Consider the following 72,089-nt stretch of genomic DNA (forward strand, 5'->3'; position numbering starts at 1 on the left):
GTTTGCTTCATCCAGAGAAGCTGAGCACAGCAAGATCCAGCAGCAATGTATTCGGATTCAGCAGTGGAGAGAGATACACAGTTCTGCTTCTTTGAAGGCCAACAGACAAGAGATCATCCCAGAAAGTGACATGTGCCTGATGTGGACTTGCAATCAACCTTGTCACCAGCATAATCAGCATTTGAGAGTCCAACTAGATCAAACTCTGAACCCTTTGGATACCATAATCCTAATGTTGGGGTGTAAGCCAAATATCGAAGAATTTGCTTCACAGTTAAGTGATGCGATTTCTTTGGTGCCGCTTGGAATCGGGAACACATGCAAACACTAAGCATTATATCTGGCCTAGATGCACATAAATAAAGCAAAGAACCAATCATGGAGCAGTATACCTTTTGATCGAACTATTTACCATTGGCGTCGGGACCCAGATGACTTTTGGTTGGCATTGGTGTCGTGTATCCTTTGCAGTCTTGCATTCCAAACTTCTTCCGGCAATCTTTGAGGTATTTTTCTTGAGATATGAAGATGTTGTTGCGTTGCTGACGGATTTGGAGACCCAGAAAGAATTTCAGCTCGCCCATCATGGACATCTGATATTGCTCTTGCATCATGTGATCAAACTCATTACTGTATTTCTTGTTGGTGCAGCCGAAGATAATGTCATCCACATAGATTTGGCACACAAACAGTTCACCAGCATATGTCTTCATGAAGAGTGTAGGATCTAGTGAACCAGGTTTGAAGCCTTTGCTCTTCAGGAAGTCTTTGAGCGTATCATACCAAGCACGAGGGGCTTGTTTGAGGCCATACAGTGCCTTGTTGAGCTTGTATACCATATCAGGATGTTTTGGATCTTCAAAGCCAGGAGGTTGTGTGACATATACTTCTTCTTCCATCTTTCCATTGAGAAAGGCACTCTTCACATCCATTTGATACAGAAGGATGTTGTGATGATTTGCATAGGCTAGCAGTATGTGAATGGCTTCAAGCCTTGCCACCGGAGCAAATGTTTCATCGAAGTCAATTCCTTCCACTTGAGTGTAACCTTGTGCAATGAGACGAGCCTTGTTTCTGACGACTTGTCCATGCTCATCTTGCTTGTTGCGATATATCCACTTGGTGCCAATGATATTGTGCTTCCGAGGATCAGGACGCTTGACCAGTTCCCACACATTATTCGGCTTGAATTGTTGAAGTTCTTCTTGCATAGCTTGAATCCATTCAGGTTCCATGAAGGCTTCATCGACTTTCTTGGGTTCTGAGATTGAGACAAATGTGAAATGCCCATAGAAATTGGTTAGTTGTGTTGCTTTTCGAGTAGCTCTTGAACGAGTGAGTGGACCAGGTGCATTTAAGATGTCAATTATCTTCTCAATCTGAACTTCATTTGCAACACGAGGATGAACAGGACGAAGATTTTGCTCTTGCTGATCAATGTCATTATCTGGGGGATTGTCTTCAGGCTGAGCATTGTCTTCAAGTTGATTAGGTGTAGAAATGATAAGCTCTTCTTCAGTCTGATTCTCAGTTGGTATGATCTCTCCAACTCCCATCTGCTTGATTGATTCACTTGGAGGTACTTCATCTAGCACATTTGGCAGGTGCTCCTCTTTGCGAGCCGTTAGTCCCATCGAACCGCACATCCACAGTTTCAACCACTTTATAGTGAAAGAGGTTGAAGACTCTGTAGGAGTGCGAATCCTTTCCGCAACCAAGCATAAAACCTTCATGTGCTTTCGGTGCAAATTTTGAAGTGTGATGTGGATCCTTGATCCAGCACTTAGCACCAAATACTCTGAAGTAGCTTACATTTGGCTTCTTACCAGTTAGGAGCTCATAGGATGTTTTCTTCAGAAGCTTGTGAAGATAAACACGGTTGATGATGTGGCATGCAGTGTCAATGACTTCAGGCCAGAACTTCCGTGGAGTCTTGTACTCATCAAGCATCGTTCAGGCCATCTCAATAAGAGTTCTGTTCTTGCGCTCTGCGATGCCATTCTGTTGAGGTGTGTAAGGAGCAGAGAACTCATGAGTGATACCCAAAGTATCCAGATAGAGGTCAAGGCCGGTGTTCTTGAACTCAGTGCCATTGTCGCTTCTAATGTGCTTGATCTTGATGACATAGTTCGTCATGGCATGATTGGCAAAGCGTCTGAAGACATCCTGCACTTCAGTCTTGTAGAGGATTATATGCACCCAAGTATATCTAGAGTAATCATCAACAATGACGAAGCCATAGAGGCAAGCAGTAGCATTGAGAGTAGAGTAGTGAGTAGGGCCAAATAAGTCCATGTGTAGCAGCTCGAAGGGTTGAGATGTAGTCATGATTGTCTTCGAGGGATGCTTGGCCCTAGTCATCTTTCGAGCTTCGCAGGCACCACACAGATGATCCTACTTGAACTTGATGCCTTCGATACCCATGACATGCTTCTTCTTCGCGAGAGTGTGCAAGTTCCTCATGCCAGCATGCCCTAGCCTTCGATGCCAAAGCCAGCACTCTGAAGCTTTTGCTAGAAGACATACGGCCATCTGTGGTCCTGCTGAGAAATCTACCATATATAGATCATCTTTCCGATACCCTTCAAAGACTAGAGACTTGTCAGATTCCATTAGCACAAGGCATCGATATTTTCTGAATAGCACAATCATGTTTAAGTCACAAAGCATTGAGACAGACATTAAGTTGAAACCAAGGGATTCAACAAGCATCACTTTGTCCATGTGTTGATCCATTGATATTGCAACTCTACCTACACCCAATACCTTGCTTTTACCAGTGTCAGCAAATGTGATGTGACTCTTGTCTGATGGACGTAGCATTGAATCCATCAAAAGACTTCGATCGCCAGTCATGTGGTTAGTGCATCCACTGTCCATAATCCATTCTGAAGCACGAGGTGTCATAGCCTACAGTGCAGTTTGGGGGATAGGCTCCAAGAGTCATTGTGGATTGCCGGTGAACAAAGTCTGTGAAGGTTTGGAAGTCTACCTTGAAGCATAAACATTTGACGAACAAGTGGAACATGGAAATTCAGATCTTGGTTAGGATAGATAGGATGAGTGTCAAGGAATCCCGGAACGAAATACATAGTAAGACCATTTGGGCATTTTATCTTGTGCCCCACAAGATGTTTAAGGTCCCCAGCATTAGTTTTGGACGCCTTTAATTTCCGGCTGGAGACCTTTCCCTGCAAAAGAGAGTTAAGTTTTCTTAACCACCCACATTTTCAGGGGTGGCTTAGAAGCAATGAGTCTAAGTGCAGCATCTGAGAATTTCGGCTTTGGAGCCCTAGTACATAGCCTTGCAGGAGGTGAGTAATACTCATAGGAATAAGCAGAAAAGTTCTTAGTTCTATGAACATAGCGGTTTGAGGAAACACGCTCATATTCATGGGTCTAAGTGTGATTTCCCTGCAAAACATTGACGTTAGGGTAACTCAGATGAGTCCTCGGTCTGTATGAAGCTTTTGGACCATATGAAGCCTTTGGTATGGGGTTTGTATTCTTCACAGGTGGTGTCATGATGATATTCACTGGAAGATTCTCAAGACAACTTTTGGGTACCCATATCTTCTTCATAGGTGACCCATTCCTGCAGTTAGTACCAATATACCTGGCAAACACTTCGCCATTCTGATTCTTAAACAGTTTATAGTTTGCATCAAAAGATTCATCAATGATAATAGGGTTAGCACAAGTGAAACTAGATAAGGTGGATGGATCTACTGAAGGTTCCTTTGCAGCAACCCATGTGGTTTTGGGATACTGCTCAGGCTTCCAGTACGACCCATCAACATTCATTTTCCTCTCGAACCCAACACCCTCTTTCCTAGGGTTTCGGTTCAGAATCTGCTTTTTGAGGACATCACATAATGTCTGATACCCTTTGAGACTTTTGTACATCCCTGTCTCAAGCAGTGTCTTCAACATGGCATTCTCATCAGCAATAGTAGTGGTATGCTCAGCAGAGGGGTTAGTTACCACATCGGCAGTTGAAGATATTGCAACAGTAGTAGCAATAGAACATTCAGCAACAGAGGCAGTGTTATCACGCTCAATGCATTTTAGACATGATGCTTCAAATCCTTCCTGAGCGGGACTGATCTGTTGAGCGCGAAGTGACTCATTCTCCTTTCGAAGATCTTCATGAGCCGATCTCAATTTCTCAAGTTCCTGCCTCCTTTGAAGACAATCATAGGAAAGCTTTTCATGAGAAGTTGAGAGTGATTCATGTCGACCTTCAAGTTCCTGGTACTTAACATGAATAATTTTAATGGCTTCAATTAAGGACTGAGACTTGGTCATTTCCGTGTCCAACAGGTCATCGCTTTTGTCTAGCAGTTTTTGAGTATGTTCCATAGCTTTCTGTTGTTCAGTTGCAATTTTAGCAAGTGTTTTGCAACTAGGTTTGGATTCACCATCAGAGTCATCTTCACTAGATGTTTGAAAGTAAGCATCGCATGATTTTACCTTGGCACCGCATGCCATGAAGCAGTAGGTGGGAGGCGAGTCGTCCTTGTCATTATCATCAGCATTGGTGACGGAGCCATTGTCTTCACTGTTGAAGATGGACTTGGCGATGTAGGCTGTAGCTAGAGCCAGACTCGCAACACCAGAGTCAGACTCCTCCTCAGACTCCACCTCTACCTCCTCAGAAGCAGACTCCTCCTCTGAATCCATTTCCTTGCCAACAAAAGCACGAGCCTTGCCAGATGAGCTCTTCTTGTGTGATGAAGACTTGGAAGAGGACTTGGAAGAAGACTTTGAGGATTTCTTCTTCTTGTTGTCATCAGAATCATATTCTTTGCTCTTCTTCTTCTTCTTCTCATTGTCCCACTGTGGACACTCAGAGATGTAGTGACCAGGTTTCTTGCACTTGTGGCAGGTTCTCTTCTTGTGGTCATAGGCAGAAGCTTCATCATTCCTTGAGCTGGATCGTGAAGACTTTCTGAAACCTTTCTTCTTGGTGAATTTCTAGAACTTCTTCACAAGCATAGCAAGCTCCTTTCCAATGTCTTCAGGATCACCAGAACTGCAGTCAGATTCTTCTTCAGATGAGGAAGCAGCAGCCTTTGCCTTCAAAGCGCGAGTTCGGCCATAGTTGGGGCCATAGATATCTCATTTCTCAAATAGCTGGTACTCATGTGTGTTGAGCCTCTCAAGTATGTCGGATGGATCGAGAGACTTGAAGTCAGGGCTTTCTTGTATCATCAGGGCTAAGGTGTCAAATGAGTTGTCAAGAGATCTCAGTAGTGTCTTCACTATCTCATGCTTCGTAATCTTAGTGGCGCCGAGTGCTTGGAGCACATTTGTGATATCAGTGTGGCGATCAAATGTGAGCTGGACATTCTCATTGTCGTGTCTCTTGAAGCGGTTGAAGAGGTTGCGGAGAGTACTGATCCGTTGATCTCGCTGAGTTGAAACGCCTTCATTGACCTTGGAGGGCCAGTCCTAGACTAGCTTCGATGTTTCCAGAGCACTCACACGGCCATACTGCCCTTTGGTCAGATGACCACAGATGATGTTCTTGGCGGTAGAGTCCAGTTGAATGAACTTCTTGACATGAGCAGGGGTGACACCTTCACCAGTCTTGGGAACGCCATTCTTGACAACATACCATAGATCGACATCAATGGCTTCAAGGTGCATGCGCATCCTATTCTTCCAGTAGGGATATTCAGTGCCATCAAAGATGGGGCACGCAACGGAGACTTTGATTATCCCTGCAGTCGACATAGCTAAAACTCCAGGTGGTTAAACCGAATCACACAGAACAAGGGAGTACCTTGCTCTGATACCAATTGAAAGGGCTAGTTATCGACTAGAGCGGGGGTGAATAGATGATTTCTATGAAAGTCTTCAAAACATGGGAGTTTTGAAAACAAACGATAGAAATGACACAATTCGTATGCAGCGGAAGGTAGACTACACTAGACAAGCCATAGTCAAGTATTCAATGAACTGAAAGCACGAAGACTATTAGCAGCTAGGTAGTAGAGATCAAGATGGAAGATAGTATGAAGCCAATCAGAACAGGTAGTCACACAGTGAAGTCAAACATATAATGCAAGCAGGCAATAACTTCACGAAGACAAACTGTAAGAAGAGAGAAGTGAGAGATAGAACTAGTACCTTCAGGAGGACAGGGATTTGTTCGACCAGTTCCAGTTGCTGTGACAACTGTACGTCTGGTTAGGGAGGCTGAGATTCAACTCAGAACACCGTGTCTTCACCTTATTCCCCTTGAGCTAAGGACACCTAGTCCCCACCCAATCACTCTGGTAAGTCTTCAAGGTAGACTTCCAAACCTTCACAGACTTTGTTCATCGGCAATCCACAATGACTCTTGGATGCTCAGAACGTGACGCCTAACTGGCTGGAGGATTCACAGTCCTCAAGTATAACAAGTCTTTAGATCACGCGGACAGAAAGACTTCAGTGATGCCAAACACTCTTTGGGGTCTGGGTGGTTTGGGCTTTGTCCTTGCAAGGATTCTCTCTCAAAAGCTTCGGAGGTGGGTTGCTCTCAAACGACAAAAGCCGTGTACTAACTCTGAGCAGCCACCAATTTATGGTGTAGGGGTTGGGCTATTTATAGCCACTGGGCAACCCGACCTGATTTGTCTGAAATGACCCTGGGTCACTAAGGAACTGACACATGTCATAACGGTCAGATTTCAAACACACGCGGCAGCTTGACTTGGGCTACAAGTAAAGCTGACTTATCCGACTCTGGATAAGATTTGCTCTCATTGTCTTTGCTCGAAGACATAGGATTTGGTTGAGCATCACTTCAGTCACTCTGACTTTGTTCACTTGGACCCCACTTAACAGTGTGGTGGTTCCTATGACTCAACAAAGAAGAAAAGGAAATAATGAAACAACTAAGTCTTCGCGCTCCACAGTCTTCACTTGATGTCTTCTCATGTCATAGTCTTCAACGTGAATAGTTTCACAGACCACCATTGTCTTCAATGTGTTCACACAGTTTTAGGGGCCATCTCCTGTGTTATCCTGCAATTCTCACAAACACATTAGTCCCTCAACCAAGTTTGTCGTTAATACTCCAAAACCAACTAGGGGTGGCACTAGATGCACTTACAGGGGGAAATGGATAGTATGACATATGATCTTATGTTGATATTACCTCATTAAAACCCTTTATGAGAACTTGTAAAGTAAACTCATGAAGGAAAAAAGAGTATAATATGATGCTTTGAATAGGAACAATTCAAGGAGATACTCCCCCTGATTCTTGCATATTCTGAAGTCGTCATATACCAATTCCATGAACACATTTCTAGAATATAGAAGTTGGTAGAAACCTGGTGAACAAATCAGTCGCATGATTTGACTTGCAAGATATGTAATATAGTGATATTGCTTATTATGTAACCTATTTGCATCCGGGCAACACAAGAAACATTATCGTTGAGATAATGGTTGGTGGAGGTAGCCATGAGGTCTGTTTCGAAGACTATTCATGAGGGGGCTACCACACCTAGTAGGAACACTAAGCTTGTCCACGATCTGACATAGTGGGGATCTGACCGATGTATCCAATGATATTGGTGTTCACATTCCTGTGAAACTGAAAAACAGGACAAGATGTTTGATGCCTTGGAGATATCGAAAGATATTCTTGAGTACCAACCAATTGTGTTTGGTGGATCCAATGGCATTATGGAATGTTGAGTCCCAATATCTCATTTCCATCATATCTTGGTCTAAATAGATCTTTCTCTACATCTAGAGAATGAACTACCATGAGAGTTATGGATGGATAAGATTTTTCCACAATCAATTTCTCTAATATAATTTTGGATATAGACAACATAGTATACCATAATATATTAATGAAGGTGCTCAAGTTGTAGTAACAAGCGGTATTTTGGTTTACCCAAATCCTTCACTTTAAACTTCGTCATTTAGATGATTACATGTGTCTTCATTGCAAACACACAAGCATGGATAATCATCGTTGTAGGAGTAATCCTTGTGTATAAGGATCTCACTACGTCAGTTGTACCGTATGAACTAACAATAATAAGTCATATGGCGACTTACTGATTTTACACAACGTATGTTGCATTTTGTATTTCGATTCAGAATTGAGATTCCATCGGGAATCAATCATATATGACTGAATCTAGTGATCCACATGGATATGTAATCACTACATCTATCAACTACAAAGATAAATGATTTTCTGCCAATGATATAAGTTATCGGAAAGAGATTCCACCTCTAGAGAATATTTGGGTATCTGCGTGAACCCTTGTGCTACAATACTTGCTTTATGTTTCACCACCTCATTGTTCTCAATTCCTTTTCCAGAAGAAAACTGGTGTAGGTATTGCTTATGAATACCTTCCCATTATTGAGCAATATTATTTCCACCTAGATTATACCCTTTGCTCGAGTCCAGTCCGAGTGTTGTTCACACTTTACCATGGCCATGGTCTTTGGATCTGAATCATTCGAAAGGTTTTTGCAATCTAGTTGAGAAATGAATGTCGATAGTTGTAGTCTTCCGGTTATATGTTTCTCCAGAATCTATATATCAATATATAGTTGATGGAAATATCATTACCCATGGTGAATGCTCGTGATTTCCCAATGCGGTTGAGTAAGGTATTCCGATGTCCCAGTCATTATGTCCACTATGACCTAGGTTGGTGGAGGTTTCCCGTCCACTGGGTGTATACTATCCATTAGGTGTTTGTCAATGTGAAGTTGACTTGCATTTACTGATTCACAGGCCTTGATATCCTTGCTTGCGAGCAGCTGGATCCTGGTGTATTTCTGCCATACATCTCCCCATGTTGCTTTGAATGGGGAGTGGAGTGGATTTTGCTGTTAACTCCACTCTTTCAAGCGTACTTTTGCAGGATTGTCGGATTGTGTGACACCTTTATAGTCAGTAAATGAATTTGGCAGGTTATTTGCAATGTGTTGCAAATCTTCTAAACGCATAGTTCAGATCTTTGAGTATGTGGATTTGAGACAGAAATGTGTTGAACATTCCACTAATTTCCTTGCATTCTTTATGGTACTTGAAATCTCCCCCTAATGCCTGGAAATGTTCCTCATTGAATCAACATACTGGCCTTGAATAACTCCCCATGCGAGTGGCTTGAGGTATTGACGAAAATATAGTTATTCCTCGCATAGATCCCAACTAAATGTTGAGGGGCCAATGATTTATGTCGGGTGGTGATATCGGTATGCAACCAAATTAGCGCAGATAGGAAATACTTGGTAGATATCCACATATCAAAGATAGAGGGGAATAATATTATGCAGTTCTGTCATGAGAGTGTAAAACTGCATGACTCCAACGTAAAGTTGGTAAGTTGCAATTCCAAAATAAAGATAATGTAATGAGCTTAACTCTTCGGATAGGATTCTACCAAACCATTTTGAGTCTAGACATTAGGACAAATTGCTAAACTTCAATCCAAAGGCCATAGAGAAGGCCCTCAAGGAGAATTCTGCAATGTTATCCATTCGATTTGCTTGAAATCGATGTCAGGATAATGAGCCAATGGTCTCGTGTGAATAAAGCACACACTTAAGACAATCATGTAGATATGTCTTTTAGAACCATGGAATACCTGAATAGTCTACTCAATGGCCGGGAAGAGCTACTTACCTCGACTTGATGCATTCAAGGATTCTTAGTGGCTCATCGTAGACTTTAAGGTGTGCAAGCCTTAAAATTAGCTTCCCTGTGTCACTTGTAGTGCACATAAAATCCAAATGTTATTAGAATTTAGCATCATAATAATCATAAACTATTGGAATTGCTGATAGTTTCTGTTTCAACACAATGTCTCGATGACCCAGGCGAGTATGCTAAGTTTGTCATGTACAAGACACTCTGGAAAAACTATCTCATACACAACATGCGCTACGGGTTGTGTCGTATGTGTAGTACAATCCATATGATACATATAGAATGTGCTTCCATATCTGTTGCATATGGTAAAGAGAAGTTATTTCTCTTTGTTATCATTAGAAGTTTCGCTATGGAAACTATTTTGACCGATACCTCCACAGTTTAGTAGGGTACGAGTTAAACCTAAGAAGCAATAAAGCATCCGGACGTTACTCGAGTACCCATAGGGATAGTAAATATGACTCGAGTTGAGCCAACAAATACCTCGTCGCTATTGAAAAGAAACGGGAGAAAGGGAAACAGACAAGTAAAGGTGAATCCATATTCTCATTGATGATGGGTTACACATATATATATAACCCCCGAAGGGGCGTCTTCAAAGGGACACGAGGCAACCGCCTCCTTTAGAAAAAGTAGGGATTAACAGGATTAATTAAATCCTAACACTCCCCCTAATCCATGCTTGTTAGTGTAAGTATCATCATCTTGAGAAGCTCCTCCAAAAACCCTGTGGGAAAAATATGAGGAGATATGTGTTTCATATGTTGCTAAAACTCCTTCAAACCCAGTGGGAAAATAAGGAGAAAATGATGCAACATATAATGGTTATTTTCTCTTTTACCTCAATACGAGAAAACCCATAGAGTTTAGAGGACAATAAATATGTTGTATATACATTCCTAAAAAACCCGATGGGGAAAACAGAAAGTATGACATATGATTTCATGTTGATATTACCTCATTAAAAACCTTTATGAGAACCTGTAAAGTAAACTCATGAAGGGAAAAGGAGTATAATATGATCCATTGAATAGGAACAATTGAGGAACATACTCCCCCTGATTCTTGCAAAAATTCAAAGTCGTCACATACCAAAACATAGAAATTGGTAGAAACCTGGTGAACAAATCAGTCGCATGATTTGACTTGCAAGATATGCAATATAGTGATATTGCTTATTATGTAACCTGTTTGCATCCGGGCAACACAAGAAACATTATCGTTGAGATAATGGTTGGTGAATGTAGCCATGAGGTCTGATTTGAAGACTCTTCATGAGAGGGATACCACACCTAATAGGAACACTAAACTTGTCTATGATCTGATAGTGGGGATTTGATCCATGTAACCAATGATTTTGGTGTTCAGATTTCTCCGAAACTGAAAAACCAGGACAAGATGTTTCATGCCTTGGAGATATCGAAAGATATTCTTGAGTACCAACCAATTGTGTTTGGTGGATCCAATGGCATTATGGAACGTTGAGTCCCAATATCCCATTTCCATCATCTCTTGGTCTAATAGATCTTTCTCTACGTCTAGAGAATGAACTACCATGAGAGTTATGGATAGATAAGATTTGTCCACAATGAATTTCTCCAACATATTTTGGATATAGACAACATAGTATACCATAATGCATGAATGAAGGTGCTCAAGTTGTAGTAACGAGTGGTACTTTCGTTTACCCAAATCCTTCATTTTAAAGTCCGTCACTTAGATGATTACATGTGTTGTCATTGCAGACACACAACACATGGATAATCATCATTGTAGGAGTAATCCTTGTGTATAAGGATCTCACTACATCGGTTGTACCATATGTACCGACAACAATAAGCCGTATGGTGGCTTACCGATTTTACACAATGTATGTTGCATTTCGTATTTCGATTCAGAATTGAGATTCCATCGGAAATCAATCATATATGTCTGAATCTAGTGATCCACACGGATATGTGATCACTACATCTATCAACTGCAGAGATAGATGATTTTGAACTGCCAATAATATAAGTTATCGGAATGAGATTCCACCTCTGGAGAATAGTTGGGTATCTGCGTGAACCCTTGTGCTACAATACTTGCTCTTTGTTTCACCACCTAGTTGTTCTCAATTTTGTTTCCAAAAGAAAACTGGTGTAGGTATTGCTTATGAATACCTTCCCATTATTGAGAAAGATCATTTCTACCTAGATTATACCCTTTGCTTGAGTTCAGTACGAGTGTTGATCACACTTTGCCATGGCCATGGTCTTTGGATCTGAATCATTTGTAAGGTTTTGTAATCTAGTTGAGAAATGTATGTCGGCAATTGTAGACTTCCGGTTATATGATTCTCCATAATCTATATATCAATATATAGTTGATGAAAATATCGTTACCCGTAGTGACCTCTCGCGATTTTCCAATGCGATTGAGTCGGGTATTCCGATATCCCGGTCATTGTGTGCACTATGACCTAGGTTGATGGAGGTTTCCCGTCCATTGGGTGTATACTACCCATTAGGTGTCTGCCAACATGAAGTTGACTTGCATTTACTGATTCACAGGCCTTGATATCCTTACTTGCGAGAAGCTGAATCCTGATGTACTTCTGCCATACATCTCCCCCTATTGCTTTGAACGAGGAGTGGAGTGGATTTTGTTGGTACCTCCACTCTTTTAGGCGTACTTTTGCAGGATTGTAGGATTGTGTGACACCTTTATAGCCATTAAATGAATATGGCAGATTATTTGCAATGTGTTGCAAATCTTCTGAACGCATGGTTCAGATCTTTGAGTACGTGGATTTTGAGGCAGAAATGTGTTGAACATTCCACTAATTTCCTGGCATTTTTATGGTACTTTAATCTCCCCCTAATGCCTAGAAATGTTCCTCATTGAATCAACATACTGGCCTTGAATAACTCCCCAGGCGAGGGGCTTGAGGTATTGATGGAAATACAGTTATTCCTCACATAGATCCCAACTATATGTTGAGGGGCCAATGATGTATGCCGAGTGGTAATATCGATATGACACCGAATTACCGCAGATAGGAAATACTTGGTAGATTTCCACGTATCAAAGACAGAGGGGAATAATATTATGCAGTTCTGTCATGAGCGTGTAAAACTGCATGACTCCAACGTAAAGTTGGCAAGTTGCAATTCCAAAGTAAAGATAATGCAATGAGCTTAACTCTTTGGATAGGATTCTACCAAACCATTTTGAGTCTAGACCTTAGGACAAATTGCTAAACTCAATCCAAGGGCCATAGAGAAGGCACTCAAGGAGAATTCTGCAATGTTATCCATTCGATTTGCTTGAAATCGATGTCAGGATAATGAGCCAATGGTTTCGTGTGAATAAAGCACACACTTAAGACCATCATGTAGATATGTCTTTTAGAACCATGGAATACCTGAATAGTCTAGTCAATGGATGGGAAGAGCCACTTACCTCAACTTGATGCATTCAAGGAGTCTGAGTGGTTCAGTGTAGACTTTAAGGTGTGCGAGCTTTAAAATTAGCTTCTCTGTGTCACTTGTAGTGCACATAAAATCCAAATGGTGTTATAATTTAGCATCATAATAATCATAAACTATTGGAATTGCTGATAGTTTCGGTTTCAACCCAATGTCTCGATGACCAAGGTAAGTATGCCAAGTTTTTCATGTACAAGACATTTTGGAAAACTATCTTGGGAGCAACACGTGCTACGGGTTTTGTAGTATGTGTAGTACAATCCAGATGATACATAGAAAATGTGCCTGCCATATCCGTTGCATATGGTAAAGAGAATGTATTTCTCTTTCTTGTTAGCATAAGTTTCGCTATGGAAACCATTTTGACAAATACCTCTATAGCTTAGTAGGGTACGAGTTAAACTTGGGAAGCAATGAAGCATCTTGACGTTACTCGAGTACCCACAGGGATAGTAAATATGACTCGAGTTGAGCCAACAAATACCTCATCGCATCTAGCGATTTTAAAATATCTCCTTTCTCTCAATGAGAGTGGAAACATTGGATTTCCCTGCGTATAGAGTTTGTCGTGCATATGCCCACAAGGCACATATCATTTTTTATCGGATTGACTCCCGTAGAAATCTATATACATAGATATGAAGATTCTCAAGAAGATCACTGTCGGATATATAGAGTACATACAAATGAATTTGTATCAAAGTGCTGATACAATATATTGTGATATACAATATATGATGACAACAATAATCATGTTCTTATTAGAACATCATAACTGGACATAAATAAATAAATCAGTAGGGAGACTAAGGGACTAAATGTATAGTCTCCAAACATGTCGGTGATGCATATTCAACCATCATGCTCTCCATGCTCATAGGGTCTCGCGACAGCTTGATGGTGTCAGATTGAGGGTTTGAAGTGAGTTTCAAACCGTTACCCTTGAGGTCCTCTGCATCTCGGTGGCGTGGCTTGGATTGCACGCGCAATCCCATGGGCTCCTTGGACTTTGCATTTTCAGCCCTTTTTCTGTTGAGTTTTAAAATTCCAGAAATATGTGTATGTTGATACTTGACATGTTCAATGTGTTTACTACATATCAGATTCTCTAGAACATGTTTCCTGCAATTGAGATTAAATTTCTCGCACAGCAATATAGATTTGCGATTGAGAATTATTATTTTCTCGCAAAACAATCTCAATGCAATTGAGATTAATTTTCTCTCGCAAAATATTAATTCACTTTGCTGAATTATCTTGCAACTTGATACAAGATCATCTCATTCAATTTGAGGTCTATACAATTCAAGTTTTATTACTTGAACATCAAGTTTGCAACATCATTACTATTCATTACAATAGTAGTGTTTTTCTGTTGAATACCGAGATGTATTCCAGATCTTAAGTTGATGTAATACATTTCCACGTTTATCACGTGTTGAGATTAATTACGTCCATTTGCAATAGAGATTTTTAATCTCTTGCAAAGATAAATTCAGTACCTCTGAAGTATTGTTTCTCCGTTGAGTATGATGTATTCCGGAATATTTCTATGATGTATCTATTTCCATGTTAAACACATGTCGAGATTAATACTTCTATTTGCAATTGAGATTTTCAATTCCTTGCAAATACAGATGCAAAATTCAAAGTGATTTCGTCAAATTGATGCTTGGGATCACAAGGTAGTCATATGGATCTACTGCCTACGCGGATTATCGATGACTACTAATAAAGCCTATATTTTATCATATTTGACATTATGATTGCACAACATTGTGCACCCCCATGCATTTACTAAGTCATGACATAAGGCATTAGGAGTGAGTATCAGATTATACTCCCTAGTGATGCGAGATCTACTTCATTTTGGAGATTATCTTCAAGGTGTCATGCTTAGCAATTTGAAGTTCACATTGATGGTTTCAAGATAACTTCTTGAAATATCCATTAATTTGCAATATTACCATGATGGTATTTAATTTACTGGTTGTAAATTAATTATCTCGGGTTTACCCATAGAGGCAACATATGGCAATAGAGTTTGAGGCATTGACCCTCAATGGCCACCACTGCCCTATCTAGGCCATGGACATCATGATCGCTCTAGTGTCTCATGGGATAATGTGTGCAATTCCGGATGCACCTTTGGTCAGGATCACACCACTAACAGAAAATGGTGTCTTATAAATTATAAGGCATTAGATTCAGATCTTAGCATTTGGTTATTCTGTATCAGCAATTCCTGGGATACAATGAACCTCAAGGGCGATGGTTTGAATCTTACTTCAACCTTCAATCCGACATCACCAGCTGTGACGAGACCCTATGAGCACGGAGAATGTGATGGTCGAATATGCTTCAACTGACATGTTTGGAGACTATACATTTAGTCCCTTAGTCTCCTTAGTGATCTATTTATTTATGTCCATTTATGATGTTCTAATGAGAACATGATTATTATTGTCATCATATATTGTATATCACAATATACTGTATCAGCACTTTGATACAAATAAAATTGTATGTATTCTATATATCTGACAGTGATTTTCATATTGAGAATCTTCATGTCTATATAGAGATTTCTATGGGAGTCAATCCGATGAAAAATGATATGTGCCTTGTGGACAAATGCACCACAAACTTTATACTCGGGGAAGTCCAATGTTTCCACTCTCATTAAGAGAAAGGAGATATTTAAATCGCTTGACGCGATGAGGTATTTGTTGGCTCAACTCGAGTCATATTTACTATCCTTATGGGTACTCGAGTAACGTCGGGATGCTTTATTGCTTCCCAGGTTTAACTCATACCCTACTAAACTATGAAGGTATCTGTCAAAATAGTTTCCATAGCGAAACTTAAGATGACAACAAAGAGAAATAACTTCTCCTTACCATATGCAACGGATATGGCAAGCACATTCTCTGTGTATCATCTGGATTGTACTACACTTACGACACAACCCGTAGCACATGTTGTGTACGAGATAGTTTTCCAGAGTGTCTTGTACATGACAAACTTAGCATAATCGCCTTGGTCATCGAGACATTGGGTTGAAACTGAAACTATCAGCAATTCCAATAGTTTATTATTATTATGATGCTAAATTATAATAACATTTGGATTTTATGTGTACTACAAGTGACACAAGGAAGCTAATTTTAAGGCTTGCACACCTTAAAGTCTACGCTGAACCACTCAGACTCCTTGAATGCATCAAGTTGAGGTAAGTGGCTCTTCCCATCCATTGACTAGACTATTCAGGTATTCCATGGTTCTAAAAGACATATCTACATGATGGTCTTAAGTGTGTGCTTTATTCACACGAAACCATTGGCTCATTATCCTGACATCGATTTCAAGCAAATCGAATGGATAACATTGTAGAACTCTCCTTGAATGCCTTCTCTATGGCATTTGGATTGAAGTTTAGCAATTTGTCCTAATGTCTAGACTTAAAATGGTTTGGTAGAATCCTATCCATTGCATTATCTTTACTTTGGAATTGCAACTTACCAACTTTACGTTGGAGTCATGCAGTTTTACACGCTCATGACAAAACTGCATAATATTATTCCCCTCTATCTTTGATACGTGGAAATCTACCAAGTATTTCCTATCTGCGGTAATTCAGTTGCATACCGATTTCACCACCCGGCATACATCATTGGCCCCTCAACATATAGTTGGGATCTATGTGAGGAATAACCGTATTTTCGTCAATACCTCAAGCCCCTCACATGGGAGTTATTCAAGGCCAGTATGTTGATTCAACGAGGAACATTTCCAGGCATTAGGGGGAGATTTCAAGTACCATAAAGAATACCAGGAAATTAGTGGAATGTTCCACACATTTCTGCCTCAAATCCACGTACTCAAAGAGATGAACCATGCGTTCAGAAGGTTTGCAACACATTGCAAATAACCTGCCAGATTCATTTACTGACTATAAAGGTGTCACACAATCCTACAATCCTTCATAAGTACGCCTGAAAGAGTGGAGGTACCAACAAAAATCCACTCCACTCCTTATTCAAAGCAACAGGGGGAGATGTATGGCAAAAGTACATCAAGATTCAGCTTCTCGCAAGCAAGGATATCAAGGCGTGTGAATCAGTAAATGCAAGTCAACTTCACGTTCACAAACACCTAATGGGTAGTATACACCTAGTGGATGGAAAACCTCCACCAACCCAGTTCATAGTGCACACAATGACCGGGACATCGGAATACCCGACTCAGTCGCATTGGGAAATCGCGAGCAGTCGTCATGGGTAACGATATTTTCATCAAGTCTATATTGATATATAGATTCTGGAGAATCATATAACCGGAAGTCTACAATTGTCGACATGCATTTCTCAACTAGATTGCAAAAACCTTTCAAATGATTTCGATCCAAAGACCATGGCCATGGCAAAGTGTGAACAACACTCGCACTGAACTCAAGCAAAGGGTATAATCTAGGTAGAAATGATCTTGCTCAATAATGGGAAGGTATTCATAAGCAATACCTACACCGGTTTTCTTCTGGAAACGGAATTGAGAACAATGAGGTGGTGAAACATAGAGCAAGTATTGTAGCACAAAGGTTCATGCAGATACCCAACTATTCTCCAGAGGTGGAATCTCTTTCTGACAACTTATATCATTGGCAGTACAAAATCATCTATCTGTGAAGTTGGTAGATGTAGTGATTACATATACATGTGGATCACTAGATTCAAACATAGATGGTTCCCAACGGAATCTCAATTCTGAATCGACATACATTGTGTAAAATCAGTAAGTCACCATACGACTTATTATTGTCAGTACATATGGTACAACTGACGTAGTGAGATCCTTATACACAAGGATTACTCCTACAATGATGATTATCCATGTTTGTGTGTCTGCAATGACGACACATGTAATCATCTAAATGACGGAGTTTAAAATGAAGGGTTTGGGTAAACCAAAACATCGCTCGTTACTACAAATTGAGCACCTTCATTCATACATTATGGTATACTATGTTGTCTATATCCAAATATATTGGAGAAATTCATTGTGGACAAATCTTATCTATCCATAACTCTCATGGTAGTTCATTCTCTAGACGTAGAGAAAGATCTATTAGACCAAGAGATGATGGAAATGAGATGTTGGGACTCAATGTTCCATAATATCATTGGATCCACCAAACACAATTGGCTGGTACTCAAGAATATCTTTCGATATCTCCAAGGCATGAAACATCTTGTCCTGGTTTTTTAGTTTCAGAGAAATCTGAACACCAATATCATTGGATACATCAATTAGATCCCCACTATCAGATCGTAGACAAGTTTAGTGTTCCTACTAGATGTGGTAGCCCTCTCATGAAGAGTCTTTGAAACAGACCTCATGGCTACATTCACCAACCATTATCTCAACGATAATGTTTCTTGTGTTGCCCAGATGCAAGCAAGTTACATAATAAGCAATATCACTATATTGCATATCTTGCAAGTCAAATCATGTGACTGATTTGTTCAGCGGGTCTCTACCAACTTCTATGTTTTGGTATATGACGGCTTCGAATTTTGCAAGAATCAGGGGGGGTATCTTCCTGAATTGTTCATGTTTAATGCATCATATTATACTCTTTTTCCCTTCATGAGTTTACTTTATAGGTTCTCATAAAAGGTTTTTAATGAGGTAATATCAACATGTGAGCATATGTCATACTTTCTGTTTTCCCCACCGGGGTTTTTGGGAAAGTATATATGACATATTTATTGTCCTATAAACTCTATGAGTTTTCTTGTATTGAGTTAAAAGAGACAATGATTGTACCATTTTCTCCTTATTTTTCCCACTGGGTTTGAAGGAGTTTTAGCAACATATCAAACACCTACTCCTCATATTTTTCCCACAGGGTTTTTGGAGGAGCTTTTTAAAGATGAAGATACTTACACTAACAAGCGTGGATTAGCGGGAGTGTTAGGATTTATTTAGTCCTATTAATCCTTTTTTTCCTTATCGAGGCGGTTGTCTCGTGTCTCTTCGAATGCACCCCTTCGGGGGCTATATACATGTGTAATCCCATCATCAATGAGGATAACCCTTCATTTTTATATCTATGCCAAGGCTCTCTCGATTGTCTCTCGTTTCCCTTTCTAACAAGATTGTCTGCACATGGGCAGTAGATCCAACTCATTACCTTGTGTTTTGCTATGACATGTTCATGAAGAATGGCAATGTGGTAAACACATAGAAACATATCATCTCTGGTGAAAAACCGGTAATTTATTTATATTACAGATTGCGTAATATAAATACATCTTAATGTTGCAAAATTAATATATTTCAAGAGAAGTGGCTCAAAATCATTAGTGTGAATCTCAAATTGCTAAGGATGACACCTTGAATTTTGCATATGTATTTGCAAGAAATTGAGAATCTCAATTGCAAATGGACGTATTATTCTCGACATGTGGTTAACATGAAAATAGATACATCATAGAAATATTCATAGAAATATTCCAGAATACCTCGTACTCAACGGAGAAATAGTATTGCAAAGATACTGAATTTATCGTTGCAAGAGATAAGGAAAATCTCAATCGCAACTATTGAATGTATGATTTCAACATGTAGGACATGAAAATATAAGCCTAAGGATCAATTGTAAAATGCAGTAAAGCGTAGAGCTAAACTGCAAAGATTCATAAGCCTGAGGATCGAATCAGAATTTACTTGGACCCACTTAACATTAAGATAAAGTCTAGGGACTAAATTGAGAAATGGCTGAAAGGATAAGATGCCCTTTCTTTCTCCTGTGTGGACATCTCCGTAACCGTCGCCTCAGATTCATTTACTGATTCACAGGCCTTGATATCCTTGCTTCCGAGAAGCTGAATCCTGATGCACTGTTGCCATACTTCTCCCCCTGTTGCTTTGAACGGGGAGTTGAGTGGTTTTAGTTGGTACGTCCACTCTTTCCGGCATATTTTTCAGGATTGTAGGATTGTATGACACCTTTATAGTCAGTAAATGAATCTAGCAGGTTATTTGCAATGTGTTGCAAATCTTCTAAATGCATGGTTCAGATCTTTGAGTACGTGGATTTGAGGCAGAAATTTGTTGAACATTTCACTAATTTCTTGGCATTCTTTATGGTACCTGAAATCTCCCCCTAATGCCAGGAAATGTTCCTCATTGAATTAGCATACTGGCCTTGAATAACTCCCCATGCGAGGGGCTTGAGGTATTGACGGAAGTACAGTTATTCCTCACATAGATCCCAACTATATGTTGAGGGGCCAATGATGTATGCCGGGTGGTGATATCGGTATGCAACCGAATTACCGCAGATAGGAAATACTTAGTAGATATCCACATATCAAAGATAGAGGGGAATAATATTATGCAGTTCTATCATGAGCATGTAAAACTGCATGACTCCAACGTAAAGTTGCCAAGTTGCAATTCCAAATTAAAGATAATGCAATGAGCTTAACTCTTTGGATAGGATTCTACCAAACCATTTTGAGTCTAGACCTTAGGACAAATTGCTAAACTCAATCCAAGTGCCATAGAGAAGGCACTCAAGGAGAATTCTACAATGTTATCCATTCGATTTGCTTGAAATCGATGTGAGGATAATGAGCCAATGGTTTCGTGTGAATAAAGCCCTCCGGAAGCCTCCGAAAGCCCTGCAACGCCGCCACCATCGCCGTTCCGTCGCTGGCCACCGAAGCTCACCGCTGGCGATTCGCCGCCTCCGACGCCTCCCCGAGCTCCCCGAGGCCACCGTCGCAACCCCTGTGAGCTCCGCCACCGTTTCCCCCTCTTTCCCTCTTCCTTTGGTTGCCGTAGCCGTCGCCCCCTTGATGACCGAAACCCGCCGCCGTCTGTGATCGTCGCCGACATGCCTCCGGCCACCTAGTGGCCCGGCTGTCGTGCTCAGCTTCCTCCCCGCGCTGCCTGGAACACGTAGGTGCCCCGCACGAGCCTCCCCGGCCACCGTAGCGTCAACCCCGAGCTCGCCCGAGCTCCGGCGACCGCCACGCTCGACGCCGGTGATGACTCCGGCCATCTTAGGCCCAGCCGCTGCCACTACTCGACGCGGACGAGCGCCCGCGTCACGTAGACGCTCTCCGCCGGCCATTTGGTCGCCGGAGGAGGAAACCCGCACTCCTCCGCCGTCTCTGGCTCCGCCGGCGACGAGTCGCGGGTCAACTCCGGCGAGTTGACCCAGGTTTGACCTTCCCCGTGTGTCACTGACGTGTGGGCCACCCCCCCCTGACATTTTAGTTAGTATTAGTTTAACACTAATTAAGTTAGCTAATTAGATAGGCCACTGACATGCGGGCCCCGCCCGGCTAACTAAGTTAGTTAGGGCTAACTAACTTGGTTAGTTGACTGGGTCACTGACCAGTGGACCCCACTGGTCAGGTTTGACCTGGTCGGCGCCCGTTGACCTGCTGGCGTCACTATGAGGTCATGCTGACGCAATAATTCCTTTCTGGAATTAAAATAAATTAGGAAGTAATTTATAAATTCCAGAAAATGCCTAAAACTTCTAAAAATCATAGAAAATTAACCGTAACTCCAAATTAAATAAATTATATATGAAAAATTATCAGAAAAATTCAAGGAATCCATCTGTATCATTTTCATGCATGTTAGAACAACTTATAGCTGCTGTTTAGCACAAATCAATTAAATGGCATTTGAAAAATCACATATGGAGTTTGAATTTGAATCTTGTATTCAAACCAACTTCATTTAATCTGGTTTTAGATGCATTAGCCCAAAACACATTCATTTTGCCATGTCATGATCATGCATCATATTGTGCATTGCATTGATTGTGTTCCTTTCTGTGTTGCCGGTATTTGTCCCCTCTCGATAGACGTGATACCGATGATGTGATCGTTGACACTGATGAAGACTCAATGTTATCTTCAGAAGTGCCAGGCAAGCAAAACCCCCTTGTTCATTCCGATAAAATCCCACTCTCTCGCTCCTGCTCTCTTTTACTGCATTAGGACAACAACGACATATTTGTTACTTGCTGCGGTAGCTGAACCCCTTTATCCTTTGCATGACCTGTCATTGCCACAGTAAATAGATGAAACCCACTAGCATGAGTAGGAATTGTTTGAGCCCTGATGTGCCTACTCATTCATGCTTGTTTGTCATGCCTGCTACTGCTTAGAGTTGAGTCAGGTCTGATTCATCGGGGATGAATCAGAGGCGTGTGAACATGTCCCAATGTGTGTGAGCTAAGTGTGTGAACACGATTTGGTAAAGGTAGCGGTGAGAGGCCATGTAGGAGTACATGGTGGGTTGTCTCATTGCAGCCGTCCCCAGGAACTGAGTTCTGTGTTTGTGATCCATGATCAGTTACTACCACACATTGGGTTCCGGTAACTCGACCCCTCTCGACTTATTAATCAACATGATCTCTGTCCAGGAGTTGCAACTAGTTTCTGGTGTTTGTAGGCAGTGTTAGTAGTCTACCAAGTGGCACCCAGTACAGGTGGGCTTGGGACAGACTAGGCACAGTGGCCTGGTGTACCAAGTGGCACCCGGTTGGTGGGCTTGGGAACCCTGCACACATCGTTTGGGGCCGTAAGCGACACCCCGGCCGGATCTCCTTGCGGATGGAACCCGAATAGGCGATAAACCTGGACTAGAGACTTGTTCGGTTAGTCAGGTCGTGGCCGACTCCCTCGCCCGGCTTCCGCTTGAAGGTTGCCGAGGTACATGACGTGTACAGGGCGATAAGTGGCGAAAGCGTGTGTGAAGAAGTACACCCCTGCAGGGTTAACATCATCTATTCGAATAGCCGGATTCCTCGGATATGGAAACTTGGACCCCTTGCATAGTTCATAGACAAGTGAAAGTGGATACTCTAAAATACGCAAGATAAGCGTGAGTGCTATGGATGGCGTTCTCGTAGGGAGACGGGAGCGGATCCATAGTGGTGTATTGATATGGTGAATATGTGGACTCGTGTGCGCCACCTCAAAAGAGTTACATTGCAGTCGTAGTTCAGGATAGCCACCGAGTCAAAGCTGACTTGCTGCAGTTAAACCCCACCATCCCCTTTGTTGATAATGATGCATATGTAGTTAGTTCTGATGTAAGTCTTGCTGGGTACATTTGTACTCACGTTTGCCTATTTTATGTTTTTGCAGAGAGACTTCGGTCTCACTAGTAGTTTCGCGTGGACTTCGACGTTTAGCTTGTTACCTCAGCTACGATCTTGTGCCCCGGCAGGATCTGGTAGATAGTCAGGCTTCTCAGCCCTTTTCAGTTATAGATGTCTGTACCCAGACATGATAGCTTCCGCTTGTGCTTTGATTTGTATGCTCTGATTGTTGGGTCATGAGACCCATGTTTGTAATATCTCGCTCCTCGGAGCCTAATGAATAAATACTTGAGTCGTAGAGTCATGTTGTGATGCCATGTTGTATTTGCACATAACAAGCATATTGTGTGTATGTTATTGAAATGCTTGGTATGTGTGGGATCTGGCTATCTAGTTGTTTATCCTTAGTAGCCTCTCTTACCGGGAAATGTCTCCTAGTGTTTCCACTGAGCCATGGTAGCTTGCTACTGCTCCGGAACACTTAGGCTGGCCGGCATGTGTCCTTCTTCGTTCCTGTGTCTGTCCCTTCGGGGAAATGTCACGCGATGAATACCGGAGTCCTGTTAGCCCGCTACAGCCCGGTTCACCGGAGTCCTGCTAGCCCAGTGCTACAGCCTGGATTCACTCGCTGATGACCGACACGTTCGATGTTGGGTCATGGATGCCTGTCCCTGTAAGTTTGGGCCACTTTGGGTTTACGACTAGCCATGTCAGCCCGGACTCCTTATCATATGGATGCTAGCGACACTATCATATACGTGTGCCAAAAGACGCAAACGGTCCCGGGCAAAGGTAAGGCGACACCCGTGGGAATACCGTGCGTGAGGCCGCAAAGTGATGTGAGGTGTTACATGCTAGATCGATGTGGCATTGAGTCGGGGTCCTGACAGCGTTGGTATCAGAGCTTGACTGCCTGTAGGATTACCAAGCCAAACTGGTCGAAGTTGAGTCTAGAAATTCTTTAGTTATATAAGGGAATTGATTGTGGGATGGAACGTAAGGCTCTTTTACTCCTTGTACCTCATGGCCTTCTGATCTGAGTCATCATCTTCTCTTCTACGGGGATTAAGAACTAGGCTATCTCTTCTTTCTATCAGGATCACGTGTTACTAATCCGTGGACTTATAAGATTGTGGAATTTAAGTCTCAGTTCAGTTCTACTATTTCCGTATGTTAATTGTTGATCTCGAAACCTTGATATTGTGTTTCTGAGTGGTTATGCCACCATTTTTGTGAATGTCTCAAATCTTTTTGAGCATTTATAGCCGTTATGCTGTCCGAGTCATCCCAGGTTTCTAAGTAGTCTGATGCATTTGCAAATCCTTTCTTCCCGTTTCAATGTTCCGATGGGCCAGATTAACCACACTAATCAGTGAGTTGAGGTACTCCGTTACCTTGACATATATGTTGGAGATATTATTATGACCCTAGGTGTCTTAGGGGATCATCTAGTAATTTAGCCATGATTTGTGTTCCCAGTGTGATGATTCTGGCCATCATTCTCGAAAGCATTCCGTGATGCTACTTAGTAGTAGGTATTCTGTTCCTGGGTTCTTGAACCCGAGATTCACTCTACCTACTTCATGTTGATAGTAATTGCTAGTGCCTTTAGGATATTAGTAACCTTTGCGATAGTCCTTGAAGTCCGTGGTATCTTCTTCTTCCAAATACCATGAACTACTTATGGCAGAAGTTCCTCGTTGAACTGAAATATCACAACAGGATTACCTTTGATGAGTTCCCCATTATATATTGTGGCTCTGCCAGTTCTACCTTTTCTGCATGGGTTATCCGGAAGAAACATGTTGAACTTGGTTCAACATGCTAAACCATGCATCCACAACTCAGAAAATTATATGTTCCTTTGAGTTGTCCCTCTTTAGTTGTCTACTGACCTTCGTCTATCAATTGATAGTCAAGGGTATGCATACCTTCATTTATCAATGCCTATTACCCTTGTGGTCCGTCAAGCCATTCTGTCCTGAATGACTTGGAGAAACAAACTCTAGAATCTCATCCATATCTAGGATTGGGTCAAAGCAATTGTATTCCGCGGATCAAAATGCCAATCCAGCTTCTGGTCTGTTCTACCTTGAAGTATTACCATCTTTATATCAGGAATATCATGGGAATTGCACACCATCTTATGAATTCTTGACGCAGTAATACTTCTGATCATCATTGATAATTTCTTGGTTTCCGTGTTATTGTAACCGGAATGCCGACAAATGAATCATGGCGTGTGGAATCAATACTGCTAGCAACTCCATTGCTTGGTAGTTAATGGACAATAATTTCATTCTTAGCGTGTTGGTTTTGAATCATCATTCTAAGGTTGATTGTGCTACCTAGTCCTTATTTCGGTGCACCCTTCGATCGATGAGTTAGGATTATTTCAAATCCTTGCTCTATTGATCATATCGTCTTGCCCTGAAAAGCAAGATTGTTCTCGAGCTTAGTAACATACCGGTGGTTCGTGATTTTCTGAATGTCTTCTCGGAAGTATTACCAGGTTGTCACCTGACTGCTATGTTGAGCTCGTGATCAAGTCGGGTTCTTGTGAACCACCCTTTCTCCAAGATTCTGTGATGGATATCTCGGAGCTAGTGGGTTAAGCTAGACAACAACTTGGAGAGTTGGAAGATAAAAGCTTGCCTGACTTAGTTCGTTCCAAAGGGATATCCTTGTGTAGTGTGTGTTGAAGAAAGATGATATCTTCATCGATTGGTCCCTGTGATTAGTTGTTGGGCCTATTGTCTTACCCCATCTTTGATTTGAGTATGGGCTATCATCCAATCAGACCAGAACCAACGATATTCGTAATGTTGTCTTACTCGTGGTTGATCCTTCGAGCATACACCATTATATCTTTTGGGTCTGACCAATGCTATCACTTGTTCACTTAACTATGGAATTCCTTTTGAAAGGAAACCCAGATGAATTGTTGTTGAGCCCATTGACAACATCCTTGCCTTCTCCATAATTTTGCTGAGCATTAAGCTAGTGTTGGAAACTTTTGAAAGCATTTGTTCATGCTAGCTCATGAAGCATATGTTCGGATGTAAGGAGAGACTTCCTCTAGTTCATGTGCATTGGATGCAAGTTGCCGCCGTGGACTCGAGAAAGTCAATGTTGTTTCCTTTGGAATCATCCCAAATCAGTCATGCATACGTGCGAAGTATTCTGTGGTTCGGAGACTTGCAACCTCCATTCCATATGTATATCCTAGCACACCAAGCCACTGATTGATTTGTTCACGGAAAAGGAGTTGATGTGCTAATCCTAGGTCATGCACAAGACTTCAATACCCTTGATTATGGTTCCCCACCTGAACTCGGTAGTGTTTTATTGTAAGACTACCATGTGATAATGTTTGTCTAGGACAGCGTGTTCACATGTTTGTAGCAGAACCAGCTCATGTTTTGGAGCTTGCTATCGTAGTTCGCTCCCCGAGAATCTCGCAACGTCATCTCGTCGATTTGTGTTGCAAACTTTCATTTTTCTTCCTAGACTCGATGAGTCTGGAATATCCTGACACCAACCAGATCTGAATCTCAGGCAGATATGATGGGTTGGAACATTTCCCAAGAATTATAATATTGGTCTCTCAATAACCGGCAAGGTGGATGTCGTGGCCAACACACCCATCCGGTAGACCTATTATTATAGTATCTTGTTTGAGGAAGTTGGCCACCTCCCCATAGGGATTTCGTAGGATTTACTCCCTAGTTGCCCCTATGGATTTTGAGATCCCGAAGTCCGACCTTTTTACTTGATGTTCTAGATATCAAACCATATCTATGGGTGAATTACGCTAGCACATCAAGGAGAACATTAGAAGCGGAGTGCTAAATGTCTCTCGGTCGATCATCCAGATTTTGTTCCTTGGCTCGCTAAGGTGAAATCTGAGAAAGTGTTATCCTCCATTGCATCGGCGTCGTCCATCGCTATTCACCATGGTAGTATGTTGTGTTGTCAGCACCCTTGACGCGGTTGTTGATAAAACCTTGATGGTTGTGGAAATGCTCAAGTTCTTGAGAGCACGCACAAGCGCTACGTGTTATCATCGGCTCTAATTGGGATGCTCTCAGTTCCCTCGGCAATGTTGTGACCTTCCCAAATAGTGAATTCACTCTCTATTGTTGGGTTCTTCCCCAGTTACTAGAATCATTCCCAGCATTTGCATTTTGTTCCTAGCTTGCACCGCCAATGTGCCATTCTACCATGGGTCTCTTCCATTTCCGGTGATAAGCAAATTCATCCATTACGTTGTCTTCAACAAGGTAATCCACATCATCCAAGTCCGAGTATGCCATTCTACCGACCCCGCCAATCGATTGCTGTGATTTGCCTTAGGCTGATATAGAGAGTCTAAATGATCTCTATATCAAAGGTAATTCTTTTTGCCACTTAAGGGGATATTTCTACGAGTCACCGTCCCTAAGGTGCCTCGTTGTGGTATCATGGCAACTCAACTCCTCGCTACATTGATAATCGTTTACCACCTTTTTAGGTGTGGAATCGTTGTCTACCTAGTGAACCTTCGTCATCTGCTTCACTCCATTCCTATGGATGTGTGCTTCGCCTCTCAGCTCGAGAGGTGTTGCTATGTCTCATTCCGTGAGTTAATCCTGAGTTGTTCGACCTTCGAGAAGAACCATTCTTTTAGGATCTTTCCTTTCCTCTCGTTGACATGTTAGTTGGAGTTCTCAGAGCAAGACTTCGAGACAAAGATGGTGAATGAATCACCGTTCAACTGAAGTGCACCCTGGATCGTGAAGATTATACTAGTTTGCGTTTCCCCTTCACCTTACCCTACGCTTGAATCTCGAGACGAGATTCTTGTTTAGTGGGGGTGAGTTGTCACATCCCTAGCTTCTGGCATTGCTCTAGGTTAGCTTCATGTGTGCATCATGTCTATATTTTTGAAACTTGAATTGAGGAATATTGGAAGCCTCAAAACCCTAAATAAAAGAGGGGCAAAAACCCTAGAAATCTCATTCATTGCTCCAAAAGGCTCTTCTTAAATGTTTGATAATTTTTGGTAAGGGTTCTGGTCCCAACCAAAATATTGAACATTTTTAAGGATTTATTTTTGGGACTTTGAATTTAAATCATTAGCTATTTGAATTTGAATTATATTCATATAATTAGAATATAATTTCAAATACCCCTGAAATATTTTATGAGCTTTTGGAAAAGTCCATCTAGCCAAATAAAATTATTCAGAGGAGTTTTTGGCATTGTTTGAATTTGTTTAAAATTCAAAACAGTGGCAAAACGAAATTAAATAAAACAAAACAGAAGAAAAAAATAAAACAGAGAAAGGGAGAGAAGGCCACCTGGGCCACCTACCTGGCGCCACTTACCTGGCCCAGCTCCCCCAGCCGGCCCAGCCCACCACTGCAGCCCTCCGTCGTCTTCCTCCCCTCGCCCCGAAGCTGCTGCGTGCTCGCACGCGCACGGCCGCGCGGCCACCTCCTGCTTGCCGACGAGCTCCTGGCCGCGTGGACGACTTCCGCAGGCCGTCCCGATCCCCCTGACCCCCCTCACTCTCCCGTGCACCTCTTCCCTCTCTCCCTGCTTCGCCTCCCTCGCCCCCTCTCCCGAAGCAGAGCGCAGCCGCCGACGCCGCTCGCCATAACCACGGCCACCGGGCCTCCCTCGCTTCCCCGACTAGCCCAGAGGCTCCGCCTCGACCCCCTCTTCCCTCTCCACCGACCCACGGCCCTCCGGAAGCCCTGCAACGCCGCCACCATCGCCGTTCCGTCGCCGGCCACCGAAGCTCACCGCTGTCGATTCGCCGCCTCCGACGCCTCCCCGAGCTCCCCGAGGCCACCGTCGCAACCCCTGTGAGCTCCGCCACCGTTTCCCCCTCTTTCCCTCTTCGTTTGGTTGCCGTAGCCGTCGCCCCCTTGATGACCGAAACCCGCCGCCGTCTGTGATCGCCGCCGACGTGCCTCCGGCCACCTAGTGGCCCGGCTGTCGTGCTCAGCTTCCTCCCCGCGCTGCCTGGAACACGTAGGTGCCCCGCACGAGCCTCCCCGGCCACCGTAGCGTCAACCCCGAGCTCGCCCGAGCTCCGGCGACCGCCACGCTCGACGCCGGTGACGACTCCGGCCATCTTAGGCCCAGCCGCTGCCACTACTCGACGCGGACGAGCGCCCGCGTCACGTAGACGCTCTCCGCCGGCCATTTGGTCGCCGGAGGAGGAAACCCGCACTCCTCCGCCGTCTCTGGCTCCGCCGGCGACGAGTCGCGGGTCAACTCCGGCGAGTTGACCCAGGTTTGACCTTCCCCGTGTGTCACTGACGTGTGGGCCACCCCCCCTGACATTTTAGTTAGTATTAGTTTAACACTAATTAAGTTAGCTAATTAGATAGGCCACTGACATGCGGGCCCCGCCCGGCTAACTAAGTTAGTTAGGGCTAACTAACTTGGTTAGTTGACTGGGTCACTGACCAGTGGACCCCACTGGTCAGGTTTGACCTGGTCGGCGCCCGTTGACCTGCTGGCGTCACTATGAGGTCATGCTGACGCAATAATTCCTTTCTGGAATTAAAATAAATTAGGAAGTAATTTATAAATTCCAGAAAATGCCTAAAACTTCTAAAAATCATAGAAAATTAACCGTAACTCCAAATTAAATAAATTATATATGAAAAATTATCAGAAAAATTCAAGGAATCCATCTGTATCATTTTCATGCATGTTAGAACAACTTATAGTTGCTGTTTAGCACAAATCAATTAAATGGCATTTGAAAAATCACATATGGAGTTTGAATTTGAATCTTGTATTCAAACCAACTTCATTTAATCTGGTTTTAGATGCATTAGCCCAAAACACATTCATTTTGCCATGTCATGATCATGCATCATATTGTGCATTGCATTGATTGTGTTCCTTTCTGTGTTGCCGGTATTTGTCCCCTCTCGATAGACGTGATACCGATGATGTGATCGTTGACACTGATGAAGACTCAATGTTATCTTCAGAAGTGCCAGGCAAGCAAAACCCCCTTGTTCATTCCGATAAAATCCCACTCTCTCGCTCCTGCTCTCTTTTACTGCATTAGGACAACAACGACATATTTGTTACTTGCTGCGGTAGCTGAACCCCTTTATCCTTTGCATGACCTGTCATTGCCACAGTAAATAGATGAAACCCACTAGCATGAGTAGGAATTGTTTGAGCCCTGATGTGCCTACTCATTCATGCTTGTTTGTCATGCCTGCTACTGCTTAGAGTTGAGTCAGGTCTGATTCATCGGGGATGAATCAGAGGCGTGTGAACATGTCCCAATGTGTGTGAGCTAAGTGTGTGAACACGATTTGGTAAAGGTAGCGGTGAGAGGCCATGTAGGAGTACATGGTGGGTTGTCTCATTGCAGCCGTCCTCAGGAACTGAGTTCTGTGTTTGTGATCCATGATCAGTTACTACCACACATTGGGTTCCGGTAACTCGACCCCTCTCGACTTATTAATCAACATGATCTCTGTCCAGGAGTTGCAACTAGTTTCTGGTGTTTGTAGGCAGTGTTAGTAGTCTACCAAGTGGCACCCAGTACAGGTGGGCTTGGGACAGACTAGGCACAGTGGCCCGGTGTACCAAGTGGCACCCGGTTGGTGGGCTTGGGAACCCTGCACACATCGTTTGGGGCCGTAAGCGACACCCCGGCCGGATCTCCTTGCGGATGGAACCCGAATAGGCGATAAACCTGGACTAGAGACTTGTTCGGTTAGTCAGGTCGTGGCCGACTCCCTCGCCCGGCTTCCGCTTGAAGGTTGCCGAGGTACATGACGTGTACAGGGCGATAAGTGGCGAAAGCGTGTGTGAAGAAGTACACCCCTGCAGGGTTAACATCATCTATTCGAATAGCCGGATTCCTCGGATATGGAAACGTGGACCCCTTGCATAGTTCATAGACAAGTGAAAGTGGATACTCTAAAATACGCAAGATGAGCGTGAGTGCTATGGATGGCGTTCTCGTAGGGAGACGGGAGCGGTTCCATAGTGGTGTATTGATATGGTGACTATGTGGACTCGTGTGCGCCACCTCAAAAGAGTTACATTGCAGTCGTAGTTTAGGATAGCCACCGAGTCAAAGCTGGCTTGCTGCAGTTAAACCCCACCATCCCCTTTGTTGATAATGATGCATATGTAGTTAGTTCTGATGTAAGTCTTGCTGGGTACATTTGTACTCACGTTTGCCTATTTTATGTTTTTGCAGAGAGACTTCGGTCTCACTAGTAGTTTCGCGTGGACTTCGACGTTTAGCTTGTTACCTCAGCTACGATCTTGTGCCCCGGCAGGATCTGGTAGATAGTCAGGCTTCTCAGCCCTTTTCAGTTATAGATGTCTGTACCCAGACATGATAGCTTCCGCTTGTGCTTTGATTTGTATGCTCTGATTGTTGGGTCATGAGACCCATGTTTGTAATATCTCGCTCCTCGGAGCCTAATGAATAAATACTTGAGTCGTAGAGTCATGTTGTGATGCCATGTTGTATTTGCACATAACAAGCATATTGTGTGTATGTTATTGAAATGCTTGGTATGTGTGGGATCTGGCTATCTAGTTGTTTATCCTTAGTAGCCTCTCTTACCGGGAAATGTCTCCTAGTGTTTCCACTGAGCCATGGTAGCTTGCTAATGCTCCGGAACACTTAGGCTGGCCGGCATGTGTCCTTCTTCGTTCCTGTGTCTGTCCCTTCGGGGAAATGTCACGCGATGAATACCGGAGTCCTGTTAGCCCGCTACAGCCCGGTTCACCGGAGTCCTGCTAGCCCAGTGCTACAGCCTGGATTCACTCGCTGATGACCGACACGTTCGATGTTGGGTCATGGATGCCTGTCCCTGTAAGTTTGGGCCACTTTGGGTTTACGACTAGCCATGTCAGCCCGGGCTCCTTATCATATGGATGCTAGCGACACTATCATATACGTGTGCCAAAAGACGCAAACGGTCCCGGGCAAAGGTAAGGCGACACCCGTGGGAATACCGTGCGTGAGGCCGCAAAGTGATGTGAGGTGTTACATGCTAGATCGATGTGGCATTGAGTCGGGGTCCTGACAATGGGATGCAAGACTGATCTTGATGTCCATGACCCACTTAAGTAAGTTGTGGCCATTGAGGGCAAGTGCCTCAAATTGTTAGCCATCGATTACTTATAGGGGCAAGCCAGAGATAATTAATTTACAAGAAGTAAATTAAAAACCATCATGGTTTGTAATAAGAATGCAAAAATTTGACTCAAGCGTATAACTTGAAAATGCTCAACCTCAATTGTGGGAACATAACACATTGAAGATCATACAGATCTCACAGTAATAGAGTTAGTCTGCACATGGGCAGTAGATCCAACTCATTACCTTGTGTTTTCCTAATATAATGAGGGAGATGTTATTGTCAAAAATTTACAAGTTTTGTTGTGCGGGAGAAATCAATCTCGACCACTGTGACATGTTCATGAATAATGTCAATGTGGTAAACACATAGAACATATCATCCCAGTGAAAAACCGGTAATTTATTTATATTACAGATTGCGTAATATAAATACATCTTAATGTTGCAAAATTAATAGATTTCAAGAAGATGGCTCGAAATCATTAGTGTGAATCTCAAATTGCTAAGGATGACACCTTAAATTTTGCATATGTATTTGCAAGAAATTGAAAATCTCAACTGCAAATAGATGTATTAATCTCGACATGTAGCGAACATGGAGATACATACATTCCGGAATACATTGTACTCAACGGAAAATACACTTGAATTGTATAGACCTCAAATTAAATGAGATGATGTTGTATCAAGTTGCAAGATAATTCAGCAAAGTGAATCAATATTTTGCGAGAGAAAATTAATCTCATTCGCAATGAGATTGTTTTGCGAGAAAAGAAAGTTCTCAATCGCAAATCAGTACTCTAGAGGTACTAAATTTATCTTTGCAAGAGAAAAAAAATCTCAATTGCAAATAATAGATGTAATTAATCTCTACACGTGATAAACATGGAAATATATTACATCAATTTAGGATCTGGAGTACATCGGTACTCAACAGAAAACAATACTAAAATAGTTGTACTGAATTTAACAATCTAAACAGGAATAAAACTATTGCTTGAATTAGTGTTATTTGCTCACATACTGAACTAGTACTAATGCATCGATCAAGCAAGTAGCAAATAAAGAAATCCTGTTGATGCCTACTGTCGGCAGCACATGGGTGCCCAGCGACAACACATGGGCTCCAGGACACGTAGGGCAGTCCGGTGCTAGTCAAAAGAGTGGATAAGGAGAGCTAACCGAAGGAAAAAAATTCCCAGCGATTCATCCCCAAACTCCCGATAGCACCGAGACAGACATCGCCATAGCCGCATCACATGCGACGGGAGGAGCTCCCACCGCACTTGTCCTCGTCGGAGGATCCTCCGGGAAGTGGAGTGCCCGGCGCGACGCTGTTGGAGACGCCATTTGCGAGCCCAAGCGCGGTCGGGCTCCACGCGCCGGCACGGCGGCCTCAGCCGCGGCCGCTTGAAGGCGAAGCCAACGGCGGGCTGGAGAGGGTGGCCGGTGTCAGGGATGGTAGACGCGGTGCTTCGGCATCAATAACCCCGTGGTTGGAGGAACAAGAGGCCAGCGCGTCGCGGGCGGCGACCTCGACGACCGCGGGGTCGGAGATGCAGCGGCGGTGGCGCGGCTTCCTCCACGACCGGCTCGGTCCTGACGTCCAAGTTGTACTGATGTAGGGGGCATACGACCTAGACGTGTACCGAGCACTAAAATAGCAGCGGCGGCGCGGCCAGCGCCGGGTCATCCTCGAGCCTTGGTGTTGCCGGGCCGGTCAGAAGCCAGGCGGGCACATCGGGCTGCAGAGGCGCAGATGGCTGCACAGGCTGGTTCGACGGCCCCGCGCCGTTTGGTGGTGGCGACGAAGATCCTGGTGGCGCTAGTTTCGACCTCCACGCCGAAAACGACGAAGGTCGCGCACATGACGGTGGAAGCGGCGACGTCCGCTCACACCGTGGCGACAGTTGCGTGCGATGAAGCGGCGGCGACGGCTGGCGGCGCGAGCCAGGCGAAGAAGAAAAAAGACAGGAAACCAGGCATTTTTCTTCTCACCTTTTGCCTGTTCTTCCGCTTCTTCTCGTCAGAATCGCTCTGGCGAGCAGTGCTGATAACGTGTTGCAAGTTCATTGTAAAGGAACGAGAGAGACAACCATCAGAGAGACAAATGAATCAAAGTATCCTTTATTGATGTTGGATTGTACACATATATACAAGGTAAACAGTCACCTCGAAGGGATACGTCGGTTCCTAGAGGCGTCTTTCCATGGAGCAAATATCACATGAACACTGAGCTATCTCCAGAAATCACTAGAACATGCTCAAACGCACATGGTAAGATTGCAAGTAATAACAATTCAGATTTTGCAGAAATTAACATCAAGTTGCAATGTTTAGAGCTATCAAACAACATGTTACAGGAACTTATCATGGTAACCAAAGGAATGGCATGATACTACTAAATGCATAGAACAAAAGTTCCTTACTGACCATGAGCCAGAAAGGAGCAGAAACTATGATGGCACCCATGTAAACATGGCCAGTTATATGACAGATTCAAACATGGCAGAAACAGAATTATGAAGGCATGTAAATGAGCTTGTACCACTCACCACAGAGCAATACATGGCATGGCAAGGCAACCAACAGTAAGAAGGCATGTTTGTGAAGCTAAGCATGGCAAGAGAAAGTCCATAGGGTACATGGAACACTAACAACAAACATAGCAACAACTGAACTTAATGTTAACAGGCTGACAGCAACATTATCAAGCAACTTTGGAGCAAGAAAACAACAAGCTACAGCAGGCTATAAATGCAACCAGGGGCATGGATGGATAGAGCATAACATGTAGAACAAAACATATTTAGTGATCATCTCCAGATTATGCATAGAATGATTAGTAGCAGCAGGTTTACATAGCATCACCAAATAACAGATTCAGCCTAGCAAAACAGCAACAGCAAGTACCCTACTTAACAAGCTCGATTCACTCAACACAAGTCATTGCATGACAAGATAAGCATAGAATCATCAAGAAGACATGTTTATGAAACAAACCAAGGCAAGAACAAGTTCATAGTATGCAAGGATCAACTACAACAACCTTGGAAAAATTGAATAACATGTAAACAATCTGCCAGGAAACATTTTGAAGCAAAATTAGAGCACGAAAATGACATGCTAGACTACTCCATAATTGCAACCAAGGGCATGAATGGATAGAGGAAAACCATATGTCCAAAACATCCTTACTGAAGTATCTCAAAATATGCATGGATCTCTTTGTAGTATCATGTTTACATGGCATCAAAATAATAGCAGAACAGGGACTAAAATCAGTAATATCACGATGCCTAGTTTGCATGCTTGTGCTAGTCACCACATTGATCACAAAAATACATGGTAAGCACCTCTGTAAAGAAGACATGTCATAAATCAAAACACATGTAGACATCAACCTCATAGGATGCACACATCAATCATGGCAAAAATGACAAAAGAGCAAGTTACTACAGTCTCAGCAGATTAACATCATGAAGCACTCTTGCAACGATGATTCAGGCATCAAGATGACCTCAAATGAATATGATGCAATGGAAGGAAATGAAGTACTCGTTGAGACGAACAATTTAATATATTACACTCAGCAAACGGAGCCACACACATGAAGTTACAGTAGGTCAAAGTATGCAACATTTTATGAGTTCCTGGGGACTTAGCAGTTTTCTGGAAAAAAAATCAGATCGAGCGCAATATAGCTAAAATGCGACCGGGCGGGTTTTAGAGGGATTGCTCACCAATGGGCTCGGCCCATGTGAAGAGGGGGTGAGGCAGGCCGGTGGGTGAAGCTGGGCTGGGCCGCGGCTGGAGGAGACCCAGGACGGGGCCCACGCGCGAGGGGAGGCGGCCCACGAGCGGGCGCTCGTGCGGGGGACGAGGCGCAGGGCGCCGGCGGAACAAGGCTTGGCGGCGGCGGATCTCCAGCGAGGCTGGGGGAGCTCCGGCGACCGAGGCGAGGTCGGGAACGGGCAGATCCGGGCGGGGGCAACCCGATCCGGTGGTTCCCGGCCGGATCAGATGAAGGCGGCGTCGACGGCGAGCTCCACGGGCGGCGGCGTTCACCCAAGGCGGCGGCGGCGGATCCCTGGGACAGTGAGCGATTAGAGGGAGGAGGAGAGGGAGAGGAGGTGAAGGGCGACGGGGAGGCGGCGACCTGGAGCGGAGGACTGCAGGGCGCGACGGTGGGGTCGGCGGCACAGATCGGGAGGCGCGGGCGAGCCGGCAGCTCGGGCGACGGAGATGCGAGCGAGAGCCAGGCGGCTCTCGGGCAGGCGGCGGCGCGGGCGGGCGCCTCGGGCCCAGATCGGCCCGGGGTGGGCCGCGGATGGGCTTCACAGGGCCCGTGGTGGTGGAGGTGCGCTGGGGGAGGCGAGGTGGCGCGCAGGGAGAGGTGGAGGGCGACGGCGTGGTGGCGGCTGACCACTAGGGCAGCGCCAAGTGGCGGAGGGAGGCTGGTTAGCACCGGAAATCAAGGAGGAGGCGGCGGCTGATGATTGGGGGCGCGATTTCAAGGAGGGGGCGGAGGATGCGAGGTGGGAGAAGGCTAGGGGTAGGTGGAGGCTAGGTAATGCCCAAAAATGGAGTAGGGGTTGATTATATAGGATAGGTGGCTAGGGTTAGGGGGCTTTGAGACCGTTTCGGAGCCTCCGATCGTAATCCGATGGATCTGATCGCGAGGGGGGGTGGCAGGCCTAGGTGGGCTGTGAAGAGAGTGCTTGGCCTGAGGGAAGAGAAGGGAAGCGCAGCCCGGCAGCAGTTTCGGATACCGAAACTTCCGACGAAGGTACCGACAACGGTACCACTATACATTTAACGGTTGGGCTATCAAACGGACTCCGAATGCGACGAAACTTGACAGGCGCTCTGTCTACACTATAATAAGACCGCACACCAAGTTACATCCCATTCCGAGAACATTTTTATGCCACTAATAAAATAATATTTCGGAGGTGCCGCGGGCGCGTGCGAGTGTGTCTGGACTCGGAACGGACAAAGGAGAGAACCGGCGGAACCCGAACGGATGCAAGTTTTGAAAAACATGCGGATGAAATGCAGATGATGACATGGCAAAATGCAACACGCAAGCAGCTGACAAGGCAACGACGGCGAATAACTGAAGGACACCTGGCGCATCGGATCCGGGGCGTTACAACACTCCTCCACTAACAAGAGATCTCGTCCCGAGATCTTAGGACCGAGACGGAAGGGAAAAATGATGAGGTGAAGCAAGAACTGAAGAGAAGAAGCAAAGAATCGAGAGCACTCGAGAATAAGAGAGGAACGATGAGAATGACGAGAATCGAAAGCTCACGGAATTAGATAGACTATGAAACCACTCCGGTTAGAACGAGATAAGCAACGTATAAGACTGAAAGGATTGAGGCAGAACTCTGACTGAACATGGAAAGAAAAAGAGCATGAACTTGAGGGGATGGAATGATACCTGATGAAGACATGACACAAAACCTCCAGAAAGAATTAAAAGAGTTGAATGAAAAGAACGGAGAAGAAAATGAAAACTTGTGCCACGAATGAAATAGAAAGCAACCTTAGAAGAAGAGATTGAATGGAGTTGTTGAGAAAATTCAACAACGAAAAGAATAAGCTTGTCGTGGACTTATGGATAACATCTCAAAATTATGAGCTAATCGCCGACCACAGACGAAAATTTTTGGATAGCTGAGAAGAACGAAGAAATGCAAAACTCCACTTCAAAAGAATACGGAGAAATAATTACACTTCGAGATGCGAGAAGAAAAGATACTTGAACTCCACCAACAAAGAATCTTGATGAACTCTTGAAGAATGAATTAAATCTTAAAGAACCACCATGAAGAACTCCGGTGACAAACGGATGACGAAATAAAATTGAAGGATGAAAGAATAAGATTAAAGCTTTCAATGATTTAGATGGAGGTTCCGATGAGATGGCCAAGGAAACTTGAACTCCGGAAAAGAAAAGATGAAAACACCTGGAACTAGAATTTATTCATCACGAACAAACTCCGAAGGAAGGAATTACTCACTTGGATGAAATAAGAATAAGATTTATTGTATGCTTATCCTTCATCAAATGAAATTGATGACAAGCAATGGATTTTGCATACTACTTATTCTCGTTGAAAAAGAATTAAGAGGAATGTGGCACAAAACTTGAGAAAGTCTTCATGAACCACCGGTAGGATTGGAAAGAATGAATGGGCATATTAATATCAAGGAAAAAATAATCTTGAACGAACACCGAAAGAATTCAAAAATGACTGATGAAAGAGAATGAATCACCGGGAAGAATTAGAAGAACAAATATGCTAGAGGGGATTTATATGCAAAAGAACAAAGAGATCATGAGCTGATTAAAGAACACTTGAACGAAGCACCGGGATAAATGGATAACGGTAGTTGAAATGTGAGGACGAAGAATTCTTCTGGGATGATGGCCTCCGGTTAAAAGAAACAGAAATCAACTTCTGACATACTCCGGATGGTTAAGAAAAGAATATCTGACAAACTGAAATAAATCAAGAGGACGATATGAAGCTGGAACCATGAAACTTCGAGAGAACAGACAAGATTTAGAGGAAAAACTCTTCTTCGTTCTTCAAATGACGACGAGAAACACCACCAAAATTGATGAGATACTCCGGGAGAATGAAAACCAAAAAGGTTGAGCCAACAATGAAAAGAATTTGAAATCAATCTTGGAAAAGCATCTGACTGATGAAATTCATTCTTACGTCACACTTGAAAAGAATTTAGAATAACTCCGGGGAATTAGAAAAGTCAGGTAAGATCCTGGGAAAAGACCTATGGGTTAGGGCCCACTGAAATAGAACACCGTTGGAAAGGGATGTTGAACCGATAGATGATGCACCGGAATGATTGAAATATTTGACTGAGGTGACAACCTCGAATCAATTGGAACACAGACGAATCTCCTGAGATGTCTTGAGGACTCCGGAAGGATAAACTGGCGAAAGACGAACGAGCAGGGAAAACACTTGATCCAAGGAAAAGAATGTGATCAACTTGTAAAACTTGAATTGAGTCCACCGGAGAAGAAAAGAGATGAAGAATGTCCACCGAGACGAGAATTCACCGGTTGAGATAATTGAGGGAACCTGAAGAGGCTCCGCACGAATGGAATTGATGCTCGAAAGACACTCAAACTCCGGGAATAAAAGGGTGGGAGGGCGGGAAAACAAATGAAATTTGGAAGGGGAAACCGACGAATAACTTAAAGAGAAGACACCGGTTGAAAGAAAGCAAAGGCTTCACACGAGTAGGATGGATACTCGATTACGGACTTCGGTTCCGAGAAGAAGAAGGGAGGGCGGGTGGGAAAAGAAAACAACTGAGGATTGAACTTGGCAAAGATGAAGAGGTTCGAGTCAACTTGACGAGAAATGCACCGGATGAAAAGAGCTGAGAACCAACGATCGGAAAACCAACTGCGTGATCCTAAAGAAAATTTTGAAGGGGGAGAGGAGTAATTCAAAACACCTACGTCAAGATTCCTTACCAGAGCGACGAAGGGGCAGAGGAGTAAAAAGAATTCCTACTCTCCGATATAACTAGACTCCGAAAATAGTTTTCTTCTAGACTCAACAACGGCCAAACTACACGATCAATCAAGGGGCTCCTAGGGTCGGTCGAGGCTCTGATACCAACTTGTCACGCCCAATATGCGACCCTATCCAAAAGGAACTCGAAGGTCCCACCAAGGATAGACCCGCATACTGAAACGCTTTTGCAAGGTGGATATCATTACATCAACATTACATAATAGATGGGGATACATACAAGAGGCATACAAGGCCCACACGAATACAACATCATAATACATAAGATCATCATCTGACTACAGATGAAGCACAAACATAAACTCAAACGACATCCACCCTGCTAGCCCAGGCTGCCGACCTGGAACCTATCCCCTGATCGAAGAAGAAGTAGAAGAAGAACTCAAGACATACAAGCATCGCTCTCGCGTCATGATCATCGCATAACCTGTACCTGCAACTGTTGTTGTAGTAATCTGTGAGCCACGAGGACTCAGCAATCCCATTACCATGGGTATCAAGACTAGCAAAGCTTAAAGGGAAAGGAAGGGGTAAAGTGGTGAGGTTGCAGCAGCGGCTAAGCAAGTATGGTGGCTAACATACGCAAATAAGAGCGAGAAGAGAAGCAAAGGAACGGTCGTCAACTAGTAATGATCAAGAAGTGATCCTGAACTCCTACTTACGTCAAACATAACCCAAAACCGTGTTCACTTCCCGGACTCCGCCGAGAAGAGACCATCACGGCTACACACACGGTTGATGCGTTTTACTTTGGATCTGGTGTCAAGTTATCTACAACCGGACATTAACAAATTCCCATCTGCCTATAACCGCAGGCACGGCTTCCGAAAGATTATACCCTGCAGGGGTGTCCGACCTTAGCCCATGATAAGCTCTCCTGATCAACGAAGGATATACCTTCTCCCAGGAAGACCCGATCAGACTCGGAATCCCGGTTTACAAGACATTTCGACAATGGTAAAACAAGACCAGCAAAGCCTCTCGCTGTGCCGACAAATCCCGATAGGAGCTGCACATATCTCATTCTCAAGGCACACCGGATGAGCCAGACGTCGGTTGGCATAGACCCTGGTTGCCCAGGGGGCGCCGGACATCGCTCAGTTTGGACCAACACTTAGACAAGCACTGGCCCAGGGGGGTAAAATAAAGATGACCCTCGAGAGCGCGACTCCCAAGGGAAAAAGGGCTAGGTGAGGCAAATGGTAAAACCAAGGTTGGGCCTTGCTGGAGGAGTTTTATTCAAAGCGAACTGTCAAGGGGGTCCCATAAATCACCCAACCGCGTAAAGGACGCAAAATCTGGGAACATAACACCGGTATGACGGAAACTAGGGCGGCAAGAGTGGAACAAAACACTAGGCATAAGGCCGAGTCTTCCACCCTTTACCAAGTATATAGATGCATTAATAATATAAGAGATATTGTGATATCCCAACCAAAATCCTGTCCACCATGGAGCAATCTTCAACTTCACCTGCAACTAGCAACGCTATAAGAGGGCTGAGCAAAGCGGTAACATAGCCAAGCAACGGTTTGCATAGGAAGGGTGTCAAAGGTTAGAGGTTCATGGCAATATAGGAGGCTTTATGAGCAAAAGATAGGTAACGCAGCAAAGCGATAGAACGAAGCAACTAGCATAGCAATGATAGTAGTGAGATTCAGGGTAGCGGTCATCTTGCCTGAAATCCCGCAAGGAAGAAGAACGAGTCCATGAAGAAGATGAAGCCACGAAGACGAACCAAGCATAGACGAACGAATCCTCACGATCGCAACAATACGGGAACTATCGAGAAGAAGCACACAACATAGTAAACACACCACACATGAACAAGGCATGATGCACAACAAGCATGATGCATAACAAAGCTACATGAAGCTACTCATGGCAAGAGATGATGCAAACAAGAGCAACACATCAAGGCAAGTTTAAATGAGGCCAGGAACAACATATAACAATTCCGGTAAGTCCTCATATGCAAATTTCAAAATTGGTCCAGATCTGAATAAACCTTATGTTCAAGTTGTTAAACAGCAAGTTAAAATGCACCACGATGATCTACACGAGATTCTAGTCAAGTTACATATAAAGTTCATTTAATTCGGAGCTACGGCCTAGAAGATATGAGCAAAACAAGTTAAACATGGCATTGATGCGAAATGCACCCAAACATCAAGCAAACACCTCAAAACAAGGATGCAACATGATAATATGAAGCTACATGCAAAATCAAGCAAGTTTCATATAAAGTACACTCAAAACGGAGCAACGGTTCAACACACATACATGAAACAAGTTATAGCAACAATCTGTCCAAAACAGCAACTAGACATATTTCAAGCACCGAAACAACATGCTACAGTACCATAATATGAAAACAAAAGGCATGGACATGATGTACAGGTAAAGCATTACAAAACATGAACACTGAGCTATCTCCAGAAATCACTAGAACATGCTCAAACACACATGGCAAGATTGCAAGTAATAACAATTCAGACTTTGCAGAAATTAACATCAAGTTGCAATGTTTAGAGCTATCAAACAACATGTTACAGGAACTTATCATGGCAACCAAAGGAATGGCATGATACTACTAAATGCATAGAACAAAAGTCCCTAACTGACCATGAGCCAAAAAGGAGCAGAAACTATGATGGCACACATGTAAACATGGCAAGTTATATTACAGATTCAAACATGGCAGAAACAGAATTATAAAGGCATGTAAATGAGCTTCTACCACTCACCACAGAGCAATACATGGCATGGCAAGGCAACCAACAGTAATAAGGAATGTTTGTGAAGCTAAGCATGGCAAGAGAAAGTTCATAGGGTACATGGAACACTAACAACAAACATAGCAACAACTGAACTTAATGTTAACAGGCTGACAGCAACATTATCAAACAACTTTGGAGCAAGAAAACAACAAGCTACAGCAGGCTATAAATGCAACCAGGGGCATGGATGGATAGAGCATAACATGTAGAACAAAACATATTTAGTGATCATCTCCAGATTATGCATAGAATGATTAGTAGCAGCAGGTTTACATAGCATCACCAAATAACAGATTCAGCCTAGCAAAACAACAACAGCAAGTACCCTACTTAACAAGCTCGATTCACTCAACACAAGTCACTGCATGACAAGATAAGAATAGAATCATCAAGAAGACATGTTTATGAAACAAACCAAGGCAAGAACAAGTTCATAGTATGCAAGGATCAACTACAACAACCTTGGCAAAATTGAATAACATGTAAACAATCTGCCAGGAAACATTTTGAAGCAAAAGTAGAGCACGAAAATGACATGCTAGACTACTCCATAATTGCAACCAAGGGCATGAATGGATAGAGGAAAACCATATGTCCAAAACATCCTTACTGAAGTATCTCAAAATATGCATGGATCTCTTTGTAGTATCATGTTTACATGGCATCAAAATAATAGCAGAACAGGGACTAAAATCAGTAATATCACGATGCCTAGTTTGCATGCTTGTGCTAGTCACCACATTGATCACAAAAATACATGGTAAGCACCTCTGTAAAGAAGACATGGCATAGATCAAAACACATGTAGACATCAACCTCATAGGATGCACACATCAATCATGGCAAAAATGACAAAAGAGCAAATTACTACAGTCTCAGCAGATTAACATCATGAAGCACTCTTGCAACAATGATTCAGGCATCAAGATGACCTCAAATGAATATGATGCAATGGAATGAAATGAAGTACTCGTTGAGACGAACAATTTGATATATTACACTCAGCAAACGGAGCCACACGCATGAAGTTACAGTAGGTCAAAGTATGCAACATTTTATGAGTTTTTGGGGACTTGGCAGTTTTCTGGAAAAAAAAACAGATCGAGCGCAATATAGCTAAAATGCGACCGGGCGGGTTTTAGAGGGATTGCTCACCAATGGGTTCGGCCCATGTGAAGAGGGGGGTGAGGCAGGCCGGTGGGTGAAGCTGGGCTGGGCCGCGGCTGGAGGAGACCCAGGACGGGGCCCACGCGCGAGGGGGAGGCGGCCCACGAGCGGGCGCTCGTGCGGGGGACGAGGCGCAGGGCGCCGACGGAACAAGGCCTGGCGGCGGCGGATCTCTGGCGAGGCTGGGGGAGCTTCGGCGACCGAGGCGAGGCCGGGAACGGGCAGATCCGGGCGGGGGCAACCGGGTCCGGTGGTTCCCGGCCGAATCCGATGAAGGCGGCGTCGACGGCGAGCTCCACTGGCGGCGGCGTTCACCCAAGGCGGCGGCGGCGGATCCCTGGGACAGTGAGCGATTAGAGGGAGGAGGAGAGGGAGAGGAGGTGAAGGGCGACGGGGAGGCGGCGACCTGGGGCGGAGGACTGCAGGGCGCGGCGACGGGGTCGGCGGCGCAGATCGGGAGGCGCGGGCGAGCCGGCAGCTCGGGCGACGGAGATGCGAGCGAGAGCCAGACGGCTCTCGGGCAGGCGGCGGCGCGGGTGGGTGCCTCGGGCCCAGATCGGCCCGGGGCAGGCCGCGGATGGGCTTCACAGGGCCCGTGGTGGAGGAGGCGCGCTGGGGGAGGCGAGGTGGCACGCAGGGAGAGGTGGAGGGCGACGGCGCGGTGGCGGCTGACCACTAGGGGAGGGCCAAGTGGCGAAGGGAGGCTGGTTAGCGCCGGAAATCAAGGAGGAGGCGGCAGCTGATGATTGGGGGTGCGATGTCGAGGAGGGGGCGGAGGCGGCAAGGTGGGAGAAGGCTAGGGGTAGATGGAGGCTAGGAAATGCCCAAAAATGGACTAGGGGTTGATTATATAGGGTAGGTGGCTAGGGTTAGGGGGCTTTGAGACCGTTTCGGAGCCTCCGATCGTAATCTGACGGATCTGATCGCGAGGGAGGGGGTTGGCAGGCCTAGGTGGGCTGTGAAGAGAGTGCTTGGCCTGAGGGAAGAGAAGGGAAGCGCAGCCCGGCGGCAGTTTCGGATGCAACACGCAAGCAGCTGACAAGGCATTGACGGCGAATAACTGAAGGACACCTGGCGCATCGGATCCGGAACATCACGTGCGGCAGGAGCGGGGATTCCCCTAATAACCGTGAGATTATTATTTTAACAGGATGCAAGACTGATTTTGATGTTCATGACCCACTTGTCGCCATTGAGGGCGAGGGTCTCAAATTGTTAGCCATTGATTACTTAATTTACAAGAAGTAAATTAAAAACCACCAACTTGAAAATGCTCAATCTCAATTGTGGGAACATAACACATTAAAGATCATACATATCTCAGCGTAATAAAGATTTGTTAGGATTTATTTAATCCTATTAATTCCTGTTTTTCCTAATCAAGGCCGTTGTCTCATGTCTCTTCACATGCACCTCTTTGGGGCTATATATGTGTAATCCCATCATCAATGAGGATAACCCTTCATTTTTATATTGAAATTACACATATATATATACATCAAGATTGATGAAAAACCAATAATTTATTTATATTACAAATTGCATAATCTCAAAATCATTAGTGTGAATCTCAAATTGCTAAGGATGACACCTTGAATTTTGCATATGTATTTGCAAGAAATTAAGAATCTCAATTGCAAATAGACGTATTATTCTCGACATGTGTTAACATGAAAATAGATACATCATAGAAATATTCCGAAATACCTCGTACTCAACGGAGAAACAATATTGCAAAGGTACTGAATTTAGCTTTGCAAGAGATAAAGAAAATCTCAATCGCAAATATTATATGTATGATTTCAACATGTAGAACATGAAAATATATCACGTCACACATATGTTCTGGTATTAGAGAAAAAAAATGAATTTAGGATCAGCCAGCCATTCGGCCCACAGCCGAGCAGAGGGCAGCCGGAGGTCGCCCCAGGCGCCTTGGCCTGGGCCTTTGGCTGGCCCACCCGCCGCCAAGACAAGGGGAAGAGGGTCGGATAATCCGACACCTGCACCACTACCGGCGGAGGGAGTGGCACAACACGGCTAACGTGTTGAAGCGTAATCAAGTGTTGTTCTTTATTGATGAGGAAGACATGATTTAGGGACGCGCCTGTTCAGCAGAGATACGAAGCATTAGCGAAGTATAAGGGGGTGTTTGTTGCACAGGACTAATTTTTTTTTAGTCCATGGAAAAAAGACCCACCAGTAGTCTTTTTCTCTACTAAAGAAAAGGTCTCTCCTGTTTGGTTACATAGAGATTAAAAGAGCGGAAGTCCCTTTTGGGGCGCGTAAAGCCTTTAAATTAATATTTGAAATTTCATTGAAATTTATATTTTTATATTTCAAAAAATTCAGAAAAAAATTACAGTTGCAGTTCAAAATACATTGAAATGAGGGTTGTGCAAAAAAGACAAATCTGGGGCTGTTTTAATACATGATACTATTAATTCTGTTTTCTAGACAAAATGTAGGCACTCATAATGTCAAATATGACAAACAGTAGGTGTTGATAAATCTACACTACATCATGATCCCAAAACATAAATTCGAAGAAATCACTTTGTATTTTGCAGCTATGTTTGCAAAAGTTAAAATCTCAATTGCAAATTGATGCAATTCACGTGATAAACATGGAAATATATTACATCATTCATAAATTCTGGAATACATAAGTTGTACTCTAACAGAACTGAAATAGTGAACCAGATCCTCTAACATTCAGAAGGAAAACGGTGCTACAATGCTAGTCTAGTGTAAAATGAAGGAGGAAAGACTGTTAGTGAGTATTTACTGTCGATATAAATAATTCAAAATTAATTTAATTTCATCACCATTTTGTTTGTATGTAATTACTATAAATGTACACAGTAGATCATCAATTTAAAGGTGGGCAGCAGGAGGCCACGGGCCAGGAGGTGCGCCTGTCCTCGGCGAAGGAGGGGCGCAGCAGCCGTATTCACATCCACGACCACGCAGCTGAGGGAGGCCCACGCGCTGCATGGAGAGGAGTGGAGTGGGCCAATCACGTGGCTGCACGGGCGGGGTGCCAAACCGGCCCAAACTTGTACAGCAGAAAACATCTAATGAAAAGGTTTACTTGACTGGCACGAAGTTTCTCCTCACGGATGCATATGATCCCAGATGAACGGTAAAACACAGAATAATTGCAAAAACAATAAAAAAATTGTGATCCTTTTTCTTACACACATGTTTGAAAGTTCCAGTCACCTGTTAACACGCTACAGCATTGTAAAACGAACGCAAAAAGAAAATTGCAGCTCTTCCCAGAATCAAATTCAGAAAGTTTAGTCTGCGGATCAGACATCGGCACAAAGTCAAAGAGACAGGCATCACATGAACCGGGATAAGGTAAAGAAAGAATACAGCTAGCAAATTTGTCGGGCCACTTTCTGAAATCATCATTTTGGAGAAACTAATTGAGTAGTATAAAAGTAGATGCTGTAATTGCCGTCAGCTAAGAGCAAATAAGAAAATTTGTTCCTTTCCTTGTTCATCCTCAGACGTTGCATAAGCTTCTCACAGATTGTTCAAACAATGTAAGCAATACAGTTCGCAACTCATCATAGGTAAGAACAATTGTAAAACAACATAAAAATATGGATAATTGGTCTTAAGAACAGATAAGATACTCTTCTTCCATAGTTTAGTTTATTAATCATCATCAAACAAAATGGATATAAATCGAAACCAAAAAAGGAAAACATGTAACTGGAGGACTCAGAATATGGGTGGTGATATAGCAGTATGGTCGGCAAGGCAAAAAAATGCCAATTACGACTAACGAGACCAAATATCAATCTTCACCGTCCTCCAGAAAAACCAACCAAACTTCTGGTTCTCCTCAATGAAGATACTAAAGGATGCAACACAATCATGTTAACACCAATGAGCGTTTTGAGAAATACTTAGTAGCAACTGTGAATGTTTTGAGAAACAAGATTTAGTTTATCATATGTTTCTACGTTTCAGAATCCTATGTTCCAAACAGGCAGATATATAGCAAAGCGCGGTATGAACCTGAATAGAATGGGCAGGTAACTGGAATTTCATGGTTCTAATATTCTTATTATCCCGCAGCTCTCTACACCTCTCATCCTAGTACAAATATATCAGATCAAAACCAGTATCATCAAGTCAGACGGCCACAAAGAACATTAAATCAGGTAAATTAACATGGCTCAGACATCCAAGGAAGGAACTAGCAGCATTAGATCTCAAGCCTGGCGGGGCGAAAACTTTTAGGCGGCAACTGCGAATGTTTTGAGAAACAAGCCTAAGTATTATCGTCATCGCCATTGATTTCCCCAATTCCAAATAAGTACAGTGGAAACATATTATGGTAAGTTTGCAACGCAAGTATAATCACAAACACATACTCTTAAACCAGGAAGATAAAACAGAGACAAACAATCAACATGGCTCAGACATCCAAGGAAGGAATTAGCAGCATTAGCTCTCAAGCCTGGCAGGGCGAAAGCTCTTAGGCTGCAACTGCGAATGTTTTGAGAAACAAGCCTAAGTTTTATCATCATCACCATTGATTTCACCCGATTAAAAGTAAGCAAAGTATACAAAAAGTACAATAACATAATATCTTGTTAAATCAAGAAGATAAAGCAGAGACAAAAAAAGGATTCAAATGAGTAAAATTAACATGGCTGAGACATCAAAGGAAGGAATTAGCAGCATTAGCTCTCAAGCCTGGCAGGGCAAAAGCCCTTAGGCTGCAACTGCGAATGTTTTGAGAAACAAGCCAAAGTTTTATCATCATCACCATTGATTTCCCCCACTTCCAAATAAGTACAGTGAAAACATATTATGGTAAGTTTGCAAAGCAAGTATAATCACAAACACATCCTCTTAAAGCAGGAAGATAAAACAGAAACAAAAAAATATTCAAATGAGTAATATCAACATGGCTCAGACATCCAAGGAAGGAATTAGCAGCATTAGCTCTCAAGCCTGGCAGGGCGAAAGCTCTTAGGCGGCAACTGCGAATGTTTTGAGAAACAAGCCTAAGTTTTATCACCATCGCCATTGATTTCACCCAATTAAAAATAAGCAAAGTATACAAAGCAAGTACAATAACATAATATCTTGTTAAATCAAAAAGATAGAGCAGAGACAAAAAAAGATTCAAATGAGTAAAATCAATGTCTCAGACATCCAAGGAAGGAATTAGCAGCATTAGCTCTCAAGCCTGGCAGGGCGAAAGCTCTTAGGTGGCAACTGCGAATGTTTTGAGAAACAAGCCTATGTTTTATCATCATCGACATTGATTCCCTCCAACTTAAAATCAGAAAGTGTAATCACAAAATATGGCTCTGCGTACCTACTAAATCATGTCCACAGATTCCTATCAAATTTGAGACGTCAAGATCACTCTCTTGGCACAATGTAATATCTCCAGTCAAAGCTGTAGCTACCAGCGAAATGGCATCAGGACCAATGAAAAACACCACACAAAGATCACAATACAACAACCCAAGGTCCAAGCAATTATACCATGAGAAACACGATCATCTCAAGGAATTGATAAATCATCCTGAGGAATTGGTAATGAACAAAAGAATACATGAACTAATCAAAAGATATAAATGCACAAAGGGGGGGAGAGCTCAGACAGCCAAGGGTTTGTCTTCAAAAGTACTGCTGAAGAGGCAGTATCAGAAACTCTAGTCCACATAATGTCATCATCGCTCAAAACTCCCTAACCAGCTAATGATGCAAACAGAAAAGAACATGTAAAAAACGAGAAACGGGTATCAAATCAGAAAAAATAGAGAGAACAAACCAATCAGTTAGGGAGAATCTACAGCACAAGTACTGGCATAAGCACAAATACCCAACTGCACTATAGTTTTCTGCAAAAGGAGCACAGGAAAACTGTGCGCGAATTAGAACATTGCCGCAACGGCTTCAAATGAATCACACTTCCGACTTAAAGAGTTACGCTACCAACCTCCATATGGAATCTTCAAACCTAGCATTCCAATTAGAATGCTATTTTCATTTTTACATATCTATTTTAATGCATAATTCTTATCCAGCTATAGGAGCATGCCTGTGCTGAACTTCAATACGCATAATCTTCAAACCTAGCATTCCAATTGAAAACATAAAAAAAAAGGTTAGCATATTATCCATAATTTTGCCATGCTTTCATTCCTACTGAATAACTATCATGATTAAGAATTACAATTACCATCAAACCTAGACCTAGAGTGCATCACTGCGAACAAACCATAATCTGCCTGAACTTGAAAAACAGGTAGTAGCTGCATACAGTATCTACTTAAAATATGCACAGGCATCAAAACATAAAACACGTTGAGGATACAACAGTCAAAAGTGCAGAACTGGAGATAGCGGGCCTCACCTCTGCGGGATGCAGCACGGTCTTGGAGGTAATATGGTGAGCTTTCTAATGGACTACCTGAAAATCTTCTTCAGGTATTCCACCTTTTTCTCCGCAAGAAAAAAAAGTGGAGTACTTGAAGAAGACGTTCAGGTACTCCAGCTTGGCGGATCACTCCTCGAGGGGTCTCCTTCTGCGTGAATTTTGGCACGCCGGTGGCTCTGGGATGTTCAAGCAAGCGCCGCATCCTGCCGGTAGCATGAGGTTCCTGCTTGAACACCACAGAGCCGCCGGGCTCCCCGACAAAACCGGCAGACGGCGCCCGTCATCCGGACGAGATCCAGCAGAAGGAGATGCGGCTCGACTGAGGCGGAGGGCTCGGGGACGGATTGACGGCGGGGTCTCGGGGGAACGGGCGCGGCGGCTGACGTGAGGCGCTCAGGCGCGGGGCGCGGCGATAAGGCTGGGGGTGGGGTGGAGGATGCGGAAGAGAGGAGATGGGATCTGAGATCTGGGAGGGCGTGGCGGCGGCGGCGGCGCTGCGAAGAGGGTTTGGTGAAGGGTTGGGGGTGGACGGGTGGGGCGCTGGAGAATGTATAGGGGTGGGCGATCTTCGTCGGGCTCAAGAAAACCAATTCGATACGGCCCATGTGTTTTAGGGTCTGCGTCAGACCCTAATTCACAGTCCGTGCTCTCCGCGACGAGCAGGATGGGCCGTATTACAGGCCTGGCTAGTTGAGGTAGGCTATTGAGGGAGCAACTAATTAACGAGTGTTCGTCACGTGTCGCACTCTGGTCGTTCCCTCCGGATTTTGTTTTTTTTATTTTTCCGCACGCGTTTTTGGCTTTTTAAACGGTTTTTTCCGGGTTTTTCTTGACGTTTTGGTTTTTCATCGGTCTTCCCTAGCTGTTGGACAAAAAAAAATGCGCAAAAGAACACATTTTTTTCGCAAGAGTCACGGTTTTGTTTTCACGAGAGGCATGGTTGTGCTTTCGCGAGAGGCACGGGCGTGCCTCTTGGAAACGGAAACAAAAATGAGTTTACTGTTTTTTTTCTTTCGAAGAGGCGCGGTTGTGCTTTCGCGAGAGTCACGGCCGTGCCTCTTGGAACGAAAAAAAAACATTTTTTCTATTTTTTTCTTTCGCGAGAGGCACGGTTTTGCTTCCGCGAGAGACACGGTTATGCTTTCTCGAGAGTCACTGTCGTGCCTCCTCAAAAACGGAAAAAAACGTGTTTTCTATTTATTTATTTTTAGCGAGAGGCACAGTTGTGATTTCGTCAGAGGCACGGGCGTGCCTCTTACGGAAAGGGAAAAAACCTGTGCTTCCGGTTCGGTTTTTTCGTTCGTTTTTTTTTGAAAAAAAAGTTCATAAAACCTATCAACATGAGACCTAGTTTTGAAGATCTCGACGCGAAGAATCCAACGGCGAAAGCGGTTCAAGATTTGGACACACGATTTAAGAGATAAAACGTTTTGAATAAATGGAACTACGAAAAAAGGGAAAACTCCCAGGTTGCAACAAGTGGCGCACATGCAGTACGCCATTTGTCACAACCTGGAAAAGTTGGAGTGATCTCCGCAAGGAGTACTCCTTAACTAGTGATTTCGGGCTATTGATCTCATCAAAAAATAATTCACAGTCCATGCTCTCCACGACGAGCGGGATGGGCCGTATTACAGGCCTGGCTAGTTGAGGTGGGCTATTGATCTCATCAAAAGATAATTCACAGTCCGTGCTCGCCGCGACGAGCGGGATGGGCCAGCCATAGGAGGCTGGTGGCCAACGATCTGTCACTGTGAGCAGTTATCGCGCGCCTGACGGGAGCGAACCTAGCACCCGTAGAACATCTTCTCAAAGAAAAAGCAATAATAGACCAAGGCTAGCAGGAGCGTCGGCGGGGTTGTGGACATCGGAGCATGCCTGGATGGTGGCCAGAGAGGTGCATCAGCGGCGTTCAAAAGATGCGGATGCAAAAAAAGGGGTAGGGACTGGGGCGAGCCGGGGCTAGACTCGCCTAATGATTCGCCTCTTCATAAGATCACGCCATGTATGTAAATATTCGCAATTAGTTACTACTTTAGGCCTAGTCCAATTCATGCAGTTATACGCTTCCGCGTATGCAACAAAGCCCAACTAAACGAGCCCATGATCAGGCCGTCATGGCTCCGCATATTTTCTATCTCGTTGCCTCATGACCTAGCACTACACGTAGTCTTAGATGTATCGGTTAATTGATGTGGTGATTTTTCGCTTCGCTCGTGCATAACTGGCCGCCATCATTGTCCATCGATCATACGCTAGTCGCCAGGCTGTAGGAGACACACACACGTTGCCGACTACCGGGGTTCTAGCATGCTATGGTGTTAGTCATGGCTGCTCTATCTCGATTGCTTCTGTGGAGGTGTTGTGTCCTCAACTTCACCACTATGTCTACTTGATTTGCGCTCTAAATCTAAGGGTATGTATATCGATACTCGAATTACAACTAGCAGCTAGTTCATTTCTGTATGGATTACAATCTACTGGTTCAGTTTTCTTCATATATGAGCTCTACAGCTAATAGATTAGTTCACTAATGGGGCGTGTATTTGCTTTTACTAATTTTGAGTTCTCTAAAATTTTCTTAAATCTCATTCGGTTAAATTTGCACATTAGTTAGCATGTAATTCATAATTGAAAGTGCAATATAAGAGCAAATTTAGTCTCTGTGATTAATACTAGCAGGCTGAAGGCGTGGCATGATACGTCTCCAAGGCATCTATAATTTTTTGATTGTTCCATACTATTATATTACCTGTTTTGGATGTTTATGGGCTTTACTATACACTTTTATATCATTTTTGGGACTAACCTATTAACCGGAGGCCCAACCCAAATTGTTTTTTTTTTGCCTATTTCAGTGTTTCGCAGAAAAGGAATATCAAACGGAGTCCAAACAGAATGAAACCTTCGGGAGAGATCTTTTTGGAACAAACGCAATCTAGGAGACTTGGAGTGGACGTCAAGAAGTGAACGAGGCGGCCACAGGGTCCAGGGCGCGCCCTAAGGGGGTGGGCGTGCCCCCCACCCTCATGGGCCCCTTGTGGCTCCCCTGACCGACTTCCTTCGCCTATATATATATATCTATGTACCCCGAAAACATCCAAGAGCATCACGAAACCCTATTTCCACCGCCGCAACCTTCTGTTCCCATGAGATCCCATCTTGAAGCCTTTCCGGCGCTCCGCCGGAGGGGGAATCGATCACGGAGGGCTTCTACATCAACGCTAAGGCCTCTCCGATGAGTTATGAGTAGTTTACCACAGACCTTCGGGTCCATAGTTATTATCTAGATGGCTTTTTCTCTCTCTTTGAATCTCAATACAAAGTACTCCTCGGTCTTCTTGGAGATCTATTAGATGTAACTTTTTTTTGCGGTGTGTTTGTCGAGATCTAATGAATTGTGGGTTTATGATCAAGCTTATCTATGAGAAATAATTGAATCTCCTCTAAATTCTTTTATGTATGATTGGTTATCTTTGCAAGTCTCTTCGAATTATCATTTTGGTTTGGCTTACTAGATTGATTTTTCTTGCAATGGGAAAAGTGCTTAGCTTTGGGTTTAATCTTGCGGTGTCCTTTTCCAGTGACAATAGGGGCAGCAAGGTATGCATTGTATTGTTGTCATCGAGGATAAAAAGATGGGGTTTATATCATATTGCTTGAGTTTATCCCTCTACATCATGTCATCTTGCCTAATGTGTTACTTTGTTCTTATGAACTTAATACTCTAGATGCATGCTGGATAGCGGTCGATGTGTGGAGTAATAGTAGTAGATGCAGAATCGTTCCGGTCTACTTGTCGCGGACGTGATGCCTATATACATGATCATGCCTAGATATTCTCGTAACTATGCACTTTTCTATCAATTGCTCGAAAGTAATTTGTTCACCCACCGTAATACTTATGCTATCTTGAGAGAAGCCACTAGTGAAACCTATGGCCTCCGGGTCTATTTTCCATCATATAAGTTTCCAATCTACTTTATTTTGCAATCTTTACTTTCCAATCTATATCATAAAAATACCAAAAATATTTATCTTATCTTATTATCTCTATCAGATCTCGCTTTCGCAAGTGACCATGAAGGGATTGACAACCCCTTTATCGCGTTGGTTGCGAGGTTCTTGTTTGTTTGTGTAGGTACGAGGGACTTGCGCGTAGCCTCCTACTAGATTGATACCTTGGTCCTCAAAACTGAGGGAAATACTTACGCTACTTTGCTGCATCACCCTTTCCTCTTCAAGGGAAAACCATTGCAGTGCTCAAGAGGTAGCATGGCTACAAACTATTTTGTTTTTGACAGATTCTGTTTTGCTTGTGTTGTTTGCTTATTTTGATGAATCTATGGCTAGTATCGGGGGTATGAACCATAGAGAAGTTGGAATACAGTAGGTTTAACACCAATATAAGTAAAGAATGAGTTCATTACAGTACCTTAAGTGGTGGTTTTTCTTTCTTTCACTAACGGAGCTCATGAGATTTTCTGTTGAGTTTTGTGTTGTGAAGTTTTCAAGTTTTGGGTAAAGATTTGATGTACTATGGAATAAGGAGTGGCAAGAGCCTAAGCTTGGGGATGCCCAAGGCACCCCAAGGTAAATTCAAGGACAACCAAAAGCCTAAGCTTGGGGATGCCCCGGAAGGCATCCCCTCTTTCGTCTTTGTCGGCATCCCCTCTTTCGTCTTTGTCTATGGGTAACTTTACTTGGAGCTATATTTTTATTCACCACATGATATGTGTTTTGCTTGGAGTGTCTTGTATGATATGAGTCTTTGCTTTTTAGTTTACCACAATCATCCTTGCTGTACACACCTTTTGGGAGAGACACACATGATTCAGAATTTATTAGAATACTCTATGTGCTTCACTTATATCTTTTGAGCTAGGCAATTTTGCTCTAGTGCTTCACTTATATCTTTTTAGAGCACTGCGGTGGTTTTATTTTGTAGAAATTATTGATCTCTCATGCTTCACTTATATTATTTTGAGAGTCTTTTAGAACAACATGGTATTTTGCTTTGGTTATATAATTGGTCCTAATATGATGGGCATCCAAGTTGGGTATAAAAAACTATCATAGAAAGTGCATTGAAGGACTATGATCAATTTGATGCTTGATAATTGTTTTGAGATATAAATGTGGTAATGTTAGAGTCATGCTAGTTGGGTAATTATGAAATTGAGAAATACTTGTGTTAAAGTTGGCAAGTCCCGTAGCAGGCACATATGGTAAAAGTTGTGTAACGAATTTGTAGCATGGGGTGCTCTTTTGATTGCCTTCCTTATGAGTGGAGGTCGGGATCGCGCGATGGTTAACTCCTACCAACCCTTCCCCTAGGAGCATGCGTAGTAGTACTTTGCTTCGAGGGCTAATAAACTTTTGCAATAAGTATATGAGTTCTTTATGACTAATGTGAGTCCATGGATTATACGCACTGTTACCCTTCCATCATTGCTAGCCTCTACGGTACCGCGCATTGCCCTTTCTCACCTTGAGAGTTGGTGCAAACTTCGTCGGTGCATCCAAACACCGTGATACGATACACTCTATTACACATAAACCTCCTTATATCTTCCTCAAAACAACCACCATACCTACCTATTATGGCATTTCCATAGCCATTCCGAGATATTATTGCCATGCAACTTTCCACTGTTTCATTTATTATGACATGTTTCATCATTGGCATATTGCCTTGCATGATCATGTAGTTGACATCGTATTTGTGGCAAAGCCACCATGCATAATTTTTCATACATGTCACTCTTGATTCATTGCCCATCCCGGTTGAAAGGATCGAGATGGACCTAGAGGGGGGGTGAATAGGTACAATTACAAATTTTTAATTATTACTTAGCAATTTTAGGCAATAATGCAGAATATGAAGGTGAGCCTAACAATTGCAAGTGGGTACAAAGTACTAAGCAAGTAACACGAGCATGAAAGGTAAGCAAGCACAATATGATATAAGTAAGTGCTAAGAGACAAGTAACCACAAGTAGAAAGTTAGGGTTAGGAATAACTGCAACTTCCGGGGGACGAGGATGTATGTCGATGTTCACTTCCTTGGAGGGAAGCTAGTCATCGTTAGAGAGGTGGATGTTACCAGGAAGGCACACCAACGCCACGAAGGCTCACCTATTCTCACTTTGAGACAACACCACGAAGGCGTTTCTTAACCACTACTGGTAGACCTTGGGGTGGTCTCCAAACCCTCACAAACTTTTCCGGGGGTAATCACAAAGGTTGATTCCTCTCCGAAAGACTCCTACCGCCTAGGAGTCTCCAACCTCCAAGAGTAATAAGAACGACGGGGAAAAGCTCAAGACTTGCTCAAATCACAAATTCCTTTGGTGCAAAGAAGGAGAAGGAGTGGATCTATCACTTGATCGGAGAACTTCTCTCAAATGTTCCTAAATCACTTGGGGATCTAGGATTTGATGTAGAGGGTTGAGAGAGAGAGAGAGAGAGAGAGAGAGAGAGTGGAGAGTGTTCTTGGCAAGCTCAAAGTGAATGGTCAACCTCATCCCGTGGAGGGGAGAGGCATATATATAGTAGGTGTGGAAAAGTGACCGTTTGGCCACTTAAGTGCACAGGAGGGGTCGGACGTCCGGACAACACCGGATGTCCGTTGACACAAATAGGTCCGGACGTCCAACGAATATCGGTCGACCGACTGCTGGGAATACATGAGCCACGAATCTGTACACAGGATACAGACGTCCAAGACGTGCCGGTCGTTCGGAGCCCAGACGACCGGAGAGGCCCGGAAATCCGTAAATATGGTTCTGTGGTGGAAATATCGGGCATCCGAGACGTGCCTGCCATCCGGAGGTTGGACGTCCGGAGTGTTTCAGAAATCTGCAAATAACTTTCTGTAAGGGGAACACCAGACGATCGGAGAGAGCCGGACGTCTGGACAGCTGAGAGGGACCGGACATCCGTAGAGTACCGGACGACCGGAGAGAAAACAAGAGTTGTGGGCTTTGAGCAAGTCTTTCACTAGATCCAACGATCCCCTCTTAATAGTGTGGGATCCCTATACTCAAGAACCAACCGTAAACAAAGCAAAGGCTAATGTCTTGTATCTCCAATCTTGAGTTATATGCTTTTGTCCCTAGTCATCATCCACACACGGCCTTTGAGACATAATCCTGAGATATACTTGATAAACATGATTAGTCCCGACATACATGTTGTCATCAACATCAAAATACGATTAAGGGCATGATTGCACTTTCAATCTCCCCCTTTTTGGTAGTTGATGACAACATATATGCACACACATAAAAATAGGAATCGAAAGGATTTGTTGTGGAGCTCAATAATCAAAGAATAAGCAAGGAGTGAGCTCCGCCTCAATATGATACCATAGAGACTAAACATGAAGAGGGCTATTCCTCAATATGATACCAAACACAACCAAATCTAATACACAAGATAATTAAGACAATAAGCTCCATATAGATTCATCACTCATAGCATAGAACATCAGTTTCTACAATCTCATAACATAAGTTCGATACAAGCTAATCAACAATCATAGCAATGAGTTCGATTACAAGCTAACAAGCTAATATCATAATATCATAGTATGCATGCCTACTCCCCCTTGGCATCAAATACCCAAAAGGAGGTCGTAACAGCATCAGAGAGCATCATCATCATCATCATGTGCACCACTACCACCAGCCTTGTCAAAGAAGTCAGCCCACTCAGGACCCGAGGGGAAACCAAAATTAGAAGGTGGCTCATCAGGAAAACGGTCATCATCACTCACATCAAACACTCCGGAGTCTCTCAGATGAGTCTTCAGAGCATTCTTGGAGGTGATAAGGCGCGTGACAACAGCGTGATTTTGGGAGCAGTTAAACAAAACAACCTTCATCAAGGCAAAGTGGGACTTCCCCAGAAAGCGAGCAATGCGACCAAAGGGTGCAGATCCGGAGGTAGCAGAATGAGGGATGCTAGCAGCAGTGCGGCGCGGATGAGCAGAAGAAGAGGAGTCCTGGGGAACATAGTTATCGGCCATGTGTGGCGGAATGACCCATCGCTCATGCAAATGAGTGCGAGCAATAGGAAACGAAGCCACACTCTCGATGAAATCCTGAAGAAAGGGAGCATGAGGAAAGGCCCGCTTGTGTTGAAAGGAAGCGAGGCGAAGCTCATGCCATAGAAAATGAGGCACATTGATCTTCCCCTTCGGAGCCGCATAGAGGCGATGCATGAGATCAATGCAGTAGCTACTGCAGGACCCCTTGTCACCTATCTTAGGATAAATGGTGCGAATGGCACATTGATAGATAATGAAGAAGGGAGCACGCCAAATGGAAACTTGGTTAAAACCCTTATGCTTCTCATCATCAGTCAGTTGGGGTAGGGGTTTGATAAGATCAGCACATGCATCAGGGCCCTTGGGTCTATGGTCAGGGTCATCATTGTGAATTTTGAACCCGGTGTAAGGAAAACCAAGGGTAGTAACAAATTGAGAGTAGGACACCGAGAGCTTTGTGTCAGCGGTCATCCAAGTAACAATGTTGTTTGGACCAAAAAAGCATGTGGCATAAAATTGATGAATGGCGGCTTGGTTGAAGTCATGTTGAAATGAAAATGGGGCAGCAAGATTGGAGGACTCAATGAGCTCAATAGCCCCGGAATATTTTTCCTGATGAGTACGAATATGCTCTAAATCAATGCACAAATGAACGGAAAGACCCTTAGGAATGATGATAGTGGTAAAAATGTCAGCTTGGACATTAGTGCGAAAACGAGGGTCCCTAGAGTCACGAGCAACCATGAATTGATCAACATCACGATGCAACTTAAGATAGGAGGCAATGGGAATCACGTTGAACCGCTTAACGTGACGGTCGGGTGCTAGAGGAGGTTCAAGTGAGATATGACGAGCATCACCCGTGAGGTTGGACCGGATGAGGAGGAGGCTGGAAGGTGGGCCAACGAGTTCTCGGCTTGGGTGCGGATGTGCGAACAGACACAAACGCGGGCTGCTCCAAATCATCCATTTCATCCTCATAGTCGGGTCCCTCCGAGGATGAGTTGCTAGAAGAGCTGTGAGGACGGGCGGCGCGCTTCCGAGGACGAGCCCGCTCCTGGGAGTCATCGGAGCCACCACGACGAGACGTGCGAGACGGCCCACCGGTGACTTGCTTGCATGCGGAGTGCTTGGTCTTGGGCATCACGACCTAGGGGAGAAGGAAGACCCAAATCAATGTTGGAAATATGCCCTAGAGGCAATAATAAAAGGATTATTATTATATTTCTTTGTTCATGATAGTTGTCTTTTATTCATGCTATAATTGTATTATCTGGAAATCGTAATACACGTGTGAATATTTAGACCACAACATGTCCCTAGTGAGCCTCTAGTTGACTAGCTCGTTGATCAATAGATAGTCATGGTTTCCTGACTATGGACATTGGATGTAGTTGATAACGGGATCACATCATTGGGAGAATGATGTGATGGACAAGACCAAATCCTAAGCATAGCACAAGATCGTGTAGTTCGTTTTGCTAGAGCTTTTCCAATGTCAAGTATCTCTTCCTTAGACCATGAGATCATGTAACTCCCGGATACCTTAGGAGTGCTTTGGGTGTACCAAACGTCACAACGTAACTGGGTGACTATAAAGGTGCACTACAGGTATCTCCGAAAGTGTCTGTTGGGTTGACACGGATCGAGACTGGGATTTGTCACTCTGTATTACGGAGAGGTATCACTGGGCCCACTCGGTAGTGCATCATCATAATGAGCTCAAAGTGACCAAGTGTCTGGTCACAGGATCATGCATTACGGTACGAGTAAAGTGACTTGCCGGCAACGAGTTTGAACGAGGTATTGGGATACCGATGATCGAATCTCGGGCAAGTAACATACCGTCTGACAAAGGGAATAGTATACGGGGTTGCTTGAATCCTCGACATCGTGGTTCATCCGATGAGATCATCGAGGAGTATGTGGGAGCCAACATGGGTATCCAGATCCCGCTGTTGGTTATTGACCGGAGAGTCGTCTCGGTCATGTCTGCATGTCTCCCGAACCCTTAGGGTCTACACACTTAAGGTTCGGTGATGCTAGGGTTGTATGAATATGAGTATGCAGCAAACCGAATGTTGTTAGGAGTCTCGGCCCGGACGTCACGAGGAGTTCCGGAATGGTCCGAAGGTAAAGAATTATATATAGGAAGTGTTGTTTCGGCCATCAGGAAAGTTTCGGGGTCACCCGGTATTGTACCGAGACCACCGGAAGGGTCCCGGGGGTCCACCGGGTGGGGCCACCTATCCCGGAGGGCCCCGTGGGCTGAAGTGGGAGGGGAACCAGCCCCTAGCGGGCTGGTGCGCCCCCCCTTTGCCTCCCTACACCTAGGGTTGAAAACCCTAGGGTGGGGGGCGCACCCCACTTGCCTTGGGGGGCACTCCACCCCCCCTGGACGCCGCCCCCTTGGAGATCTGATCTCCAGGGTCGGCGCCCCCCTGGGGGCCTATATAAAGGAGGGGGGGAGGGAGGGCAGCCACACCTAAGTCTTGGCACCTCCCCCCCTGCTACACCTCTTCCTCCTCCCGCACTTGCTTGGCGAAGCCCTGCCGGAGTCCTGCTGCATCCACCACCACGCCGTTGTGCTGCTGGATCTTCATCAACCTCTCCTTCCCCCTTGCTGGATCAAGACGGAGGAGACGTCACGCTGACCGTACGTGTGTTGAACATGGAGGTGCCGTCCGTTCGGCGCTAGGATCTCCGGTGATAGGATCACGATGAGAACGACTACCTCAACCCCGTTCTCTTGAACGCTTCTGCACGCGATCTACAAGTGGTATGTAGATGCATCTCTCTCCTATCACTCGTTGCTTAGATGAACTCATAGATGGATCTTGGTGAAACCGTAGGAATTTTTTTTATTTTCTGCAACGTTCCCCAACAGTGGCATCATGAGCTAGGTCTATGCGTAGTTCTCTATTGCAGGAGTAGAACACAATTTTGTTGTGGGCGTAGATCTTGTCAACTTGCTTGCCGCTACTAGTCTTATTTTGCTTCAGCGGTATTGTGGGATGAAGCGGCCCGGACCGACCTTACACGTACGCTTACGTGAGACAGGTTCCACCGACTGACATGCACTAGTTGCATAAGGTGGCTAGCGGGTGTCTGTCTCTCCCACTTTAGTTGGAGCGGATTCGACGAAAAGGGTCCTTATGAAGGGTAAATAGAAGTTGACAAAATCACGTTGTGGTTATTCGTAGGTAAGAAAACGTTCTTGCTAGAACCCAATTGCAGCCACGTAAAAGATGCAACAACAATTAGAGGACGTCTAACTTGTTTTTGCAGCAATTGTCATGTGATGTGATATGGCCAAAAGTTGTGATGAATGATGAATGATATATTGTGATGTATGAGATCATGTTCTTGTAATAGGAATCACGACTTGCATTTCGATGAGTATGACAACCGGCAGGAGCCATAGGAGTTGTCTTTATTTTTTGTATGACCTGCGTGTCATTGAAGAACGCCATGTAAATTACTTTACTTTATTGCTAAACGCGTTAGCCATAGAAGTAGAAGTAGTCGTTGGCGTGACAACTTCATGAAGACACGATGATGGAGATCATGGTGTCATGCCGGTGACGAAGATGATCATGGAGCCCCGAAGATGGAGATCAAAGGAGCTATATGATATTGGCCATATCATGTCACTATTATATAATTGCATGTGATGTTTATTATGTTTATGCATCTTGTTTACTTAGAACGACGGTAGTAAATAAGATGATCTCTATAATAATTTCAAGAAAGTGTTCCCCCTAACTGTGCGTCGTTGCTAAAGTTCGTCGTTTCGAAGCACCACGTGATGATCGGGTGTGATAGATCCTTACATTCACATACAATGGGTGTAAGACAGTTTTACACATGCAAAACACTTAGGGTTAACTTGACGAGCCTAGCATGTACAAACATGGCCTCGGAACACAAGAGACCGAAAGGTCGAATATGAGTCGTATGGAAGATACGATCAACATGGAGATGTTCACCGATGATGACTAGTCCGTCTCACGTGATGATCGGAAACGGCCTAGTCGACTCGGATCGTGTAACACTTAGATGACTAGAGGGATGTCAATCTGAGTGGGAGTTCATTAAATAATTTGATTAGATGAACTTAATTATCATGAACTTAGTCTAAAATCTTTGCAAAATATGTCTTGTAGATCAAATGGCCAACGCTCATGTCAACATGAACTTCAACGCGTTCCTAGAGAAAACCAAGCTGAAAGATGATGGTAGCAACTATTTGGACTGGGTCCGGAACCTGAGGATCATCCTCATAGCAGCCAAGAAAGATTATGTCCTAGAAGCACCGCTAGGTGAAGCACCCATCCCAGAGAACCAAGACATTATGAACGCTTGGCAGTCATGTGCTGATGATTACTCCCTCATTCAGTGCGGCATGCTTTACAACTTAGAACCGGGGCTCCAAAAGCGTTTTGAGCGACACGGAGCATATGAGATGTTCGAGGAGCTGAAAATGGTTTTTCAAGCTCATGCCCGGGTCGAGAGATATGAAGTCTCCGACAAGTTCTATAGTTGTAAGATGGAGGAAAACAGTTCTGTCAGTGAGCACATACTCAAAATGTCTGGGTTGCACAACCGCCTGTCCTAGCTGGAGATTAACCTCCCGGACGAGGCGGTCATTGACAGAATCCTTCAGTCGCTCCCACCGAGCTACAAGAGATTTGTGCTGAACTACAATATGCAGGGGATGGTGAAGACCATTCCTGAAGTATTTCCAATGCTGAAGTAAGCATAGGTTGAAATCAAGAAAGAACATCAAGTGTTGATGGTCAATAAGACCACTAAGTTCAAGAAGGGCAAGGGTAAGAAGAACTTCAAGAAGGACGGCAAAGATGTTGCCGCGCCCGATAAGCCAGTTGCCGGGAAGAAGTCAAATAATGGACCCAAGCCTGAGACTGAGTGCTTTTATTGCAAAGGGAAGGGTCACTGGAAGCAGAACTGCCCCAAATACTTAGCGGACAAGAAGACCGGCAACACTAAAGGTATATGTGATATACATGTAATTGATGTGTACCTTACCAGTACTCGTAGTAACTCCTGGGTATTTGATACCGGTGTCGTTGCTCATATTTGTAACTCACAGCAGGAGCTGCGGAATAAGCGGAGACTGGCGAAGGACGAGGTGACGATGCGCGTCGGGAATGGTTCCAAGGTCGATGTGATCGCCGTCGGCACGCTACCTCTACATTTACCCACGGGATTAGTTATGAACCTCAATAATTGTTATTTAGTGCCAAGTTTGAGCATGAACATTGTATCTGGATCTCATTTAATACGAGATGGCTACTCATTTAAATCCGAGAATAATGGTTGTTCTATTTATATGAGAGATATGTTTTATGGTCATGCCCCGATGGTCAATGGTTTATTCTTAATGAATCTCGAACGTAATGTTACACATATTCATAGTGTGAATACCAAAAGATGTAAAGTTGATAACGATAGTCCCACATACTTGTGGCACTGCCGCCTTGATCACATTGGTGTCAAGCGCATGAAGAAGCTCCATGCTTATGGACTTTTAGAGTCTCTCGATTATGAATCATTTAACACATGCAAACCATGCCTCATGGGCAAAATGACCAAGACTCCGTTCTCCGGAACAATGGAGCGAGCAACCAACTTATTGGAAATCATACATACTGATGTGTGTGGTCCAATGAGCGTTGAGGCTCGCGGAGGATATCGTTATGTTCTCACTCTCACTGATGACTTGAGTAGATATGGGTATGTCTACTTGATGAAACACAAGTCTGAGACCTTTGAAAAGTTCAAGGAATTTCAGAATGAGGTAGAGAATCAATGTGAACGAAAGATAAAATTCTTATGATCAGATCGTGGAGGAGAATATTTAAGTCACGAATTTGGTACACACTTAAGAAAATGTGGAATCGTTTCACAACTCATGCCGCCTGGAACACCTCAGCGTAACGGTGTGTCTGAATGTCGTAATCGCACTCTAATAGATATGGTGCGATCTATGATGTCTCTTACCGATTTACCGCTATCATTTTGGGGATACGCTCTAGAGATATCTACATTCACTTTAAATAGGGCACCGTCTAAATCCGTTGAGACGACACCGTATGAATTATGGTTTGGGAAGAAACCTAAGCTGTCGTTTCTAAAAGTTTGGGGATGCGATGCTTATGTCAAGAAACTTCAACCTGAAAAGCTCGAACCCAAGTCAGAAAAATGCGTCTTCATAGGATACCCTAAGGAAACCATTGGGTATACCTTCTACCTTAGATCCGAAGGCAAGATCTTTGTTGCCAAGAATGGATCCTTTCTGGAAAAAGAGTTTCTCTCAAAAGGAGTAAGTGGGAGGAAAGTAGAACTCGATGAAGTACTACCTCTTGAACCAGAAAGTAGTGCAGCTCAGGAAAATGTTCCTGTGGTGCCTACACCGACTGGAGAGGAAATTAATGATGATGATCTAGGTACTTTGGATCAAGTTGAAGGACACGTTTCACACCAGAGTGGTATGGCAACCCTGTCCTGGAAATCATGTTGTTAGACAACGGTGAACCTTCGAATTATGAAGAAGCGATGGCGGGCCCAGATTCCAACAAATGGCTTGAAACCATGCAATCCGAGATAGAATCCATGTATGAAAACAAAGTATGGACTTTGACTGACTTGCCCGATGATCGGCGAGCGATAGAAAACAAATGGATCTTTAAGAAGAAGACGGACGCGGATGGTAATGTCACCATCTATAAAGCTCGACTTGTTGCTAAGGGTTATCGACAAGTTCAAGGGGTTGACTACGATGAGACCTTCTCTCCCGTAGCGAAGCTTAAGTCCGTCCGAATCATGTTAGTAATTGCCGCATACTATGATTATGAGATATGGCAGATGGACGTCAAAACGGCATTCCTTACGGTTATCTTAAGGAAGAGTTGTATATGATGCAGCCGGAAGGTTTTGTCGATCCTAAGAATGCTAACAAAGTATGCAAGCTCCAGTGATCCATTTATGGGATGGTGCAAGCATCTCGGAGTTGGAACATTCGCTTTGATGAAATGATCAAAGCGTTTGGGTTTATCCAGACTTATGGAGAAGCCTGCATTTACAAGAAAGTGAGTGGGAGCTCTGTAGCATTTCTCATATTATATGTAGATGACATACTTTTGACGGGAAATGATATAGAATTCTTGGACAGCATTAAGGCCTACTTGAATAAGTGTTTTTCAATGAAGGACCTTGGAGAAGCTGCTTACATATTAGGCATCAAAATCTATAGGGATAGATCGAGACGCCTCATAGGTCTTTCACAAAGCACATACCTTGATAAGATTTTGAAGAAGTCCAAAATGGATCAGTCCAAGAAAGGGTTCTTGCCTGTATTGCAAGGTGTGAGATTGAGCTCGGCTCAATGCCCGACCACGGCAAAAGATAAAGAAGAGATGAGTGTCATCCCCTATGCCTCAGCCATATGATCTATTAAGTATGCCATGCTGTGTACCATACCTGATGTAAACCTTGCCGTAAGTTTGGTAGGAAGGTACCAAAGTAATCCCGGCAAGGAACACTGGACAGCGGTCAAGAATATCCTGAAGTACCTGAAAAGGACAAAGGACATGTTTCTTGTTTATGGAGGCAACGAAGAGCTCGTCGTAAAGGGTTACGTCGACGCTAGCTTCAACACAGATCTGGATGACTCTAAGTCACAAACCGGATACGTGTATATGTTGAATGGTGGGGCAGTAAGCTGGTGCAGCTGCAAGCAGAGCGTCGTGGCGGGATCTACATGTGAAGCGGAGTACATGGCAGCCTCGGAGGCAGCGCATGAAGCAATTTGGGTGAAGGAGTTCATCACCGACCTAGGAGTCATACCCAATGCGTCGGGCCCGATCAAACTCTTCTGTGACAACACTGGAGCTATTGCCCTTGCCAAGGAGCCCAGGTTTCACAAGAAGACCAGGCACATCAAGCATCGTTTCAACTCTATCCGTGAAAATGTTCAAGATGGAGACATAGATATTTGCAAAGTACATACGGATCTGAATGTCGCAGATCCGTTGACTAAACCTCTTCCGCGAGCAAAACATGATCAACACCAGAACTCTATCGGTGTTCGATTCATCACAATGTAACTAGATTATTGACTCTAGTGCAAGTGGGAGACTGTTGGAAATATGCCCTAGAGGCAATAATAAAAGGATTATTATTATATTTCTTTGTTCATGATAGTTGTCTTTTATTCATGCTATAATTGTATTATCCGAAATCGTAATACACGTGTGAATACTTAGACCACAACATGTCCCTAGTGAGCCTCTAGTTGACTAGCTCGTTGATCAACAGATAGTCATGGTTTCCTGACTATGGACATTGGATGTCGTTGATAACGGGATCACATCATTGGGAGAATGATGTGATGGACAAGACCCAATCCTAAGCATAGCACAAGATCGTGTAGTTCGTTTTGCTAGAGCTTTTCCAATGTCAAGTATCTCTTCCTTAGACCATGAGATCGTGTAACTCCCGGATACCTTAGGAGTGCTTTTGGTGTACCAAACGTCACAACGTAACTGGGTGACTATAAAGGTGCACTACAGGTATCTCCGAAAGTGTCTGTTGGGTTGACACGGATCGAGACTAGGATTTGTCACTCCGTATTACGGAGAGGTATCACTGGGCCCACTCGGTAGCGCATCATCATAATGAGCTCAAAGTGACCAAGTGTCTGGTCATGGGATCATGCATTACGGTACGAGTAAAGTGACTTGCCGGCAACGAGATTGAACGAGGTATTGGGATACCGACGATCGAATCTCGGGCAAGTAACATACCGTCTGACAAAGGGAATAGTATACGGGGTTGCTTGAATCCTCGACATCGTGGTTCATCCGATGAGATCATCGAGGAGTATGTGGGAGCCAACATGGGTATCCAGATCTCGCTGTTGGTTATTGACCGGAGAGCCGTCTCGGTCATGTCTGCATGTCTCCCGAACCCGTAGGGTCTACACACTTAAGGTTCGGTGACGCTAGGGTTGTATGAATATGAGTATGCAGCAAACCAAATGTTGTTAGGAGTCTCGGATGAGATCCCGGACATCACGAGGAGTTCCGGAATGGTCCAGAGGTAAAGAATTATATATAGGAAGTGTTGTTTCGGCCATCGGGAAAGTTTCGGGGTCACCCGGTATTGTACCGGGACCAGCGGAAGGGTCCCGGGGGTCCACCGGGTGGGGCCACCTATCCCGGAGGGTCCCGTGGGCTGAAGTGGGAGGGGAACCAACCCCTAGTGGGCTGGTGCGCCCCCCCTTTGGGCCCCCTGCACCTTGGGTTGAAAACCCTAGGGTGGGGGGCTCACCCCACTTGCCTTGGGGGGCACTCCACCCCCCTGGCCGCCGCCCCCTTGGAGATCTGATCTCCAGGGCCGGCGCCCCCCTGGGGGCCTATATAAAGGAGGGGGGAGGGAGGGCAGCCACACCTAAGTCTTGGCGCCTCCCTCCTCCCGCTACACCTCTTCCTCCTCCCGCAGTTGCTTGGCGAAGCCCTGCTGGAGTCCTGCTGCATCCACCACCACGCCGTTGTGCTGCTGGATCTTCATCAACCTCTCCTTCCCCCTTGCTGGATCAAGACGGAGGAGACGTCATGCTGACCGTACGTGTGTTGAACGCGGAGGTGTCGTCCGTTCGGCGCTAGGATCTCCGGTGATAGGATCACAACGAGAACGACTACCTCAACCCCGTTCTCTTGAACGCTTCCACACGCGATCTACAAGTGGTATGTAGATGCATCTCTCTCCTATCACTCGTTGCTTAGATGAACTCATAGATGGATCTTGGTGAAACCGTAGGAATTTTTTTTATTTTCTGCAACGTTCCCCAACAATCAACACCCCATCATAGATCAAAGAGTCAATGCACGAGGGAGAAGAGATAGGTGCTACCTTTGAGTGAGGAACGCGGAGGGAGACGGCGACTAGAGCGAATCAGTGAACGGCCGAGTGGCTACGACGCGTGGTGAGACAACGGCGACCGGAGCTTGAGCGGGGACAGAGGCGACCCGAGCGGCCACAGCGAGTGGCGGGACCACGGCGAGGACCCTGAGCGGTGAGCGGCCCCGGCGAGGGGCACGGGCGGCATGTGGCCGCGGCGAGGAGCCGGGAACAGGAGCGGTGGCGGTGGGGAGCAGAGGAGAGGGAGCGGGTGGATTAGGGTAACTGACCCGAAAACCTACCCCGCACTATATATAGGTGCCTGAGAAATCGTTCGGACGACCGGAGGTCCACGGACGTCCGGTGCGTGGGCCAGGGAAAAATTGAACGGACGCCCGGATGGGCCGGATGATCGGGCGGAGGTCAACCGAAAGCTTTTTACGGACGGCCAGAATGCGACAGACGTCTGGTGTCGGAGAGACATCCGGACAACCGGGAATCCACGGTCGTCCAGTGCCTGGGCCAGGGAAAAATGAACGGACGTCCGGATGGGCCAGATGACCGGGCTGAGCTCAACAGAAGGTATTTTACGTACGTCTAACAGACATCCAGACGCATATAAGATTTTTTAGAGGAGTAGGGTGCAATTATTTGTGCTACTAATCATGATGAGGAGATGATGATGACCTTATGTAGTAAGAATTTCTATTAAGCAACGAGTATCCTATGCAAACAATAATAAAACATATGCCGCTCATATATTGTTCTAATGTCAAGAGTGGTGGCTACTGCCACCATGTATGAGTATAAGTGACATGGCACGGAAAGATTGGAACTTTGAGTCCAGAATCACTACTCCATCATGGAAAACACCATAGTCCGAGAACCACGATAACTTTGAGAGTGTTTGTTCTTTTTATGCATTGTGTAGGGTGAGCATATTCATGAATTGAATGCCCCCCCCCCTAAATATATGCCTACATCAAGACAAAACATTATGAAAATGCATGCATGGGTACTAGATTTCACATAATGTTGTCAAGCTCCAAGATACCAAGTTCACGCCTAAGTCGACAAAACCTTGCTTCATCCAATGGTTTGGTGAAAATATCTGCAAGTTGCAAATCTGTACCAACATGATCAATGTGAATAGCACCCTTTTCCACATGATCTCTCAAGAAGTGATACCTAATATAAATGTGCTTGGTGCGGAGATGATCCTTGGGGTTCTCAGCAATATTGATGGCACTTTCATTATCATATAGGAGAGGCACATGTCTATAAGTGATACCATAATCCTTCAAGGTTTGTCTTATCCATAGTAATTGAGTTGCACAACTGCCGGCTGCAATGTATTCAGCTTCTGCGGTAGAGAGGGCAATACAATTTTGTTTCTTTGAGGACCAACTTACCAAGGAGCGACCAAGAAATTGACATGCACCAGAGGTGGACTTACGATCCACTTTGTCTCCAGCCCAATCTGCATCCATATACCCAATGAGATCAAACTTAGCATCCTTGGGGTACCATAGACCCAACTTTGGGGTGTGAACAAGGTATCTAAGAATACGCTTAACCGCCTTATGATGACTTTCCCTAGGGGAAGCTTGAAATCTAGCACACATGCATACACTAAACATGATGTCTGTTCTAGATGCACAAAGATAAAGCAATGAACCAATCATAGATCGATATTTAGATGGGTCGAAAGGGACACCGTTGGTGTCTTCAATGAGTACAATTTTGGTTGGCATGGGTGTCTTACATGGACTAGCATCAGTCATGCCGAACTTTTCTAGGATATCCTTGAGGTATTTTGCTTGAGACAAGAAAAATCCTTCTTGAAATTGTTGAATTTGAAATCCAAGAAAGAACTTCAAATCCGTATTGAGTGACATTTCAAAATTCTTGGTCATGGAGTCCGCAAACTTCTTGCACAAATGAATGTTAGGAGAACCAAAAATTATATCATCTACATAGATATGGCATAAGATCAAATCACCCTTGTCCCTCTTAGTAAAAAGAGTGGGATCGATCACCCCTCTCACAAAGCCATCATCGAGTAAAAACTTCTTAAGATGATCATACCAAGCACGAGGTGCTTGTTTGAGGCCATACAGAGCCTTATGAAGTTTATACACATAGTCTTTGTGATCGGGATCAACAAACCCAGGTGGTTGTGACACATATACTTCTTCTTGTAGAGGACCATTAAGGAAAGCACTCTTTACATCCATTTGATGCAATGTAAATCCATTGAAAGCAGCATAAGCAAGTAAGATGCGAATGGATTCAAGATGGGCAACGGGGGCAAAGGTCTCACCAAAGTCCAAACCTTCAACTTGTGAGTACCCTTGAGCCACTAACCTTGCCCTGTTGTAGATGATTATACCATTCTCATCTTGCTTGTTCTTGAAAATCCATTTTGTTCCAATGACATTGTGTTCCGTAGTTGGTCTCTTGACTAATGACCACACTTGGTTGCATTCAAAACTGTTCGACTCTTCTTGCATAGAAACGAGCCAATCGTTGTCCATCAATGCATCTTGTACCTTGAGAGGTTCAACACTAGACACAAATGAGAAGTGAGCATAAAAGTTAGTCAATTGTTTACGAGTGACTCTACCTTCCGATATGCCGGTGAGGATTTTATCAACATCAACACGACCGGCCACTCGAGGCATGATGGAGGTTAAGGTTTCGCGAGGTTCAACTTCATGTCCATCATCCACGTCCTCAACATACGGATCATTCATGTGTGGTGGAATATCTTCTTGTACATATTGCATTTGTTGAGGTTCATCATCAATGATTGGACTTTCTTGTTCTTACCCTTGATGATGATCTTGTTCTTGAAGATTCTCATAAAGAGGAACTTGATCATCTTCTTGTACTTGGACTAAGGGCATCAGTTGAACAATAGGAGTTTTTGGTGGTATGGGTGTTGAAGTAGTTTGATGATGTGTGAGACTTCCCTCTTCTTCTTCATCATCATGAGGTTCTTGTTCCATTGGAAGAAGTGCACCAACACCCATGGTCAAAATATCTCGAGGGGAATATTCTTCACCTACGTCACTTAGATCAACTTGCTCCCCATGGGAGCCATTAAATTCATCAAACACCACATCACAAGTTTCTACAACACATCCATTGGATTTGTTGTAGACTCTATAGGCATGAGAGTTTGATCCATAGCCAACAAATATGCCCTCAATTGTTTTGGATTGAAATTTTCCTAACCGTTCTCTTTTGTTGAGGATGAAACATTTGCACCCAAATACACGAAAGTACTTGACATTTGGCTTGTTCCCAGTTAGGAGCTCATATGGAGTCTTTTCCAATATAGTGCGGAGGAAGAGCCGGTTTGATGCATGGCATGCAGTGTTGACAGCTTCGGCCCAAAAACTATGTGGTGACTTGTATTCATCCAACATTGACCTTGCCATCTCCACAAGGGTACGGTTCTTCCTTTCGGCTACACCATTTTGCTGAGGAGTGTATGGAGCTGAATATTGACGCTCAATCCCTTCATCACTAAGGAATTCTTCCAAGGTATAGTTTTTGAACTCAGATCCATTGTCACTTCTTATTGCCAAGATTTCTTTGTCAAACTTGTGTTGTGCTTACTTGGCAAAATCAATGAAGGTGATCTTCGTTTCGTCCTTGGACTTGAGGAAAAACACCCATGTATATCTTGAGTAATCATCAACAATGACAAGTCCATACTTTTTCCCACCA

At 44.1% G+C, this 72,089-nt stretch overlaps 1 long non-coding RNA gene, 8 other non-coding genes and 1 pseudogene across 9 annotated transcripts; all 10 read right to left on the minus strand.

Moving 5' to 3' along the window:
* Nucleotides 1-46,572: 46,572 nt before the first annotated feature.
* Nucleotides 46,573-50,648, minus strand: LOC119324088. The gene is made up of 2 exons (XR_005156765.1): nt 50,351-50,648; nt 46,573-50,069 (listed from the first exon to the last, which is right to left on the minus strand). It is a non-coding gene; the product is annotated as an uncharacterized LOC119324088 (long non-coding RNA).
* LOC119326980 lies at nt 47,462-47,543 on the minus strand. The gene has a single exon (XR_005158323.1). It is a non-coding gene; the product is annotated as a small nucleolar RNA SNORD34 (small nucleolar RNA).
* LOC119327095 lies at nt 47,685-47,780 on the minus strand. Its single transcript, XR_005158379.1, has one exon. It is a non-coding gene; the product is annotated as a small nucleolar RNA Z43 (small nucleolar RNA).
* On the minus strand, nt 48,146-48,266 carry LOC119326904. The gene has a single exon (XR_005158261.1). It is a non-coding gene; the product is annotated as a small nucleolar RNA SNORD14 (small nucleolar RNA).
* LOC119326902 lies at nt 48,388-48,508 on the minus strand. Its single transcript, XR_005158259.1, has one exon. It is a non-coding gene; the product is annotated as a small nucleolar RNA SNORD14 (small nucleolar RNA).
* LOC119326907 lies at nt 48,627-48,747 on the minus strand. The gene has a single exon (XR_005158265.1). It is a non-coding gene; the product is annotated as a small nucleolar RNA SNORD14 (small nucleolar RNA).
* On the minus strand, nt 48,888-49,008 carry LOC119326901. Its single transcript, XR_005158258.1, has one exon. It is a non-coding gene; the product is annotated as a small nucleolar RNA SNORD14 (small nucleolar RNA).
* On the minus strand, nt 49,126-49,246 carry LOC119326900. The gene has a single exon (XR_005158256.1). It is a non-coding gene; the product is annotated as a small nucleolar RNA SNORD14 (small nucleolar RNA).
* On the minus strand, nt 49,273-49,417 carry LOC119327145. Its single transcript, XR_005158423.1, has one exon. It is a non-coding gene; the product is annotated as a small nucleolar RNA snoR2/U65 (small nucleolar RNA).
* On the minus strand, nt 49,582-49,682 carry LOC119327100 (annotated as a pseudogene).
* Nucleotides 50,649-72,089: the final 21,441 nt, after the last annotated feature.

This window comes from Triticum dicoccoides, chromosome 6B, assembly GCF_002162155.2.
Source record: "Triticum dicoccoides isolate Atlit2015 ecotype Zavitan chromosome 6B, WEW_v2.0, whole genome shotgun sequence".
NCBI classification, from domain to species: Eukaryota; Viridiplantae; Streptophyta; class Magnoliopsida; order Poales; family Poaceae; genus Triticum; species Triticum dicoccoides.